The sequence below is a fragment of the Rhodamnia argentea genome, chromosome 7 (genome assembly GCF_020921035.1).
Source record: "Rhodamnia argentea isolate NSW1041297 chromosome 7, ASM2092103v1, whole genome shotgun sequence".
NCBI lineage: Eukaryota > Viridiplantae > Streptophyta > Magnoliopsida > Myrtales > Myrtaceae > Rhodamnia > Rhodamnia argentea.
Genome location: NC_063156.1, coordinates 1195791 through 1261713, shown reverse-complemented (window position 1 = coordinate 1261713; position 65923 = coordinate 1195791). Strand labels below are relative to the sequence as shown.

The 65923-nt window shown below is 41.2% G+C and overlaps 11 protein-coding genes and 1 long non-coding RNA gene across 24 annotated transcripts in view; 10 read left to right on the top strand and 2 right to left on the bottom strand.

Annotated features, from left to right (window-relative positions):
* LOC115745291 (splicing factor-like protein 1) overlaps positions 1-984 on the top strand; it is a 3074-nt gene extending 2090 nt beyond the window's left edge. For 2 of the 3 annotated variants that reach the window (XM_048282280.1, XM_048282279.1), the window contains exon 2: positions 1-984. This exon is cut by the window's left edge. In XM_048282280.1, the coding sequence (XP_048138237.1) occupies positions 1-833 (833 nt within the window). In that variant the 3' untranslated portion in view covers positions 834-984. The other variant, XM_030680780.2, reaches the window with a different exon arrangement.
* Positions 985-1542: 558 nt separating this feature from the next.
* On the bottom strand, positions 1543-6758 carry LOC115745307 (single-strand DNA endonuclease 1). 2 transcript variants are annotated; one of them, XM_030680791.2, is made up of 14 exons: positions 6601-6758; positions 6356-6513; positions 5821-5882; positions 5578-5705; positions 5086-5137; positions 4903-4975; positions 4726-4799; positions 4446-4505; positions 4163-4331; positions 3635-3734; positions 2824-2906; positions 2592-2692; positions 2307-2437; positions 1543-2108 (listed from the first exon to the last, which is right to left on the bottom strand). In XM_030680791.2, the coding sequence occupies exons 1-14, from the start codon at positions 6666-6668 to the stop codon at positions 1592-1594; spliced, it is 1776 nt and encodes a 591-aa protein (XP_030536651.1). In that variant the 5' UTR covers positions 6669-6758; the 3' UTR covers positions 1543-1591. The 2 variants fall into 2 exon arrangements, with proteins under 2 accessions (XP_030536651.1, XP_030536659.1); XM_030680799.2 differs by having other exon boundaries at positions 3635-3735; positions 4182-4331.
* Positions 6759-9622: 2864 nt separating this feature from the next.
* LOC115745349 (membrane steroid-binding protein 1) lies at positions 9623-12158 on the top strand. Its single transcript, XM_030680872.2, has 2 exons — positions 9623-10037; positions 11519-12158. The coding sequence occupies exons 1-2, from the start codon at positions 9730-9732 to the stop codon at positions 11865-11867; spliced, it is 657 nt and encodes a 218-aa protein (XP_030536732.1). The 5' UTR covers positions 9623-9729; the 3' UTR covers positions 11868-12158.
* Positions 12159-19903: 7745 nt separating this feature from the next.
* LOC115745271 (methyl-CpG-binding domain-containing protein 13) lies at positions 19904-26546 on the top strand. Of its 2 annotated transcripts, none has more exons than XM_030680750.2 (7): positions 19904-20503; positions 21840-22508; positions 22608-22706; positions 23009-23155; positions 24471-24612; positions 24717-26050; positions 26166-26546. In XM_030680750.2, the coding sequence occupies exons 1-6, from the start codon at positions 20420-20422 to the stop codon at positions 26006-26008; spliced, it is 2433 nt and encodes an 810-aa protein (XP_030536610.1). In that variant the 5' UTR covers positions 19904-20419; the 3' UTR covers positions 26009-26050; positions 26166-26546. The 2 variants fall into 2 exon arrangements, with proteins under 2 accessions (XP_030536610.1, XP_030536601.1); XM_030680741.2 differs by having other exon boundaries at positions 19906-20503; positions 24699-26050.
* A 2480-nt stretch (positions 26547-29026) lies between these two features.
* Positions 29027-31654, top strand: LOC115745383 (putative uncharacterized protein DDB_G0287975). 2 transcript variants are annotated; one of them, XM_048282906.1, is made up of 4 exons: positions 29027-29206; positions 29682-29847; positions 30097-30310; positions 31197-31654. In XM_048282906.1, exons 2-4 carry the CDS (start codon positions 29698-29700, stop codon positions 31247-31249), a joined length of 417 nt encoding a protein of 138 aa, XP_048138863.1. In that variant the 5' UTR covers positions 29027-29206; positions 29682-29697; the 3' UTR covers positions 31250-31654. The 2 variants fall into 2 exon arrangements, with proteins under 2 accessions (XP_048138863.1, XP_030536768.1); XM_030680908.2 differs by having other exon boundaries at positions 29030-29206; positions 31191-31654.
* A 3584-nt stretch (positions 31655-35238) lies between these two features.
* Positions 35239-38782, top strand: LOC115745356 (protein phosphatase inhibitor 2). Of its 3 annotated transcripts, none has more exons than XM_030680883.2 (5): positions 35239-35392; positions 35841-35912; positions 37272-37393; positions 37639-37809; positions 38313-38782. In XM_030680883.2, exons 2-5 carry the CDS (start codon positions 35908-35910, stop codon positions 38549-38551), a joined length of 537 nt encoding a protein of 178 aa, XP_030536743.1. In that variant the 5' UTR covers positions 35239-35392; positions 35841-35907; the 3' UTR covers positions 38552-38782. The 3 variants fall into 3 exon arrangements, with proteins under 3 accessions (XP_030536743.1, XP_030536751.1, XP_048138862.1); XM_030680891.2 differs by having other exon boundaries at positions 35277-35551; XM_048282905.1 differs by lacking the exon at positions 35239-35392 and adding an exon at positions 35683-35720.
* A 1684-nt stretch (positions 38783-40466) lies between these two features.
* LOC115745394 lies at positions 40467-43141 on the top strand. Of its 4 annotated transcripts, none has more exons than XR_004015923.2 (4): positions 40467-40810; positions 41486-41584; positions 41706-41809; positions 43125-43141. XR_004015923.2 is itself a non-coding variant. In XM_030680927.2 (4 exons), the coding sequence occupies exons 1-3, from the start codon at positions 40582-40584 to the stop codon at positions 41769-41771; spliced, it is 390 nt and encodes a 129-aa protein (XP_030536787.1). In that variant the 5' UTR covers positions 40467-40581; the 3' UTR covers positions 41772-41809; positions 43125-43141. The 4 variants fall into 4 exon arrangements, 3 of the variants coding, with proteins under 3 accessions (XP_030536787.1, XP_030536795.1, XP_030536780.1); XM_030680927.2 differs by having other exon boundaries at positions 41486-41580; XM_030680935.2 differs by lacking the exon at positions 43125-43141 and having other exon boundaries at positions 41706-41977.
* Positions 43142-43885: 744 nt separating this feature from the next.
* On the top strand, positions 43886-46635 carry LOC115745333. 2 transcript variants are annotated; one of them, XM_048282904.1, is made up of 2 exons: positions 43886-45739; positions 46491-46635. In XM_048282904.1, the coding sequence occupies exon 1, from the start codon at positions 44048-44050 to the stop codon at positions 45464-45466; it is 1419 nt and encodes a 472-aa protein (XP_048138861.1). In that variant the 5' UTR covers positions 43886-44047; the 3' UTR covers positions 45467-45739; positions 46491-46635. The 2 variants fall into 2 exon arrangements, with proteins under 2 accessions (XP_048138861.1, XP_030536689.1); XM_030680829.2 differs by lacking the exon at positions 46491-46635 and adding an exon at positions 46059-46366.
* A 1162-nt stretch (positions 46636-47797) lies between these two features.
* On the top strand, positions 47798-49341 carry LOC125316043. Its single transcript, XR_007199350.1, has 2 exons — positions 47798-48015; positions 49192-49341. It is a non-coding gene; the product is annotated as an uncharacterized LOC125316043 (long non-coding RNA).
* LOC115745345 (heat stress transcription factor B-2a-like) lies at positions 47942-49068 on the top strand. Its single transcript, XM_030680857.2, has 2 exons — positions 47942-48273; positions 48434-49068. Exons 1-2 carry the CDS (start codon positions 48022-48024, stop codon positions 49031-49033), a joined length of 852 nt encoding a protein of 283 aa, XP_030536717.1. The 5' UTR covers positions 47942-48021; the 3' UTR covers positions 49034-49068.
* A 3172-nt stretch (positions 49342-52513) lies between the features above and the next one.
* LOC115745372 (CEN-like protein 1) lies at positions 52514-54392 on the top strand. Its single transcript, XM_030680899.2, has 4 exons — positions 52514-53009; positions 53168-53229; positions 53762-53802; positions 53932-54392. The coding sequence occupies exons 1-4, from the start codon at positions 52809-52811 to the stop codon at positions 54150-54152; spliced, it is 525 nt and encodes a 174-aa protein (XP_030536759.1). The 5' UTR covers positions 52514-52808; the 3' UTR covers positions 54153-54392.
* A 953-nt stretch (positions 54393-55345) lies between these two features.
* On the bottom strand, positions 55346-60626 carry LOC115745319 (E3 ubiquitin-protein ligase XBAT33). Of its 2 annotated transcripts, XM_030680810.2 has the most exons (10): positions 60053-60624; positions 59883-59942; positions 59322-59393; positions 58876-59060; positions 58418-58578; positions 58279-58337; positions 58152-58198; positions 57927-58070; positions 57351-57442; positions 55346-56169 (listed from the first exon to the last, which is right to left on the bottom strand). In XM_030680810.2, the coding sequence occupies exons 1-10, from the start codon at positions 60227-60229 to the stop codon at positions 55631-55633; spliced, it is 1536 nt and encodes a 511-aa protein (XP_030536670.1). In that variant the 5' UTR covers positions 60230-60624; the 3' UTR covers positions 55346-55630. The 2 variants fall into 2 exon arrangements, with proteins under 2 accessions (XP_030536670.1, XP_030536675.1); XM_030680815.2 differs by lacking the exon at positions 59322-59393 and having other exon boundaries at positions 60053-60626.
* Positions 60627-65923: the final 5297 nt, after the last annotated feature.

Here is a 65923-nt window from a genome sequence, read left to right as displayed (position 1 = left end):
CTGACCAGCCACCTGCTTCTACTTATGTCTCCTGCAACACATCCAGCAGCAATGGAAATCTCTATGTCAGCCACTTGCCTCTGACAGTAGATGATGATCGGTTGAAAGGGTTGTTCTGTCCTTATGGCAAGCTTGTTGAAGCTAAATTGATTAGGGACCATAACACAGGGGTTAGCAAAGGATATGGGTTTATAAGATTTGAAAATCCCGCTGATGCAGCCATAGCTTCATCACAACTAAATGGGTTCAAGATGGGGAAGAAGATATTGACCGTAAAAGTGGCCGGAAAAACAAAACTTGATGAATCAATCTCTCCTAGTGTTGTGAGCCAGACAGCTTGGCTAGGTCCTCCGGGATCATTGCTTTTGGAGCCTCAGGGTTCCTGTGCAGCAAGCATCACAAACCACACAACTCGGCCTGGTCCACCAGAATCACTGCTTGTAGAAGCTTCAATCTGCTCTACTCCATGTGTTGCAAACCAGGTGGCTTGGCCTGGTCCACCTGGATCGCAACTGGTGGAACACCAGGCTTCCTTTCTGGAGAGTGAAGCGATGTCTGATCTCCCTTCTCCGAATCAGGACTTCAAATTCACCCCATCTAGTCTTCGAAGCCTCTCAAATAGTAGTAATACAAGTTCCCTCCGTTCATCTAGCTGTTTTTCAGACTGTTTTCCATCTTCATCACCGTGTTCATTGGCGCAGTTCCCTGGTCATCCCGACTACCCTTACTCTAGCTCCTCATTTGAAACTGTATATGAAAATCCAAAAGATTTCCAGACACCAGATAGCCTTGTGAAACCAATAAACTGGCCAACGGCTCCACGTCCATCATAGGCTTAGTGTGGTGTGTTGCTATATCAAAAACATATTGAGTAAATATGAGATAAGTGCTTGTATACTTCTTTGCGCTATTTCGAACAACAGCCAATGTACTCTGCAAAACCTTAAGAGATTACAGTTAACAATTTAGCTCACGCTTTGCTCTGATGTTGAATTCTCAGTGTTCTACTCATATATTGCATGAATATACTCAGTACTCATTGCAGTTGCATCAGTTCTCATTGTAAACTTTTGGCAGGACGAGTTTGACATACTGGATAGCGTCTTGCGCTGCTGCTTGGATATTCATAATGGGGTGTCTTCAAGCAGAGCATTAATCTTAATCCCCTTTAATGGAATTTATTTGCTAAATCCAAATAAGGGTCTTTGATCCAACAACGTTTCCTAAAATCCACTTTAGGATTTGCTTATTTATGCACTTCGTCTGGTTTTTGTCTTCTTTAAGTATGCTCACGGTCAAGGAACTTGTAAATCCGATTAGAAGACATTGTGATTGTTATTTGTGAAAGCCTGACATGCTTGACATTCCAATGGCTAGAAGCACGACATGGTATAAAAACAACCCTGCTCTGCGTTTCAGGACTTGGATCTTTGAGTGATTACTGCCAAGCAAGCATCCAATCGATGGATATGGTTCTAGTCGTTCAATCCGATAAGCTTGATTTGAGCCTTCCGGGAGGTGAATAATACAGTCCAACCAAAATTTTAAGACAAGCACCTGAAAATTTTCCATTTATGCAACTCTAGGAGTGTCATTTCCTAACATTGGCTATGAACTGGCGTAGTTCTCTCGCTTTCCTATCGTGTTCAGGTGACGCCTCAGCATCGGACTCGCTTAAATCGATTACATCAATATGCTGACAACCAAAATGCTTGAATTTAGTAACAGTTGGATGCCGTGGGGAAGGGCTTAAGAGATCGATGACCTCCTTTTCTGCAACACTCGTATTAGCCGAAGAAGAGGGCATGGAAGCATTACAACTGCTTTCAATGTCCAGCTCTTGATCGACTAATGACTCATCATCCAATAGATCAACGGCGATTGCGACTCTCCCATTTTCTGATGTTACGGCTCTTGAAGAAAGTGGATTAGTCTTAGGATTGCTGCCATTTTCGGAGTTGATTTCGAGCAACAGTTGCTGGAGCTTCAGATCAAGCTCTGCAAGCGACAACTCGCTCTTCAATTTTCTGGGTCTTGGCTTATGACACTTCTGTTTTTTCTGCTGAGCTATTTTCGCCTTGAACTCCAGGATCTTTTCAGGACAAGCACTATAGGACGAATGAAAAATTGAAAATAAGAGAGGAGAAATAGAGTAAATGTGAGAGAGAGTTGGTTAAAAAGCATGAGTCAGCAACACAGGTCAAAATGATAGAAAAACCATAAGTTATGTGATCCAGCATTCCAGTATGCCGTCTATTACCATAAGTATGAATAGAAGATGCACAAAGCAGCATGAAGTACCTCACCTTTCCAAAAGATCAGCAGGCACGATGCTAGTTTCAAGTCCGTCCAAGTGCTCCCATGAGACCTCAAAACATTCTACACCGAGAAGTTTTCTCTGCTTGATGATTCCAGACACAGGACATTTGACAGGAATCTGTAATTCGAAAGTACTTATTTCTTGAAATGAAAATGGAGCATATTCTCGATGATTCAACAAATAAGGTCCTGTTGAATTAATAAGTTTATCACCATACAAAATGAGGAAAATTAAGAAGCACAGGGCATTATTGCAAAGGTAAGGATCACACTTCATATAGCGGAAGCTCAACCCCAAGTTCTGAAGATGTCGACCGCAATTTGGCAAACCTCCTTAAATCTCTCTCTGCAATCTTTGGTAGGATATACTCATCTGAGGACAACCACAACAACATGAGCATGCAAATCTATGTAATATAAGGCCGTGTGTGCACACGCTAACAGGAGAGCACGAATGTACATAGAAAACATCAGTACATCTACATGTGAGAGTGGATACAAAACCTGTTTTCTCAGGAGGCCACTCAAACATCTCAGCACATACTTCTTGAAATTTAATACGTTGAAAAGGATGATTTGCAAGGACCCTACAAAGGTTGAACTAGTTAATTGCTATGATCATCGTTACACAAAATTTGGAAGGAAAAACAAAAATGCAAATCAAGTAGCTCAAACGTTTTGCATCTTTTCTCCCTTCTGCTCCATTAATTGACAAAGGGTCGCTTTGGCTCATAATGTTTTAACTTTCAGCTATTCACTTGCTACAAGAGTCCCAATTAATGGTCATGTGCAACCCATGAAATGCATGATTAGGGGCAACTTAGCTAACTTATAAACCTTGTGATCTGCTTAGGCAGTTTTGAAGTTTCAGACAAAATTTACAAACAGTCCATGAAAAGAAGGCAAAAAAGTCCAATAGAAGCTGAAAACATATTTCACTGGATCATGCAAACAAATCAGAACATAGATCAACAATAGTCCTGCCATCTCTTTGCATACTTATTTGCTCAAGTCAAAAGCAATCGCAATAGTTTGATAGGGATAAGGAAGAATAAAAAGCATGATCTACTTATGAGATTAAGTGTGCCGTACTGGGAAGGATATTCTCTTGCAACACCCACATCAGACCTCTCTAACTACTGAAATCTTAAGTGCAGCCTGATTGCATCACAATATCATACAGTCTTTCTGTGAGTCTTCGTGGTGGTAAAGCTACATGGATTCATCATGCAACGATAATATTCTACTGATTTTCCAACTCACTCTAAGTATGCGGAAGAACAACTCTGTGAAAGATGGAAACATGCCTTCTTACCTGTAGACAGCTTCAGAATCTGCAGAGTGACACTTTGGCCTAATATATGCATCAATAACTTGCAAAAATTGTTCATTTCCTTGAGATTTATGCTTACTACCTATCACAGCCATAAAAAATATTCAATTCTATGTTGAATTGCAAAAACTGGCAATATATAACAACTGCTTACTAAAAGCACATAGATATATGAAAAATCACTGCAGGATAAGCCTTCAAAGATCTCCTCATTCTTCAGATTACAGCGAAAAGAAATTGGTAAGAACCTAGAATGCGAAAGAACAAATTACCACAATTAACTTCATCTTTTGAGCTATAAAATTTTAAGAAATATCGGCATGTTTGTATAACCATTTGAAAGGTACAGGAAAAGCTGAAAGTCCTGTACAAATCACTCGCGCATCTTTCCTATATTAAGTCGAGGAAAACTACAAGTAAAGATTTCTGACTCTTTCATGATAATCATAGTTCTTTGTCTGCTAAAACTACGAATGCTTAATAGCATCGCATCAAGTTCCAATTACATACCATTGACATCAAACTCATTAGGCAATGAGTTTTCCTTATCATTTGGCTCATGCAGCTTCTGCTGTTTCTTTGAACCTTTTGTCTTCTTTAGAATGGGCAATCCCCCATATGCAATCTTTTGAAGGACCCCATTGTCTCCAGCTGATTTTACTATCTGACATGCCGACTCCTATATCAAGCAAGAGTAAGCACGTCATGAATAAATATCCATTATAATTGTGGTCTCAAAGTAACCATAGCGAGAACCCACAGTAGCTAAGAAGAACAGATATCTGAAACTCACTGGACCAAAACCACGAACTCCATGGGAATAGTCACTCCCCAGAAGCAGGGCAAGAGCAATCTGAAAATCACAACTCGCTGAGTTAACCAAAGAGGTAACAAATAATAACTGAGGGAAGATTGCAACATAGTTTATGGCTGCAGGCACACGCCAAAACGAAATCACCACATAGCCTTATCTGTCCATCATGTGCAAGGTGACAAATGTCTAGAGGTACTTCAAGAACAATGAAGAGAGTGACATATCTCATGAGCAGATGCACGACCAATAAGAAAATTACCAACGAGTTTCTTCCAAATCCAAGCTGTCTCTCTATGTCTTTCATTTCATAACAGATAACATAACCTCCATCGCCTAATTCACACGGCAACTTTCGTTGTTATTTGAACATAAAAATTTAATAACAAGTCTCTCTTTCTGGAAAAAACAATACAAGGGTACTTAAATATATACTTACCAAGGCAAATGTCTCTGTAAACAGTCTTTGCTCCAAAGAGGAAAACATCTGAATCGGAGGTGAAGCATCCATCCTAATAATTGCAGCAAAGTCATGGCAATAGCAAATATACTGGTAGGACTACTACTGAAGATCTCTAGTGCAAAATTGGTGATTCAAAGATGAAAGAGGATTTGTGCTCACACAATGTGATTCTGAGTTTAACAGTGCACACTGAGCTTCAGCTTCCTCCATCCTGAATAAAAGGTGATGACAAGTTAGCAAGAAGTTCCATCACTATGTCGGAAGTAGTTTCTAGACAACTCATCTATTTCTCCGTAAATCTATAATCCCTAATGCTTAGAAGTTAAAATATTCTTTCACAAAGAGCTAAGGCAATCAATAGTTGCTGAAAAGCACTTTTTTGCCAGAGTGTTTGTAAAGAAAAAACTGAAAACAAAAGTTTCCATTAATCACGTTAGCACTGGAGGGTAAGGCATCTATTATGCAAAACGATGTATGGAGTGCAAATACATGTGCAGGTGTATATGTTACACTTGTTACATCTCATGGGAAAATAAAAGGCTTTGTTAAGTGTGATCTCCACGTTTTTTTGTGAACGAACACTTGCTGCCTTACTACTAGAGTGGTTCCTAGCTTCCTATAAGTAATATTAAGTACCACGAAAAACCTTACCCATCTAAGCAAGGAATTCCAAGTGCCATCCCCAATACCTTTGCCTCTTTGATCATGCGTGAGAACTCGGAGCCCATGTTTCTTTTCAGTGAAGCTAAGTTCTGTAGATTTGTTTCATCTCGATTAACCTGTCCTCACTGAGGTTAGTATGAAAACACAATGCAAAGGATGTCCAAAGATCATACAGTTTGGATCAGGGGAGATAGAACAATAACGCAAAGTACATTAGACAGTTAACGATACCTCAATTCCCGAATTTAGACGACGCCTGTAAGTGGATAGTTTTATTGCAGGAATGGATCCATCTGAATAAAAGAAAGATCATGGCTCAAATACTCAGTACATTTCTTCTAGATGAACCAGTGAAAATGGCGCAATGTGACATGCTATGAGATGAAACAAGGACGACTTTTCTTAGTTAGAAAAAGGAGAGAAGAAAAGCATCTCATCTAAACAAAAATCCAGTTTTGTGTGGTCATGAAACACAGAGTGATGACAAAAAGAGGAACTTTCACAAAACTTTTATGCCGAAACTTTCGATTGCGCGCATAAGAGAACCTTCTCGGCAGATGGAGTCATTTGGTCCATGATCTATTGTGTGGCACGAAAATCGACAAATGAAGCTTCACTACAGTAACCTTCAAGGAATTAAAGTACCCACCTATAGCTTGGCAGGGATTGGCAAAGTAAAGAGGCAAGGAGAAGCAAAACTTTCGACCACAAACAAGCAGTGAACTTCACTTGTTAAGAACAAAAGGGTAAGGGTAAAAGTCCGAACCTGTGACGAAAATGAGGCTACAGTTGAGAGCAATGAGAGCTCTGAGTCGGTGAAAGAGGCCCTTGAGATAAACCTTTTCCTTCATACAATTGTGGTATTTGCTCACGTTTTGCAGTTGAACCATCCAACACGAGAGATCGATGCACATTCTCTTGTTCCTGCTCCAATTGAACAACCTTCGATGACATATATATGCACACAGAAGCAGCTCGACGCAGGGAGAGAGAGAGAGAGAAGAAGCTCACTGAAGGTGGTGAAGAGGGATGGTTTTCTTGCACGATTCCAAGATGTCCCACAAATTCTTCACTCCCATGCTTGCGCTCTCGCTGAGACAAGCGAGCGACTTTCAAAACCTTTCGACGAGAACGCATAGTCTGGAGTTTTTCAAAAGAAGCGAGAAAAGCGGAGAGCAGTTCATGGGCCGGTTGAACTATTTGGGCCGGACCGATCTACCGAACCGGCACAGTCGCCACAGGAGAAGCAACTAATCGGGCCGGGAAATTTTTTTTGTACGGGTAGAGCCTGAGCTTACTGAAAAATATGAATACTTTAGAAATAAATAAAAAAAAACTCTCCTGTTTTTTTTTTTTTTGTATGTGATTGATCACGAGTTTAGTAACGGTTTCAGTTTAGAATGTTTGTGGTTGCTCCACTCGTCCGTGCAAAAATTGTTAGAAAGTAATTCTTTAAGAATATTGCATTTGAATCTTAAAAATTGCGAAATGTCGGTTAAAATACTGCTCGGTAGTTAAAATCTTAGGGCAAATTAGACGTGCCGTTTGTTTTTGTGAAAAAGTAGATGATTTGAAAAATATTTTGCTAAAAAATGATCGCTTATATCTCTTTAAATGATTTATCGATGGAAAATATTGTATTTTCTGCGGCAAATTATATCTAAATATTTTTTTCGACAATGAAATTATTTTTGGTTTATTCATATTCATAAGCAATACGAGTGAGCAATTTTCAGAAAAAAAAAATTCAAATTAGTTTTTTTCCGAAACAAACAGAGCCTTGACGAGAAAAAGAAATTTCAACAAATGTCTCGGATTCTCATAGATGTGTCTTTTTTTTCTTCTCTCGATGCTCGCAACTAAACAAAACGTGACATAAAAAATAAAAAATAAAAATAAAAAAAACCAGGCGTTGGCCTGGAATCAACAAGTATTTCTTCTTCATTTTCGTTCTTATCTTCTTCTTTTCTTTGAAAAAACTACACAAACAATTTTTGAACTTTGCGTGCGATATCATTTTGAGACTTTTTAATTGATTCGATGTAACCCTTGATTTATTCTTAAATGTTCAAATAACTTAAAGACATTTTATAATGTTCAGTATTATCCATCATCGAGATTTGCTAATGTGAATTTTAGGCCAATGAATTCTAACGATTAAAATAGTAGATGCGGACGGTCTACATGGGAGAATTACCAAAAAAATTATAAATTTATTGTAATTGTGTCAATTTAATCCTTTTGTTTTTTTTGCTAATTGAGTTCTAAAATTTTTGCAATTATGTCAATTCAGTCCATTTAGTCGGCCGGTGCAAACTTGGCGCTACTGATGCTAACGTGACAAATTTTTAGTAATATTTTTTAAAAAAATTAATAACTTTTTTGTCTTTATTTGTTCTTGTTCTTTTTTAGGGTTTGGGCCGGTAGCCCTACCGGCCACCCCTCGCTGCGGTTGGGCGAAGGTCGCAAGCCCCTACCCAAGGGCCGGCAGAGGTCGCCGCTTGCCTCCTACCTCCCAAATCCTAAGAAAAAAGAAAAGAAAAGAAAAAGACAGAAAAAAATTATTAAAATTTCAAAATATTATTAAAATTTTGCAACGCCAACGTTGATCGGTTAAATGGACTGAATTGACACAATTACAAAAAGTTTAGAACTCAATTAGAAAGAAAATTAGGATTGAATTAGTATAATTACAATAAATTTAGAATTTTTTTGGTAATTTTCAAGTCTTACACTATCATATAATCAATTTTAATGTATATGTACATGATACTCGGTCTCTTTCACAAAATAAGAAAAGAAAAGAAAATCAATTATTAGATGAGAGAACCCTCCGATCTCCTTCTTCTTGGAGCACGGCCCATGGTTTCCCCTATCCATGCCGACGCACTCCGCATCAAACATGTACATGAAACCTTAATTTTAAGCAACAGATTTTGTTTTTCTTCTAACCTTAATTTATGTTTCGGGAAGAATAAAAGCAGGAGCATATCACGATCACACGATTGCGCGCTGATTTGACATTTTAGCTGTCTAACTTAACCTACGATGATTTAACTCGGCAGTAATAATTTTCTCGAAGGACTAGATTGAATATTTGGGAATGATTTAGGGACTGTATTGAATCAATTAAAAGCCTAGATGCGAAATTTGCATATTACATGAGATTTTATGAACTGTTTATATCACGTCCCTACCTTTTTTCCCCCTCCTTTGGAAGATAAAGTCAGACGAGGACATTTGATTGAATGGAAATTGCGAAAGAGCCCACCAAGTTTGAAGAGAAGGAAATGATTTTGCTTCGTGATTCCTCCCTGGACCTACGAAATTTGGTGGACCCACCACCTGCCTACCAATTTTACGGTGCGACTCAATTTTGTCCCCCGTGATCGAAGTTAAATTTGAGGCAAAATTTATGATCATTTATTGCCTAAATAGGTTGTTTGGTCACATATGCATCGCAAACGTTATGTACCGCGTTTCACGTGCTAGAAGAATTGGGTGATTCGCGCGAATTTATGGCGGGTTGTAAAAGTGGAATGGGTCAATTTGTTCCTCTTATAGTTTTGGATACTGAATTTAAAGGTATTACCTTACCATGTTGTCCGCATAAGAATCATTCTCGTAACATGTAAGAAATGTAAGCTTATGAAATGAAATGCCGAAGCACCAGAAAGTATTAAATATTGATTAACCAATAAACAAAATTTTCTCTTTAGGAAAGTTACCAATAATCAATTTATTGAAACTTCTTTTGATCGGATTATAACATATTTTTTCACTTTCTCATGTGATCCTACTGGACACCAACCTCATTTTTGTCACGAAAGAGATAAGGTTATTAATTATAATTATCAATTGAGGGATTGGTTTTCTAGATACGAAAATTAGAAAATTACTAATCACAATGTGTAAAATCATTTGATAAAATAAGATGATATTTTCAGGACATCTCGTTAATCACGCCAAACCTAACTATGGTTTAGTATAGCCCAAATCGAACTTTGCATAAATAAAAAAACATACGCCTGTTTTTGCGTGCCCACCACATTTCGGACCAAACCCCGTCGACTCCGAATCGACGACACTAGAACTCGGAATCTCTCTCTCTCTCTCTCTCTCTTCCGAAGCACTTCGGCCATGGCTCTGCAACTGTGGGAGACCCTCAAAGAATCCATCGTCGCCTACACGGGCCTGTCCCCGGCGACTTTCTTCACCGTCGTCGCCCTCGGGCTCGCCGTCTACTATGTCGTGTCCGGCCTCTTCGGGTCGTCGCCCGACCACCACCAGAGGCCCAGGGACCTCCATGAGCAGATGCAGCCCCTCCCTCCTCCTGTTCAGCTTGGCGAGATCTCCGAGGACGAGCTCAAGCAGTACGACGGCTCCGACCTCAAGAAGCCTCTCTTGATGGCCATCAAGGGGCAGATCTACGATGTCTCTCAGAGCAGGTATGCCCGCGACCTTTCTTTAGTATCGGGTGAAAATTGATATGTCCATCGCGCGGTTTCGATTGTTTTCTGTGGCAGTCGTGGGTTATGGATCGGATCGTCACTGTCTTGAGGTGAACTTGCTCGACCCAGGTCAAAGCTTCAATAGTCTGATTATTTGACTTCTAATTGAAGATCTTTTGACCGATTCCCATGCGATTTTATTTCTATGTCAGATTATTGTATTGAAGATGCCCTGCCTACTGACTATGAGTCGGAACAGCTTTGATGGAGTTAGGGTTTGTCATAGTGGTTTTCGGGACTCTTAGTGTAAGGATCGTAGTTTCTGAAGATTTGCATCTTTTTCCCCTTTCTCGTGGTTGGTGGTCCACACCTGCGTTAATGTTTGATCTTTTGCACATTTGATGCCATTGGGTTCTGCTAAACCTTCCAGTTTCATGCTCATGCTTTGAGATTTAGGGGTATGGGCTATCCGTGTAATTTGATGCAGTACAATATAAGTTGTCCTTTGAGACAGATTAACACGTGTGCTCTATTTAGGATAGTCCATATGGAAAATTGTAAGTTGCCTCATAGACATGTGATGTTGAGGTTGGAAAGTATATCTCATGTATGGTGATACCATATAGTTGTATCAATTGAATTTTTTTTCCACCTGAAGTGGAAAAGTCACAATAAGTGAACATACCTAATTGGTTGTTCATGTCATACCGACACATGCTGTCTCCGTTACATGTTCCTCTTAGTCTAGGATCAACTCACTATATTGAATGTCTCGGTGATTTCCACCCATGGGACTTCTTTGGAATTATGTTTAGGAGAATCATGGATATGTCTCTTGAGAGAAGAGCAGGTGCTTTTCTCTTGGAAAACAAAGTCTACCATTTTATATAGTCACGTAATTGAGCAATTGGCGCCAGTGAGCTGCTTGGTATAGCTGTTCATAGTTACACTGGAATTTGTTGTTCCAAACAACGGGATGGTGGATTATTGCTTTCGGTTGCTTAAACATGAGATAGAGTCGCTTAGTGTCTAGCGCTCTTTGCCTTTAGCCACGAAAGTCTTAGGAACCATCCTCTGATATATAATCTGCTACTATTATCTCAGTACTTCTGCTGGCCCATCCTCTCACTAAATTCTAATTTGAGGAAGTTAAGTTCATTTGTGATCGAGTGTAGAATTGGGTGATTTCAATTGAATGGACAGCTGGTCATAGGTACTACACAAAAAGGGCATGCTCTTATTTACGTCGACTGGTTCATATTCATCATGGTTAATTAGAAGTTCTGATGTCAAAATATGATGTGGTGTTAACTGTCTTAAAACTTGAGTTTGGTCCAATGGTGACCAGATAATATAAATAGTTCATTGATTGGCAAAATTATAATTATGAAAATCTCCCTGGGGACATGATCACCTTTCCTTTTCTCTTGTTATTTCCTAAACGTCCCCATGGTGCGTGTAACGTAATTTTTCTGCAGGATGTTTTATGGGCCAGGGGGTCCTTATGCTCTATTTGCTGGAAAGGATGCAAGCAGAGCTCTTGCAAAGATGTCATTCGAAGAGAAAGATCTGACTGGGGATATATCTGGTCTTGGCCCATTTGAAATCGATGCTTTGCAGGACTGGGAGTACAAGTTCATGAGCAAGTATGTTAAGGTCGGAACCATCAAGAAGACCATCCCAGTGACAGAAGGAGCATCCACTGCTGAGTCTGCAGAAGTTGCTGATAAAGATGTGCCTAAGACGAGCGAAGATGGCCCATCAGAGAGCACTGAGGCTAAAAATGAAGAAACCCCTTCATCTGTCAAACCTGAGGATGCTGAATGAGCGAGGTTTGGGGAGGACTGTTGTCTGCATACTTCTTGGTTGTCATACCCATATTCCAAAATAACTTACTGTTATGAGGCCTAGGACACTGTGTGGTGATTCTCATGGATATTTAGTTTTTCAAATAATGTATTTGGCACCCAATGAACTTAGGTATCTCGGATTTTGGAGCTGCAACTTGTATTATGCCTTGCTGTGGTGTGATAAGCCAACTGTAAATGAGGATCTTAGAATTTGTTTTCTCCTTAAGAATCGTACAGGCGCATGACAGGAGCGGATATGGCTGATCAATGCGGGTTTCGCCTGAACGGCAATGGACTCCATGAGGTCCTGCAGTATACTAGCGTCGTGTGTCTGATGTTATCTGGTGCATTTCATTTCGTCATTTCATAGTTCGTTTTCCTCTCATGTTCTCCCTTCCCTCACTGGTACGGGACAGACCATTTTGGATTGTTTTGCGGTGAGTCCGCAGGAAAGCCATGGAAGTATGCCTCAGCATTTTGCGTCTTATAGGTGCACACGGTTACATATGCTATTTTTTTACTTCCCCGATTCATTCCGTCTTCAACTGCATTGTCATGCATTTGGTTGTTGATATTCGGTTCTAAGATTGAGGGGAGCGAATTCCTCTTTTGGCATGGGTAGAACTTTAGATAGTATAAATCCAGATTTTCTGCAGGAAAATAATGGCATTGTGTACTGAGTATAGTGTGATAAAAACACCTACAGGGTCTGGTGTGTGTTAAGTCAACGTAAAACACATGTCACCTGCGATTCCGGAAAGTACTGTTGTACTGCCACTTGCGAGTATACGGAGGCCTAGATCGAATTGAAGAGCCGGTTTTCCGTGATCATTCGACGTGTTCATAGCGTTTTTGAGATGGCGCTTGATTAGGAGTCAGATTCTCAGCTGTCAGTCAACCAACTTGACAGATACTTAAAGAGGGATTAAAATGGTTCATCTGGTAGGATGGTATAGACATGTCAGATACGTCGCTATGAAGACAATTGTATAAGTAAATTCAACCGATGATGAAGCTTTGACATTACAGATCGGTTGAAAAGGACGTCATAAACTACAGCTACAATTTGTAACCAAGAAGAATTTTAAAGGGTTTTTGGCATTTCTGGTTGTAAGCAGCGAAAGTGACTTGAATTGGCATCTAATATCATGTTCCATGCATCGTTTGGAAGATCTTATCCGGACAACACAACGAAACAGTCCAACCACCCAATTAGTCCATAGAGCACGCCTCGCTCTACCCAAGGTAATTACTTATTTTTAGGGGTGAGCAAAGTGGATCGACCGAACAGGCTAGTTTCGTCAAGTTCTCGAGGGTGCCTGTCCTATTTTCGGTTCCGAGCTAGAGAGACAGACCGATTATTTTTGTTTTTATTTCTTAAATGTAAACCTAATATCGGTTATTTCTTTTTATTTCTTAAATGTAAATCTAGTATTAAAAGTAAAGTTCGCGTTGCTCATCCCTACTAATAATCAATCGGTTCCATTGGACCGATTGGACCGGACCAACCCAGGACCATCTGGTTGGATTCTCAGTTCCTGAGTGGGGCCAGATCGGAAACCAATCACCCCTACTTATTTCTCTCTTGGAGTCACTTGATATGCTAGTTTTCATGCGGTAATTTGGTTCTCGTAAATCATTTATCATGCCAGGAAGGTGATCCTGCCGATGTTGTCGATGTGGTGTGGCTGGCGTGGGTCAATAAGGCTACATCGCTTTCATAGGTTGGCAGTGATCAAGCAAATGGGACATCCTGTCAGTCTTCGTTGAGTGCATAGATGTATGCAGTAACTGTCCAGATCCCTTAAAATTTGATACTTCAATGAAGCTGCCTCACCACAGACTTCCAATTAGTCAGTCTTTTAGTGTTTTTGTGAAGTTACACTGGTATTATCACACTTCAGCATTGCGATCAGATGATGTGGTCCCATCAGACGGTAAACGAGCAAACAGCACGTCTCGAACGGCATTTCTCGATAGGAGCTCTCTGGTTCCCCTCAATGAAGGAGACAAGAGAATGACATGGCACTAGTGCGAACTACATCCTTTGTGGCATAATACTGGCAAGGAGTGATAAGGGTACTATTACAGATCAACTTAGGCAAGGACGACTTTGGCATCAGGACATGAATGGTGCATCTTAACCTTGATGGTCTAGCCCACACCTTGTTATTTGTCACTTAATGGGCTTGTTTTATTGCCCTTTGTGATCATGATAGATTTGAAAGAGAGATTTCGGTCCCTCAGGTACTTGAATTATGATTGTAGGAGAAAGTCTTGTCTGTCCTGTTACTGATCATCTATAAGTGTCCTCACCTGCTACTCTGAAACCCCAGTTTTTTTTGCTGCTCCATGTTTCTCTGCCAGTACAGATTCCTTAGCCATGAGAATTCATACTGCTTCACTTCTCTTCACCGTGATTGTTATGGCAACCATTCACGTCTCTAGCTCCAGACAACCTCTTGTGTTCATATCTGTCTCAGATTTTGGAACCTCGTCGTCTTCTCCAGGATCAGAGCATTTTCTTACCGCTAGTCCTCCCGTTTCAGCATCTGAGAGCTCCGAGGCGGATCAGATATTTGTTTCCCATCAAGTTGTTCCTAGTGGACCAAACCCACTTCACAACTGATTGAATTTTCTGTCCTCTCTCTCTCTCTCTCTCTCTCTCTCTCTCTCTCTTATTAGCGGTGGTGGATTTGGGATTGAACTGAGTTATACTTTTGGTTCTCTCACTGAACAAGGAACAGAAGAATCCTTCCTGAGATCTATGCATTATGTGAGCTAATTTCCTAGCCGCCTTGTTCTAGGAAGAACCAACTGGTAGCTGTAATTGAAGCTTGAAGCTTCAGGATATATCTCCGATAAGTGATGTATTATTTCAATTGCGAATTGTAAGAAAGGAACTGTGATTCATGTTGCTGAGGATGAACATGAAAAAGATATCTGTTGAAAAACAATGATCATGCTGCAATTACATCACTGTATTTCAGATTTCAGTTTATCCGAGACGTCATAATTAGATAGCAGATGTTTGTGAATTATGGCGGACACTCTTGAGTTTGACAGATCGTGCGGAGTTTTACTTTATACTGATCCCAAGATCAAATGTGTTACTCCTATGTTAGGGGAAGACAGGAATCTGAACTGGAAATAGCCTTCTGGTTAGTGTAGCAATCAGCCGAAAAATGGAAAAGAAAAGGAAGGTAGTTCCTTAACCTTCCATCATCCTTCTGATGTCTGATATCGGTTGATTTTGCATATCCAATCGATCTTTCTATGAGCATGTGATGCAAGATCTTCAAGAGGCGATAAATTGTGTGCCTGTTTCAAAAACGGGGAATCAATCATGGATGAGCAAGAAAATACAAGCCATGCATCGCAAGCTAGATCCAATTTGTGTATAATGCAACCTTGGACTACTAGAAGTCAGAAGTTCTTTTGCTCTAGCCATCAGAAAGATGTCAAAAAGACTGGTTTGACTTTAGTAGGTGGTATTGAAAGAATCCTAGACTTTTAAGTAAAGACAAAAGGAGGGGAAAATGGGGACTCTGATGATGGTTGCAAGATGAATGAGGAAACGGAACATAAAACAGAGAATCTAGTAGAAATGAAGAAGCTGGGATCTGCTTTATTGACATCAGAATGAAAAACTTGGTACTTCTCAGTACAGCATCTCCTCTTCACAAGTCAACTTCCTTATTTCTATTCAGCTGATGATGAATGCATATTCTAGGACCACCAAAGTTTAAGGATCAATTATTTCTCATTCATGATACGAACTCCCCAATATTATAGCAGAAGTCAGAATGGCCGATCGACATTTGCACACTTCTCTCGTCTGATTTGTACGCTTTAACAGAATCATGACTCATCAGGCTTGGTCAACATTTAAAATATGCATCAGAGCAACAAATCTCAAGCAGTGAGTTTCCGAGCACGAGGATTGACAATAAGCAGATACACCTGTTTTCATCTCATTTGCATTCTAATCTAACAGAGACGGCACGCACGGTGACAGCATCCTTTCTGACTTTGTGGATTTAATTATTCAGGATATTTGTCAACTATTCATTATTTATTTTTAAAATGTAGTTCACACATGCATCATTCTCTTCTGGTAGCACCCGCATGTATTTTGGAAGCATTGTCTAAAGTCATCACAAACAAACTTTGGATTATATATGCAGAAATCAAGGCATGAATTTCAAAATGTTAGAAAATGTGCTCGTTGAATGGAAAAAGCAAAGGGGGAAAAAGAGGGTCGCCTTACAATAATTTCTTGCCAAATGTTACATCCTGGTAGAAAAGACGAACCTGCTTTTCTTGACAATCTGATATGCACTACAGTGACAAGCAAAGATTTTGTAAATTAACTAAAGCATATCTGGAATTTATGGTTGCTGCTTACCATGAACTCTCTCTATCTTAATGGTTTGAAAAGCTCAGATTTTGTCTAAGGAAAGGCTGAAAGCATGCCATTGTCTTTAGTTGGACCTCACAGCGGAGTTTCCGAAACGAAGTTCATGTCTTATCTGTGTCGGAAGTACGCGAACTGACAAATGTCTCGGAAGAAGTTCACCCGGGACAGACGGCTCGAGAAGTCGGTGAAGATCCGGGAACTAGGCAGAAAAGTACCGCCTGCTGTATACGAAGGGCCTGCAATTTCATTTCATTTTTTGGAAAGCGACCGCTTGAAAGTCAACTTATATGCTTTTCTAGAGGCATGCGATGTGCTAGCATGAAAGAAAGTCATAACATCTGTGTAGTTTAACTCAGGGAAAAGAATTAGAATTAGTCTTTTGACAATATTAAATCTGATACTCTGTATAGTGCTCATTCTTCCACAGCATAGGTAGGTTGGTCTCTTCTTCTTCTTGGTGCTGAGCCATCTTTAATCACCATCTCTCAATGCTCGCCAAATTCATTGTTAATTACAACCCAGATTTGTCTGCACTATATAAATCAGCCGAGGCCGGTCCATCATACATAGACTAGGCTCTTGAAGCTGCTGAAGCATTCAAAGCTCACCAACCTATCATTCGACCAGCATACTCTTTCCAAGCCTTTTTCGGCCTTCAGAACATGAAAGCTCGCAAGTCTCATCTTCTGCTTGTCATGATCTTCATGATATCAGCTCTGTTCCAAGTCACCAGCGGCCGTCGGATTAATGAAGGCACCCAAGGAGCGAGCAAACAAAGATTGTGGGCCAAGTATTCTCCTATCTTCTTCCAGAGCATCCCTTCGATTCGCGAATCTGCCAGATCAGGGGGTGAGAAACACGGCTCGATGCACGTGGTGTCGCGCAGACTTGTCCCGTGCGGACCCAATCCACTTCATAATTGATTTGGTTGTACTGGATGTCATCTGATCCCTGTTCTTTCATTTTCTTCATAATAATCGAGTCTGTACAGCGTTTAAAATGATCTTTCGGCTCTTGTCCTGTGTGATAATATTTCCAAAGCGGAAGGGAGGGGGATTACTAGCTATTGTTTGAGTGAGCCGTAAAAGAGAGTACTAGCTAAAGCTCTGTTTCAATCTATATTCCATCCGCATGTGTACTGAATTTGAAAAGTGAAACTGCCCTTTATGGGAAAGGGAACACTTGATAAATGATAACAGAGCTGTCCTTAGAACACTGCAGCTGATCAGATGGATGGATGATTCAAAACAGGCGCATCCGGAAATTTTCTTCCGCAAAGCGATTCCGGTAAAATGATTCGCGCGAGCAGCGATGACAGGCCCGCCTAAGAGATCGAGTACGCATGTTCGAAAGAGCTTTTACCCGAGCAGCCTGGTGTAAAAGGGAAAAGATTTCAGCATGAATCTAATGCGAAAAAAAGAAAAGATTGCTCAGCAGATAATGAGACTCAAGATGTTATGTATTGTGCATGCAGTTCTAGCTAGTAGCTGTGTGTATAATCCGTAGACAACTGATCTTTGTGGGAATTAGAGTGTGGCAGAAGAGGCTAATTCTGTCAAATGGTCTAGAGAAAGTGTCCTAAAGGGGATCCATCTTAATTTCGAGCACTCTGAGGAATACATGTTTTCTCGTACATATTATTGATGGCCTGACCAATGTGCATAGGCCTAATATTCTATAAAATCTCCAACTTTGGCTCTTATCCCAATTCTACTTTTTATCTTGTAAAAAACCGTCAACTTTAGCTACAGTCTCAATTCTATCATACCCTGAACTTTTTTTTATCCCATAAAAGATCCTCAACTTTAGGTCCAATATCAATTCTACCCCCAATATCAATTCTACCCCAAGACCTAAAGTTGAGTGTTTTTCATGGAGAAAAACAAAAAAATTATGGTAGAATTGAGACATGACCTAAAATCTGATTTTTTTATGGGACAAAAAGAATTCATGATGGAATCGGAACTGGATCTAAGGTATAATTGGGACAAAGGCTAAAAATTTGAGGTTCCTATGGTATTAAGTCAAGTGAAATGATGGCAAACATGAATGCCCTGATCATTATTTATGCCGAAGACAATTGGGGTCACTGAAAAATAACTCGTTCCATTTCGAACGTAGGTGAATGTTTACGGCCAGCAATACTCTCACAAGCCCAGCACAGATGAGGCCCATTGGGCCGGATCCAGCTCATCATTAACTCCTTTTAGGACAATCCTTAACGTTCGACCAGCCCAAACTCGACTCCTTGTTATGGTCTTTTGGGTTAAGTACAGTTTAGTCCTCTAAGTTTCAGTGTAAATGCGATTTTAGTTCTCTAACTTTGGTTTTATACAATCTAGTCCTCTATCATTCTGTGCGTGTGCAATTTGGCACTCCAAGTTTTATTCTGTTCATTCAAGTCCTTCGACATTCTGTATTTGTGCAATCGAGTGATTCATTTACCCATTGTAACTAACATGATCAAATTAGAGTTTCCTTTTCCCTCTTTTTTTTCATAGTTAGCTTTTCACTAAGGCTCCGTTTGTCTCGCGAAAAATGTTATGTTTCGGAAAATGTTTCTCGGAAAGTCATTTTTAGGAAGATGACTGTATTTTCTAGTGTTTGGGTGAGACATAAAAACGAATTAGAAAACTATTTTCGACGTTTGGCAAGGAATTGATTTTTCCAGAAAAATATTAAATAGATTTTTCAATAAAAATTAAAAATAATGTTTATTAGAAAAAATAATAAATAAATAAATTTTTCCAATTTAAAAAATAAATAATGAATAAAAAAGTAACAAAATAAATGAAAAAAGAAGATGTGAAAGAGAGGAGGAAGGAAAGATGATGAAAATGTTTTTCTTTTCTTAAAAAGAGTAAAATATTTTTCAATTTTTGTAAGAGTTTTTTCCATAGGGGGAAAGTATTTTCCAGGACTAACATATTTTTCGTGAACCAAACGCTGAAAAATCCAAAAAACCTTTTCTGAAAAGTTATTTTTCCATGAAACAAACGGAGGCATTGTTGCCTATTTGGCTTCACCTCAGCATTGGGGGACATTTCATGCCATAATGACAATGCTACATCATTAATTAATCCGACGTTATGGTTGGAACGGTTGATCGAGTGATTTGATTGCACGAATGAAGAAAGCTAGAGGACTGGATCGTACAAAACAAAACTCGGAGGACAAAATCGCACGAATCAAAGTAGTTAGAGAACTTGATTAAATAGAGCGAAAGTTAAGAGGACCGAATTGCGATTAAAACTGAACTCGACCGTATCCTTTTCGAGTCATGGATTTCGATGGGCCCATGGGCCTAACCTTATGGGCCGGAACTCCAATCATCCCGTGCCGACCCCACGCTCTGCAAATCTTAAGAATTCACGAGGCCCGAACCCAGAGAGAGGCCCATATCGAAGACCAAGCCCAATACCAGAAGGCCCTAATCATTCGTCTGAACAGCTCGGACGCGCGGACGCAACCTCCCTGTCCCCACTCACAGCAGTGGACAGTTGCTGCCCGTAATCGAGCCAGGGGCACATCTGGAAAATCACTCACCAAAGCATCGTCACGTGGAATACCCAAACTACCCCTGTATCCGAAGTAAAATCTCCCGTCTCCCCCCCAACTGGGGAGCTCTACTTTGGGTCGAAGTTCTCCACTTTTCACTCGATTTGGTGAGAAAACGGAGCAGAGCAGAGCAGAAGCATATGCTCTGATGTCGTCCCGAAGTCGTCGAATTCGAGGGAGGTCCTGGGAAGATGTGTAGATGGAATTGGAGGAGGACAGAACTGTCCAGGAAGAAGGTAGCAGTAGAGTAAAGGGACCCCATTTCAACTTCAGAGCGAAAGGAGGAGTTTCGTTTCGCGATTCGCAGCAAATCCGAGTTCGGCAACACGTGGTCGTCGAATTGACGCTTTTGTCCTCCACTCCGACTCCCCTCCCCAACGCTCGCAATTTGCTCTCGCTTTTGTGCGGTCTCCCTGTATTTTAACTCCCTTTACTCAACGTGCAGAGAGAGAGAGAGAGAGAGAGAGAGAGGGAGGGAGGGAGACATTTCTAGAACTGCGTCCAAGACCAGACCGGTGATCGGCGCCGGAGAGGCCGAGGCTCTGGGGGAAATGGCGGACGATAGCTCCGATGATTGGCTTCCTACGGGCTGGACTGTGGATGTGAGAGTGAAGCGGAGTGGTCGAAAGGATAGGGTAGGTTGATTTCTTCAGCTTCTTGAAGGGAACGAAGGAAAGTTTCAGTTTTTGCCTGTTGTCATAGTTCGTGCTGCTGCAGATTGATCCTCAGATATCTTTGCCTTTGTGCTTTGGTGTTTGTAGTCGGAAGATTTTTAGTTCGTGGTGCTTTCGATTTGCAATTTTGAGGTTTTTGTTAGCTGCTTGTTTTTACTGGTTATGGCCCTGGCTTGCCATTATTAACGTGGGTTTGGAGGTACTTGTTCATTAGATGCATACGCTCAGGTTGGAGCAGCAATAGATACGCCTGTGTCTCTCATGATCGTGTCAATTGTCGGGTTGCATGTAGTGTTTAGGGCTTTGCGGTAAAAAGGGAAAAGGGTGATAGGTTGATAGCTTTCAATGTCTCCGTTTGCTAGTTGAAATTAGTTCCTGGTGTTTGGATGGAGGAAATTGTGGGGAATAGAAGGGGAAATAGTAAGATACTTTTGGCGGGATGGCGGTTTTATAGTAACAAAGTGGGAAGTTGAGGTGAGTAAAAGAAAAGGAGCTCATCTTCTCATAACTAGTTCCATTTTTCCTTCCAAAAGTGATGGGAATGTGAACGGAAACGGAATCTAGCGCTCTCGAACGTTAAACTGAGATATAAAGATATCGAAGCAAAAGTTGCTCATTTCATAGCACAGCACGCTACTGGTGGGTTCGTTTCCGTTTCTTTAGACGTCACTTTATGCTTCGATGGTGTTAGATTTCCGTTTTCTTTCATATTCTCTTCTCTTTTGAAAGGATATACAGAACTAGTTATGAGGAAGATCAAATCCTTTCCATTTGCTTACCCCAGCTTCCCGCTTTCTTGCTATGTAACCGCCATCCCCCCAAAAGTATCGTACTATTCGCCTTTTTCTTGAACTTCTTCTCTTCTTTCAAGGCCACCTCGTCTATACATAGTTGTAATCTAATCATCTGATCAAGATATAGGGGTGTTCGCTTCCATGCTCTTCTTATGTTAAGAGAACATCTATTTCCCTTTCCTCTGCCACTCGAGCTCTGAAGGTTTACCGGAACAAATGTGTATGTGCTGTAACTGTGCTAGTTCAGTCTATGACTGCTTATAACTTTCCTTTTTCTATTGGGTAAGGAAAGAGAGAGTGGGTGATATTTGCTTCCTCCTCTTAGCTAATTTAATGAAATTCAGCAGAAAACCGAGATGAAAGCATTTTGTAATAAATGCGTGCACAGTAATCTGGGAATCCTTTGGCTTCAGTATGTTCCTGTCTTCACGAGATCTAATGTCTCAAGTTATTTCGGAAGTTTTTGGTAGTTGCGGCTTTTATGAGGTTTCATATCCGTGCAGCTTTACACCTCTCCTGATGGACTCAGATTTTCTTCCAAGGTGGAGGTGTTGCGCTATCTGAAAACTGCACGATGCAATTCTCCTCAATCGAAAGAGGAGAAAAATGTCATCCTCGAGCAATCTGTGGGTGGTGCTTGTGATGGCATTGCACACATAAACTCTTTCCCATCAAAAGAGGATAAAAAGGTCCACCCTGATCAATTCGACAAAAATTGCTATGATCACATTGTAGGAAACAGCCCTCCTCTGTCCAAAGAGGAGCAGAAGATCTGCCTTGAGAATTCTTCAAAACATTTTTTGTGCAATGCTGTAGTGAGCGGCTCTCCTACTTTCAAAGGGGAGAAAATTGTTTGTGGCGGTGCTGTAGACAGCTGTACTCTTGTTCCTGAAGGACAGAAGGTCGATCTTGATGGACCCATGAAAATGGTTTGTAGTGCAAGTGCAGAAAAACACTCTACTTTAACCAGAGAGGAGGACAAGAGCAGCCATCAGCAGTCCCCAGGAGATGTTTGCAGTGACCCTCGATGGATCAGATCTTCTACTTTCAAAGAGCAGAAAATATTCAGCCTTGAGGAATCTGCAAAAGAAGCTCATGAAAACAAGATAGAAAGTACCTATCCTAGTTTGAGGCAGAAGAACAGAGCGCGGCATCAGCAGCCTACTGTAAATGTTCGTCAAAAAGTTGTTTCCATTGTCTTGTTTTGATGATTGTGCTGTATTATTTTCAGTCTCTTCTAATTTAAGGTTTTGACGTTTCAAGCAATCTAGGTTGCAGTTGAAAAGGCTGTGGCAGAAGGTTTACCCGAGGGATGGACCAAAGAAATTAAAGTTAAAAGGAAGAATGGTACTATAGTCAGGAGAGATCCGGTATTTGATCTCATCTTTTGTTGTGCTCAGATTTAAGTGGTATTAGTTTCCAATCTTTTGTATGTCTCTTGCATCACCTTTTGTGTTTTAAATTCATTATCCTTCTACCATCGCTTTGCGGCATAGCTTAATCTTCCTTTATGTCTAGCTCGGACTAGATGCAATCCAAGTGGGCAATGCTTCAACTATCCTTCACACTTTTCTTTTAGATATAAAACCATCCCAGATTTATTTTATTTTATTTTTGTGCGTTCCTAGCCTCTAGAAATGGTTGTTTCTGAAGTGGCACCCAATTTCTGCAGTACTACACTGACCCTGTGAGTGGATATGTATTCCGTTCAATGAAAGATGTCCGTCGCTATCTTCAAACTGGAGACATTGGGAGGCTTGCATATAAGCCCCCAGACAAAGATGAGATTGATGCTGATTTAGAAGACAGCAAAATCACTGTGAGTGAGTATGGAGTTTTTGTTTTGCCATCAGTCAACTTCTAATTTCCTTTACTTTACATGAATACCTCAGTTCTCAAATGGCACGTGGTTTGCATGTGATCTACTCTATTGAAAAATCATTATGTTGCCACCCTTAATAGCTATTTAGTGGCTGCTGGTGGAAACCCTTGGAGCGCTTGTAAATATGTCAAGTTCTATGTGATCTGATTGACTATTTCCTACTCTATGCAGCTATCACTACTAAAATAGCATTATATGCGTCTTTTTCCTTTTAATTTTTCGGCTGATGGAATAGATTGAGATTAGACTTAAACAGAGAAATGTGTCTTCATGGCATTGCTTCTTTGAGAATCCTGGCATTATGAGATACGGTGGTTATAAGGAGTAAGGAAGACGTTATTACTTTACCTGCAGATGTGGATATCTTTCAGGGATAGAGAGTTTTAAGAATATCGTACATGAAACCTATGTAACTGAAGATCCTGATAAATCTACCACTAGATGGGAAGCTTTGGGTTTAGTCTGGTTTGAGTCGAGGTCCAATTCAGGTTGGTCGGACGTATTTGGGTTTGGGAAGCTTTGGGTTTAGTCTGGTTTGAGTCAAGGTCCAATTCAGGTGCATTGGACGTATTTGGTTGGTTTCTAGATATGTTGTTTGTCACATAACCATTTATTTTAAAGCAGAAAATAAGGATGACGAGAAGAAATAAAGAGTTATAATTGAGGAACCAACTGAGACTGGCTGGATCAACCTGTTGTCCAGTCCAGGTTGGTTGGATTGGTTTCTTTCTTTCAAACTGTTGTCGGTACTGTGGTTGCCAATCTTGTTCGATTTGATAGTTTACCAATTGAATCTCTTAAAGGAATAATGAATGAATTCAAGTGTAACGTCAATTGATCATAAGGATGTGAATCTTACAATCGAGTTCAACATGTATTTGACAGATCCATGGAGCACTTGATTTGACCAAAAGATGGAAATGGAAAGAATGCTTTTAAAGCCTTACTTAGTACCGTCGTCCTCATATTTTCAAAGGAATTATTCTACTCAGGTGTCAAAGTTATCCTGGGAACAAATTTAGACAGGTGGTGTTGAGTTGATGACCATAACCTATGGTTTTTTCGTTCATCTCCATTGGTGTAATGCATGCTTGTCTTGACAGTGTGCATGCTTTAATTCTTAGCCTTGCATATTACATTACTTCACTTTACTGAGATTAATTCTTGTTGTTTGGTTGCTAGTTGAAATCTCATTCAGATTTTTGTAAGATTTGGACTTACCTGCCGTATTGTCTTTTCATTTCTGCCTCAGTCACCTGTTCCCAAGAAGCAGAAATTTTCAGTTGCTGAAACCGAAAGTACAGATGATCTGGGATTGCAACATTGTGAACGTGTGACAGATAATCATATGTCTACATCTGACCATCCTGAAGAAGGAGTGCCCATACCTGAATGTAAGCGTAGTCGCCACTGTTCTTGAAGCATCTTATTCCATATCTTTACATGTTATAAACAAGGCAACCTAATAATGATCTTGCAGCTTGTGGAATTTCTGTAGATGCTGTGGGCAGTGAGGGAACTAATTTCAGCATCTCAAGACTTTCAAATGCTGAAGGTCTAGAGCAGAATCAAGAGAAGAGCACTTGCAGTGAAAAGGATCTTCCAGTTCCTGAAGGCAGAGCCCTCTCTGAGGAGCATCCGCAGAATATGGTGAAGGCAGAAGGAAACAAAGAGAGAGAAGTTTCCAACCAAAAATCCCAGAAGAAGAAGAAAGAGATTGATGTGCCTCGGCGAGCTTCAAAACGACTGGCTGGAATTGCTGTTGATCCCACGGTGGAAATAACAACAGTTCGAGCAAATAGAGGCCCAGCTCATGTTAATCAGGAGGAAGCCAGTCAGGCTAAAGGTACCACAAGTGGTAGTGGCATTCCTCCGGCACCCCAAAGTATGGATCAGCTTGGGCCGCAACAAGACACAAAATGCACTGGCAAACCGGAGGAAGCTAAAGATCCTTCCAAGGCGGTGGCTGCTTGCAAAGAAGATCCTGAAGACTCAGAAGGAAACAAGGAAGATGATAACAAGAAACAAGGAGGCACACAACCATTGCAACAGGAGAGCTTATCTATTGCAAGTGCACATCCTGCAAATGTTGAATCTATTCATAAATCTGAAGAGAAGCCGGTACTGCCTTTCGATCTGCCTTCTCAGGATATACTTTCAGATCCATGCATCGAGTTTGCTATAAAAACCCTTACCGGTATAAGTTTCGATACTCCCACCGAGAATGCACTTGAATTTAGCAAAAGCAGGAACTCTTTTGGGGACTTGGCTCACCCAAATGTGCATGGTGAAAACATGGAAACTGAGAAAGAGGACAATGAAAAGCAGGGGTCCGGTGCTGTTCTGCCTCTTCAAAAATTAGCTCAGCCAGAAAAACATGCAGGGAAAGTTAGTGCTGAAGAAAATGCTGGTGATGTGCCAGGCTCCTCTCTGAACTTACCTTTTGGGGATTCATGGGCGGATCCATGCATTGAGTTCGCTATAAAAACTCTCACTGGTGCAATTCCTGTGGAGTATGGTTTGGATGTACATGACCTGATCCAGCAACAGATGCGTTCATCACAAATGCAAGAAGCTAGTGACTTGAATTTGTCCAATGCTGGTCTAGATAACTTTTGTAGAACTGATTTGTTGTGGCAGCATTCTGATACGGCAGTTAAACCCGTCTGTAGACCTCAAGCGGGGTTAGTGCCTGCGGCACCACATACTGGTAATGTTGATTTCCAAAGATCAAGTGGAAGTGTTCGACGCCAACACCGTCAGGACAGAGGCAACATACGCCAGAGATAGGGCGAAACTGCTATCCCATTTTAATCAAATGACTTTGTACAGGTAGGAAAAACATTTAGAGCAGAAAGTTTCAAGCTTTGATTCACTGTGCTTTTCTAATCCAGAATAGTGAGCTTTTATTTTCGTTCATCAACTCTCCCCATCTTTTCTGCTGCAGGTCCATCATAAGCTCTCTTGTGGATGCAAATGCTTCCTGAAAGGAAAGTCTTTTGTATTGATTTCTCTAGCTAGTCTGACATGTCGCCTTATTGTAATCTGTAATGTCGCGTCGCCATGGAACGGTGTACCGGGCGTTTCCCATTGTGTTTTTTTCTTTTCCCCGCAGTCGCTGCCCTTACAGATACACCTTTTGTTTGATAAACCAATCATTATTCATTTAACTTTTGACTCATAGATAAGGAGGGCAGTGTGGATCGTCCAAGAAGTACCTGTTGTTGCTCCTTGAGGCATTTTGTTTGATAGGCTCACGAGGATGCTTGCTCTGTATAATGACAAATAGATTCTGGATAATGGAAGAGGTACCCAGAGGTAACTTTTAGCTTTTTCAGTCCGGCATCATGTCCTCATGCTGCTGGGTACCCTCGGTCCTTGGGAGATAAAGCTGTGGCTAGACTTGCCAGTGTCCATTTGATTTAGCACCAAGGTTCACTTAATTTTACACCATGGATGTCCATAATCAACTGCATTGCACCCAGTCTATGCTGTCTTCTCTTTTTAAGTCCACCAAGGTTTCTCCATCTTTGTTCTTCTTTTTCTTTTTGCGGGTGCAAGGGAAAACTTACCTTGGGTTCCCCAGTGATTCCCGATCAAACACCGAAGCACGAGGCAGGTAGGGGCGGCTTTGCTCGAGGCTTACCATTTCGCTCTTCGGAGGAGGCTTCGACTCCTCAAAACGGCAACTCCTGGCGAGTCCACCCCATTATTTCTCGTAGAAAATGAACCGGACGAGTAGCGATCCGCTCGCTCGCTGAGAAAATGTGGAAGAGATCCAATGATCCATTGCCCTGTCATCTTAGAAGAGCAGAGCCGCCGCGATCGTTGGCAGTCAAGCGAAAGTGAGGAAATGGCAAACTGTTCCGATGCTGAAAATGGTTCGATGCTAGCAACCAAAAGCGGTGAAGGGCAGACAAATCTGGATTGGGCCATCCACCGAAAGAATTAGGGTTTCCTTTTCTGTGTTTCGTGAATGTTTTTAGTGTATTCTCCGATTGTTTCGGTTTTGAAACAAGCTCAGTAATGAATTTCGGGTCATTTATGGCTTGCGATTCAAAATCGAACTAAACCGTTAAAAATCTATTGTTTTATTTTACCACCCCAATTGTAAAGAAATCCGTTTCGAAAATATTTGAAGTCTTTCTGTTTGTTTGTTTTTTTTTTTTTTCCTTTTTCGGGTTGGTTTGGTTCGATTTGAACGATTCTTCTTACACCCATGAGCTTATATATCAAATCTAAAATATAGTATTGTGTACAAGTTTTGAATAACTCAAAACAAACTTTTCTCTTCAATTTTATCAATTTAAACAGACGTGTATCGGTTCTAATTAAAATCTGAATAAAAAGGTTATGGTAGGTCAGTTTAGTATTTGATTAGATAAATTAAAAGTTTGAGAGAGAATTTCAATTAAGGGCCCGAATTACTTTCATTTTCTCAAATAAGATGGTGCGTGTTGATATTGAGCACCACCAAAGTTTCAGAAGTTTTGGATTTCAAAACAAATCAGAGTGCGAAAGCCATGAAATTCAGACCGAGTAAAAAAGACGGAAGTAAAATTCAATTCAGACAGAGCGATCTTTTTTACTTTGCTATGAAGGGAGGAGGAAACGAAAACGGAAGCAACGTAACGAAGTGTTTGAAACGATGCGTATGACGCGCTCGGACTCTGCTCCTTGCTTGCCCCTCCCCGGCTCCATGACCGCCAAGAAAATATGAAGTGATTTTTGTTTCAAATAAAGACTTGAAGTGCCCTCTTTGCTTCAAATAAAGGCCTAAATGATTATGCATGTTTAAATAAGGACCTCTCCTCGCCGACAAACCAATCGGCTAAATATTCAGGCTAGTCAGGGGCATTTTTCGTTAAAATACGATTTTAATTAAATTTTTAAAAACTAAAAATTAAAATACAAAAAAAAAAAAAAAGGAAACACAGGTGAGATGGCTGCCCTCTCGCTTGTGGTTGCCGCCCCACCGACAGTGGGGTGGCGGTAGTTGTCGTTGGGGTCATCGGTGCCTCGACAAAAGCCGGCGACCTCGCCAACCGGTGGCCCTTGTCGCAATTGTGAGAGGGTTATCGGCCCTTGCCCGGGTTCGAGGGAGGGCCACCACCACCGCCCTCGGCCGAGGTTGGAGCCGTCGTCGCCCTAGTCCCGCAAAGGGTGACAACCCTCCCTCGAACTTAGGCGAGGGTCGCGACCCTCTTATAGCGAGGGCCGGGGCCCTCGCCACCGGTTGACGGGTTTGCCGGCTTGGCGGGGACCGGCAACCCCGACGACAGCCTTCATCGCCCAATCGCCGATGCGGTGACGTCCGCAAGCGAGAGGCAGGCCCTTTCACCCGTGCGTGTTTTTTTTTTTTTTAAATTTTTAGAAAACTAAAAGATGAATAAACAAAGAAAGAAGTTAAAAAAATTCGAAAAAGTAAATGACAAAAATGCCCCTAATTAATTGGTGAGAGGCTCTTTTTCAATATTGATATAGTCATTTCATGCCCTTTTTTGAAATAATATTCACTTTAGGCCCTTATTTGAAATAGAGATGTCACTTCGGACTTTTATTTGAAACAAGATCCACTTCATGTCCTTATTTAAGAAAATGAGAGCATTTCGGGCCCTTAATTGAAATTTTTCCAAAGTTTGAGGATTTTAGAAAAGATGAAATAAATTCCTTGTTGCAATTTGACTCGATGTATAGTTTATGTGGGAAATTTGAATGTGCTCCAAAGAACAAAGAAAATCGAAATTCCAGTTAATTTGGCGGGGACCCACACAAAAAAAAAAAAAAAAAAGGAGAGAGAGAGGGAAAATAGCCCTTCACTTCCGGTTCGCGCGCTCTTCTAATCGAACAAGAAGCTCGTCTCAATCTTCTACAGCTTCGCAATCGTCTCTCTCGGCGATTTCTCATCGCAACCCGACCGCGTCGACGGCGGCAACCTAACCTTCGCATCTCCGACTCCTGCGGCGCTCGTCGAGTCCGGTCTCTCAGGTCCTTTCTCAACCCTAAGTAACCGAGTGGCTGTCCTCACGAGAAAAATCGTTTCTTTCTTGCTTTCTTATGCTTTAGTGTGCTGTATGATCGGGGATGTTCTGCTGGTTGCTCCACGAGCTCGCAATTTTGGCGGTTGGGCTAATTAGGAGTATTCCGTTTCGGAATGGCAAAATTTTTCAGCAGTGTGATTGGATGAGATTGCTGTATGCGTTATTAGACTCGAAATCCCACGGTATCGAGTCGTGGAGCAACTAGTTGTCGTCGAATTTTGGTCTCAGTCTATCTTGGTGGCTTATTATTGTCTACAAATGTTGATCTCTTCCGTACCAGCAAATGTTTTTACATGATACATTTAGGTGTGCGGAATAAAATGAGTTTGGAAGCTGACGGTGGATAATGCTCTCGGTCTATTGGCTTCCAAATGTCTGCTTCATTATGGAACTGATCCAAGCATTTCCGATGTTTTTTGCAGGGAGGATACCACACAAATGCAGATCCAATTGAAGTGTAGCTGCGGGGATGGAAGCTGCCCTGAGTGGGCCATTATCGAATTGCAAGGTGTGGTTGAAGTTCAACCTTCGTTCCAAGATCAGCTGCAAAACCTTGAAATTGGAAAGCTTTGTCGTCCTTCGTCGCAGGTTCGTGTAAATGTCATCTCTATCGAAGTGCCTTAGGGTTTGCTTCTTTCTGTCCGAGGATCTAGTACCCATACCAAAAGAAAATGCTTCATCTTTTTTTGGTCTTGCTTTCACTTCTGGCTGTTGTAACAGAGTAACTGGAAAACTATTTGTGGCTTTTCAGTTTGTTTTCAAGATTTCAGTCCTCTTCTGATTGTTTCGTCTTCAAGTACCAAAATTTAAGCTTGTTATATTGGGGCTTCTGTTCAGGATGTCTACACTTTTACTGTTGGCTATCATGAGTTAACGGGCACAAAAGTGCCGCTGAAGAAGCCATTTCTGGTATTGAAGAAAGTAAAACTCGGGGATACGGAGCAAAGCTCTAATAATGATTCAGCTGATTCAGCGAAGGTTGAGCTTGAAGTTGTTGGCATTATCAGGCATCGGATATTGTTCAAGACCAGGCCAAAGGCCCTCATTTCCCGTAAGCGCTTCTATGCTGATACTTTTTGTGATGACATTGATAGTGAGGCTCTTTCTTTGGACTGAAGTGCCTGTTGCATTGGGAATGAGATTGCTTGTGACTTTGCTTCACAGGATATATGATAGTCTTAGATTACGCTTTTAACTTTGTAAAACCTAAGAGGGATTCTTTTTAAGCTCTTAGCATTATGTTCTTCTTAGTAAGGTTCTTCTTCTTTGACCCTGGAGCTGGCTGTGTTTATGTGATTGAAAACAATCAGCTCCTAAGGATGGAAAGCTGTTGACTAATTCTGTTTGGCTCGATTGAACTCTTCCTATCCTTAACTTCTGGACTAACACATATGTTTGCTGACAGAATTTTGTTTGGTGCAATTTCTATTTCCAGATTGCTTATGGCTGTTTTCTGAATCCAAAATCTTAGTTTAAGCTTTGACGTGACTGTGACTTATTGGGTACTCATACGGAAAACACTCATTCTCATGTGACTCCTCGAGATAATTTTGCAAAACTAATTATTTGTCTGTATGCTATATGGGCAGTTGACTAATTCCAGGGCAGCCTCACATTTGGTGTTTTGACCACCAGTGTCTACTCGTCAGCTATGGGGTCAAACAATATACCATATAGCCAGTTCTGATTTATGAACTGTTGAAGAACCTTCATTTGTCTGTGCCGTCATCTTACTTCTTTCTGTCTCGAACTTGCAGTTTATTTTTGCCTCTTCTTTTCCTCTTTCCTACTTTAAATTTTGGTAATTTAGCCTAACCCAGTTTGTTTCATCTTGTCCTGGTGGGTCGGTTGTATGTTGCACAGTTAGGATAGTTCATGATACTGACTGTTTCTGTCTGATGATGTTCTCTCCCTGCTCTCATTTCCCCCAGGAGCAGAACCAGTTGTCAAGGAAAGAGCGCGTGCATCAGGTTCTATCGGGTCAAACTAATCTCGATGATATGAGTAAGACTGTTGGAGGACCTAGACTGGGTACTTTACGGACAAGGACTTTCCAGACTAATTATGGCGACAAATCCCATTAGTTGCCTAATCTGTTCCATGCGGAAGTTGATCAAGTCTTCTGGACTGTGGAAAGTCTGAAACCTTTTGAGGCATGCCTTGAAATCTGCCGGAGTTCTACAGCAGGAGACTGGAACTTTGGTCGGCTTTCTACTTGTGCTTATGTTTGTGCTCTACTTAAGACATGATTTTTGTAATTTCTAGCTCTTCCGTGTCTGAAATAACGAACTTCGGCACCTCTGGCCTCGTTGAAAGCTCTTCCGGCCCTCTAAATTCCTTTTGCCGGCTGACGTATGTTCTTTCCTTTTATTTGTGCTTGTGTTGATTCTGTGTTGCATGGTTTTTTTTTTTTCTCCCTTGTCCTTCCAATCAATTAGATTTGTCACATACTCGGGAGCATAAGAACTAGACATGGCCAAATGGAACCGTGAGCCCAGAACTGGCCAATTGATCGGGCCCACGGTTCCAACTCGGAACTGGAACCGGCCCTTGAGGGCCGGTTCCAACCCCGTTTCGTTTTTTTTTTTTTTTAAAAAGGTTGTGGGTGGGCTCGATAGTTGGGCTCTTCCGCCCCCCCCCAAACAGAAAAAAAAAAAAACAAAGGGCTCTTTGGGCTGTAACGACCCAAAGAGCTGTTGCCATCCAAAAAGGAAAAAAAATTGATTTTTTTAAAGTTAAATAACTCTTCCCTTTTCTATAAATACTTATCATCCCTTTCATTTTTCTCACAAATCTTCTCAATAATTCTTTCAATTCTCTCAAATTCTCTTAATCTGCTCAATTCTCTTAATCCCATATCAATTCTCTCAAAAATGGTAAGTGGAATGGAATGGCCAAGATGACGATGGGAGATTCCGAGTATCCTATTCCTGGATATGACCCTCGTGAGTATGCATGTTGGGAAGACGATGACGATAATATCAACGTTGTTCCCATTCCGAACGTCGAGCACGTTCCAACACAAGAAAGTCTTCATTCTCCTATTGATGTCAAAGAAACGTCGACGACAAATGAGCCGGAACGGAAGGGCCGAGAGTATACATCCGACTTGTGGCTGCACTTCGATAAGGTATATGATGAAAACGAATGTAAGTATAATATAAATTGTAAATATTGTTCGCAAACATACAAATTTACGAAAGCAAATGGCTACGGAACATTCCGTCGGCATCCGACGAAAAAACATCCAACACAAGCGGGGATCGACACTAGGCAACAACAAATTTTCGAATACGCCAATTCTAGTACTCATTCTTTATTCCATTACACTGATGCACTTTATAAACAAATATTAGTTGAATATGTTGCCTTTGATCGTGCTCCGTTTATTACCGATAAAAATTTTAATTTGAAATATTTGATAAATACTGAGTTGGTTCCGCAAACACCAACTATTCCAAAAAGTACTCTTAAAAGTGAACTTCTGCATTTTTATAAAAAACAAAAAAAGTTCTTTAGCAAATTTTTTTGCGGAATTCAATGGACGTGTGCATTTAGGTAGCGATATTTGAAGAGATCTTTGGAAAATTCATTCTTATATGGGTGTCACGTGTCATTAGATAGGTGACGACCGGATCATTCAAAAAAGACTTATTGCATTTTGAGTTTTTGATAAAAACATTCGGCTCATGATATTTATAAAATAATTAGACAAGTTTTAGAAGAATATAATTTGATAAATAAAGTATTTGCAATTGGTTTTGATAATGTTGCCGCAAATATCGCTTTCATTCTAGAATTAGAAAATATTTGCAAACCCTTTTTTGGGAGACAATTTTTTCACATTAGATGTGCTTGCCATGTTTTAAATTTATGCGTATAAGATGGTTTACGAACTCTTGATACTTCTCTCACCCCAATAAATAGTGCACTTAAATTTTTATGGAATCATGCCCATTTTATGAAAGCATGGGGAAAATTTTGTAAACAACATAAGAGAAGGACAAAAAAGTTTCCAAAAGATATTCCAACTCATTGGAATTCTACCTACGAATTGCTTCATTAAACTTTTGATTATAAAGATTTATTATGTATGTTTATTTCGCAAACTATTCCTGAAATTACTTTACTTCCGCAACATTGGGACGTTTGCAAAATTTTTTAGATATTTTGAAAATTTTTAATGATGCTACTAATCCTTTATTTGGTATTTATTATCATACTACGTATTTATTTTTAATAGAGTGTGTTAATATTACTGGTGTTTTTAGTGAATATGAAAAAAGATATTGAATTAGCTCGGACTATTTTAGTAATGCGAGAAAATTGTTGTATTATTATTTCAAAATTCCTATTGTCTATTTAGTTGGTATTGTTTTTTATCCACGTATTAAATTAGATAGTTTACTAGATTATCTAAATGTGTATTATTATGATTGTTTACATTTAGAAGATGCAATAGATATTTCAAATATACAATGAGAGGTTAAAGAATTTATAGCAATATTATATGGAGAATTTTGTACTAAATATGGTTTAAGTGATTGTGGATCTTTACAATCTACTGTCTCACGAAGCAAAGTTGGTAGTTCACTTAGTAGATGATACAATATGCTCAAGAGTAGACAAAAACAAAAAAAGGCAACATGTAGTATTTCCGAATTAGAAAAATATTTAACCACTCAATTTGAGTTTCGTGATGCCGAACATAATACGGATTCCCAAATCCTGGAGTGGTGGAAGAGTCACTCAATCGATTACCCAGTTCTCGCCCTCATCGCTTGCCGGATATTAGCAATCCCTTCTTCAACAATTGCGGTTGAACAAACATTTAGCGCTGGAGAATTAGTTTTGCTCTCTTGCCGTTTAAGATTAAGTCCATAGTCTGCGAAAGCTCAAGTTTGTGTCGATGATTGGACAAATGCTAGATTTTGACACCAAGAGTTGGATCGAGAACATGAATTTTTTGGTGAGAATAATGTAGATACCACCGCCACGGGTGCCACAACGGGGTAGCGATGATTGACGATGAGGTAAGTTGGGGTTATCAAAAGTAAAAGAACTACATGAGCTTTGATTATTCTATCCCCAAGAAGATATGTAGACGCTTAATGATAATTCATTAAGTTCAAGCCCATTCCTTCTCTCTTTTTTTCCCCCAAATTTTATTATAATGTACAATAATTTTATTATGTTTATTTTATTATTTATTATTTTAAAAATTAAAATTAAAAAACGGAACCGGAACTGGCTCGGAATAGGAACCGCCGGTCCTTGAACCGGCCGCGTCTAATAAGAACTATGATATTGGTTTCCACGTACTGTTTACAAACTGGAGTTATGCATGTGATTTAGAATCATCTAATGATAAATGCAACATGTAAAGTCTTTCAATCCACCCTTTCCAAGGGGAGGCCGATCCTCGTAAGATAAAGCGTGGACTTTATCGATTTAGCGGAGCGAGAGGGCTCATAGTTAACGAACTTAGTCACCAGTGTGCTAGAGGTGATCGGTTCTCGAGTTGGACCAGTTTCATCCTAGAACTAGTGCGGACCCCGATTCAACCCCGTTTGATTTAGGGTTTTGACAATTTCCTCTTCTTTATACTTTAAAAGAAAAGGAAAATTTGAAAAAGAAAAGTATTAGGTCGGGTGGTTTGGTTCCGCACCTAGAATCGGGAGTCGAATCGGTTTGTGGAATCGGGAATTGTTCATAATCGACTAGTTCGATTCCCGTACGCCACCCCTTTACATCATTTCTTTTATTTGGTCTTGTACTTGGCCAATGTCAAACATTAGGGTTGACTATCTAAGACATGTGAATTATTTGATTGATTTAACGAAAGAAATTTAAGCGAAACGCTTTTTTGATGTGATGTGAAATTACTATAGAAAATTGTATACGTGTGATATGCTACATTATTTTACCGTATTGTAGTTATATTAGCACACGTTCCTCGGGAAAAACTAAAGGCCCGGTATGTTTCGCTAAAACAAGATGCAATTTGCTTTAAATCCCGCAAACGAAAAAAAGACCCCAAAGCGACGCGAGGCGGGTCTTCCTCTTTCCTCCAGCTAGGGTTTCGAATCAGCTTCATCCGGATCGCAAGTCGCAGGCTGACGAGGGGATTGTGGTAACCCTAATTTCTTTATATCGAACGCGATGCGATGTGCGGTTGGGTTGAAACCTGGAGTATCGTGGAGCCAATAGTGTTTTGCACGGTTTGAGATAGGAATTTCGTTTCCAACACCGCCTTCGGTGCCTTCTCTGCTTTTAGAATCTTAATTGATGAGTAATGAGCAAAGTATTGATCGTAGCGCTGTTTCATTACTCTGTCGATTATGAATTTACGTAGTAATTTGCTGCTGTATATGCTATTTCCCGAGTTTTTTTATGCTTCTGGCTTTCGATATTGTGGTTGTCTCGTAGTGTCGTTAATCTGGCAATGAAATGGAGAATCAGTTATGGCGGACTGTGATTGCCTGGTTTTTTTTTTTTTTGGTGTAATCCTGCTGTAGTATGTTAAAGTACCATCTCTCTGTTGGATTACTGAAACTATTACAATTCTTTGGTTGTTGCAGAGGGAAGACAAGTTGGTGAAGGGACTCCCAATTCTTTTGCGACTGAGAGGACCGGCAGTTTGACGAGATGAAGTAATTGCATCTCTTGCTGGATCTCTCATTATATAATTCTTTGTCCAACTTTGTTATCAATTTCCAAGGCTTTAGTTGCAGATGAAAAGGTCCAGAAACTGATATTGATGAAGGATTGATATCAGTGAGATTTTAATTGTGTCGTAACACACGATGCAGTAATGTCTTGGCTTTAGCGTGTTCTATATGATTATATAGCATGCAAATCTAGCGGAGATCTCTCTTTTTGATCTTCTGCTTTATGGCGTATCCGATGGACTAATTTCTGAATCAGCTGTGTCTTCCTAAGCACCTTTATTGCTGTCCTCATTAAGTTCCAATTAAAGAGACCGTGGAATTACTATGCAATTCTAAGGCTGCTTTTCTCATGGATTAGAGCTGTTTTTCCGATAGTCGGAACATTAAATTCGTTATGTGTTACCGAGCATTGAGACACTAATTGTCACCATGGTCATCACATAATCCTTAATTGTACTGCAACACTTCATTGGGCTAACATGTTTCAGTCTCAAACCGCTACACTGTGGTTTGGAATAGTTTCTCAGCTGGAATGATAAAAAATACTAGCTATTGAAGAATGGGGCTGTTTTCTCATAGATTTCAGTTGTTTTTCCAATAATCTGAATATTAATGTGCATTACGTGCTACCTAGTATTGATACTTAATTGTCATCGTGGTCATCACATAATCTTTTAATTGTACTGCAACACTTAAATGGACTAACATGTTTCAGTAAACTGCTACACTGTAGTTTGGAATACTTCGTCAGCTGGAATGTTGAAAAATACTATCCACTAACGTTGCTATTGAGGATGGGGCTGCTTTTCTCATAGATTAGAGTTGTTTTTCTGATAGTCTGAACATTAATGTGCATTACGTGCTGCTGAGTATTGAGACGTTAATTGTCACCATGGTCATCACTTAATCCTTTAATTGTACTGCAACACTTCCATGGACTAACATGTTTCAGCCTCAAACTTCTACTCTGTAGTTGGGAATAGTTTCTCAGCTGGAATGATGAAAAGTACTACTCACTAACATTGCCATCGAAGGATGGGCTCTGTATTTGCTTGTTAGATAGATTGGAATAAGTTTCCAGTAAAAAAAACAAAAGGTTTTGGATTAAGAACTTGGTTGAAGGAGGACCTGCTAGGAATCCCCAAGAGGAGTGCAGGCTAGGGGGATACCAGACATATAGTGTCATTAGGATGTCTTGTTCATTAACATGAACATGCATTATATTGATGATAATTCTTTTTTGGAAAGTGAAATTTTCATGTTTTCTGGACCTTTAATGGGGGGCACATTGTCATTGATAGTATGGCCATCAAGGATGTACTTATCTCAGCTCTTTTTCAGGGGTAACAAGAGTCGTGTGAAGTGGGATGAGGATAATTTGGGTGAGATAGAAGCAAATAAACCCGTTAGGCAGAAAATTACAGAGCCCAAGACGCCGTATCATCCCATGATTGATGATGATGGTAGGTTATGTATCTCTGCTCCGATTGAAAGTGCCGCGAACGGTTGACTTCACTTGTTATTTTGATAATAAGACCATGGGTGGACCTTTCTCCCTGACTGATGATAATATGCCCTCAGAGCCATGTAGAGTTAAATTTCCCTGACATATTTTTTGGAGGATTAACTCTCCACCGAGGTTTTAATATTTCTGTTACAACCGGTGCGGGTTTCAGACTCACTCCCACTTAAAAGTTGTTTTTTGTAGGTTCGCTATCTCCAATGCGAGGTCATTTTGATGAGTGTGTCGATGATCACGCAGAAGCTATACTTACTGCTCTAAATGATGCGGCTTCTTCAAGTACGAAAACTAATCGAAGATCTGGTGGCTGGACATCATCTGAGGATGAGGGAGATGCTATGGAACCAGATGATGAAGGTTTGGAAATTTATCTATGGCTTCTAGATTTCCCACCTTGCTTTTTATAGAGCCGTCATGTCTTATAAGTTCGGAAATTTCTAGTTACCTAAGAATTGCTGTGGGTGTTTGGTTTTCTAGCATTAGGAGAATACATTTGGGAGTAATTTGATGTGTTGTTAAATTATATGCCTTAATTGATTTTCTCTTTTATCTTTTGTTAGATTTCTTTCTCTGATTTTCTCTTTTATCTTTGTTGGATTTCTTTCTCTTGTATGCTTTGGTTGGGGCTTGTGGTGGTTTGGCGACAGCAGGAGATATTTTCCTTGACAACTTTAGTGATCTTTGGAGATAAATATGCATTATTTATATGTCGTATTCTCTCTCCTTTTGACTTGCTTTGCTTATGCTTTTTCATCGTGCTACTTTTTCTCCATTCCATTGGGTCTCAACTATTTTCCATCACATGTTGCACTCTTTTGTGGGAAGTTGAATAGCTTTGTTTTTGGCTTTTGTATGTTCAGATTCAGAAGCTGACAGGAGCGGGATGACCTTCAGGGAGCACAGACGGGCGCACTATGACGAGTTTTTGAAAGTGAGGGAACTCCGGAAGCAAGGCTCTTTCCTCGCGGAAGAAGACGAGGACGCTGAAGACACGCACAAGTTCAATGGTGCGCGTGATTCCTCGTCATCTTTAAGCGCTGGTGTGAAGGACATAGAGATTGAGGACGGCGCGGTCTCGTCGTCGGGGCCTCCAGCCTAAGGAGCTTAAAAGGGCTCTACAAGATTGAGCCAAGACTCAAAGCTGACTATTTTTGTTGTGATCTTGTTGTATGTTGGTTATATTTCGCGCAATTTGTGTTGTGTACAGGCAAATGGCCCTTCTCCCACCTTGCGTGGCACTCTCACTCTTGCTCTGCCGGTCTCATCGAGCCGTCTTCTCGGCACGACTGAAAACACTTGTCAACGTTTTTTCCAAACGTCGAACTACAAATATCGGTGTATTCTCTTTGTACACCGTGCGTCGATATCTATTCTCCTCGATTAGCAGCTCGAAACTGATGGCGATGGGGAGTGCGTATTCGGGGGCTTTCTCAATCGATCCCCACTGCCAAATTCCAATTTTCCAATTCGGCAGACGCAGAGCCCACCGCTCCAGTTCTTGTTTGCATCATGCGCTGGGCCACAGCCACAAAGAAAGAAAAGGAGCCATCCCTTTTGAGCGTTCGTGGCGACTTATTCGTGCGTCAAGAGCTTTATCCACACTTTGCATGGCGAAAGTACCACTTTTGACTCCGACCACGTTCCGCGTCGGATACATCTGTAATTTGGGTGGGGCCACGAGCCAAAATGGACAAAGATAAGATAAAATAAGATACAAAAGAGGGGAGAAAAGAACATAAAAGTTTTCGTTTTTATTATTATATAAGGATAACGATCGCAATCACGAGAGAGAGGAACTGCAGCACCAGATTCTGCTTTGTTTCTGCTCGTGGACCGCCGAGATGGATACCTGTCTTCGATTCTCTCTCCTCAGAAAAATATCTCCCCAGCTTCCTATTCATATATCTCTCCTCAAGGCCTCAGATATTTTTGTCCCCCCTCACGTTCAACCTCTTCCCTGGTCTATACCCACGCGCTAGAGTACGCAAAAATGTTTTCCTACTCGCTCTCTTCCATTTTCAGCCGTCTAAATTCCCTACTCTACGGGGAGCATGTAAGCCTTTGCACTTTTTAGGACCCTTTTTGGTGGCGCCGACGCCGAGGATTTGGCGCCGGATGAGCCGGGTTCGAGGTTCGAATCCCAGCTCCGTCACTTGAACGATACCTTCGTTCTTTACGGGTTTGTAATTGTACCAAAGCGGCTCTTTCAAGAAATAAGCAGACCAATCCTCTCTCGAAAACAACTTAGTTTGGAAGATTTCAGGCCGTCCTAATCGAAAAATTAGAAAATCCTCCGGTTTGATACCCTCCCGGGCCTCCCCCCATCACATGGGGAAAAGCTTGACCAAGAGAATTTCTTTTTCCCTACGATGGTTTGGATGTAAGACATAATTACCTTAGAAGAGATAAAAAGTCTAATTCATGAGCGAATTGCTGTTGGAGGAGCCTATCGAAAGACAACACGTGGCGACTCACTTCTTCTACATCCTCTGGCTCTCGAGACATTAAATTTGTGTGTTCCTTATCACTAACTTTATCGTGCGAGAAATCTATCTCGAACATGTCAAGATAGATTAGAGATATTTCAAAAATAAAAATCCATGCAATTACGATGAATGAGTCGAAAGCGTATATATATATTTTTCTTTGCAGGAGCAAATTACTGGAGGAGTAGCCTATCGAGAGATAACACGTGGCGAGTTTCTTCTCCTACATCCTTCGGTTCTCGCGCCATTGAATGTGTGGGTTCCATCTCTAACTTTTATCGTGCGAGAAATCTATCTCGCACATGGCAGAGCAGCGACGAAAGTCGAGAGATATTTCAAGAATCAAATCCACGCTCTTTCGACTTTCGCGATCCGATTACTTTTTATTAAAAAAAGGTGGAAGATTAATTTCACAACCTTGGGGAGATAATCCCAGACTCTTTCTTGGTCCTAAAGTAGGCACTCCAAAACCGCCTCCTACATTTATATAAGCGCAAACTCATTCGTCTGTTGGAGTGGGGTGAGCCCTAAAGCTGAAACATACGATCCAGAAACCTTAACCCGACCAAACCAACTCCCCCATTTTTTTTTTCTTTTTCCACCCTTTCTTCCGACATCCGGCGCGAAGCTCCACCGGTCGGCAATGGTGTCGCGAGCTCCGCCGGAGATGTGGACGGACGAGAAGCATTGCCGCTTCTTGAACTCGGTGGAGGCTTCCTTCGTGCGCGCCGTCTTCGGAAGCAAGAACGAGAACGACAGCAGCGGCGACCATGACGGCGTTCTTCGTCTTGATCGGCATCTTCCCGACTGTTCCGAGTCCACCCAAGATTTGCAGTCGCAGAGGAGGAAGAAGAGCACAACCTCGTCATCAGGTGAATTTGAAAAAAAAAAAAAATCAACCTTTTCTCGCCAATTTCATTACCTACGTCTGCGCATTTTTTTTTTTTTTCAAGTTTTTCCTCTGACATCTTCTTGCTCGAAATCGCTCCGAATCATTCATTATTCCGATGCGAGGGTCGAGAAATTCGTATTCTCAAAATGCTTTCAAGTGTTAAATAACTTAGTTAAAGTTAAAGCTTCTTCATCTAAAGCAAACAAATTGATTAATCTCAATAATCCAAATTTAATCTCATTACGCTCTGCTTAATTCGTCACTTCAATGTACGGTGATTTCCCGACGCAACTAAATTTTCTCTTGCACGAGTTCCGTTCGTGATCATCCACGGAATTAATTAATTTCTTATAATTTCGATGTGATTTTTCGAATGCATTGTCCGGGCGATGGGAAAAATAAAATGCAATCTATTTCGTCAATTTGGCAATTTATATATTCTTTTGAACTTGGTTTTTTTTTAATTAAACTCTGACTGGTTTGATTATTATTTTTTTCCCTCGATTTATACGGAGAATTCGATCGCTACATGGAAGAAATGTACGGAGATGTCGAATATGCGACTGGGCAGATATTTGTGCCTCCTTCGTTTCGTGTCCCGATATTTATTCGACTGGTTTTACTAATCATCTGCTGGGCTTTTTCCACGCATCAGACGGCGTGGGCCCGAGGCTGAGATCGGACGGCAGGCAGGACAAGAGATCAAGGAAGATCTCATCACAACCAAAGAGAGATTCCCCTCGCGATCAAGTTGGTACCATCAAATATCCACTGCTGATATTTTATTTTTATCATTTTAAATCATTTATATTTTATTGGTCGAGTTTTGATTTATAAGCTGGTAATATTTCGCTTTCTTTGTAATGAGTTTTCAGGTGGTCCCACAGCTTGCGGATATCAAGGTTGAGAAGGGACCCACCAAGTGCAACGCGCCGTTTTGAAAGACACGTGGCGTCTGCCAACTAATGGAAATTTCTGAGTTTTGTGTCTTCAGGGATGAACCTTAGATATCGAATGAAGGGTTTGTTTTTCCTAAATTTGGTTGAAGTGCGTGGGGATGGTTAGCAGTAATTTGGAGAGAAAAGTGAGTTTTACCTTAGGGGTGGTTTGACAACATATGATGTTTAAATAATGATAATTCTTTTCATCAACCATGCGAGAATCGACATTATCGGAACGTCCCGACGATATAATCGGAAGATTTTGCTTATGATATCACTTTTCTTATATTTTGTCAGAGTCCGATTCAATAACGAAGTACCTTTTTATCGAAAGTTAAAGGAAGAGGAGACAATAATGTGGCAATTCTAAACAAAATACATTACTAGATCACAAGGAAATCGATAGGTACGCTTCAACAGAATTTAATCAACGTCAAAATACGTAGCACTTTGCCAGAATTTGATTAACGACTCGGTGTGGTGATAAAAAGGCAAAACCCCGAAACATAATTGACATGAATATCTGAAAGCTACAATTAAGATACACGTTGGAATTGAATCGGCAACGAGATATCCGATAAAACTACTACTGCGATGTAGGAAATGAAAGATAATTGCAAGTTAATGGAATTGGTTTGTTGGTTTGGGGGTTTTGTATGGTATGCAAGCACGATCTGTTGTGCTCCATTGTCTAGTCCGCAAGCAATTTCGACTTCGAATGTCGCTATGCCCGAACTGCGCACCCACTTTACTTACAAAACGTTTAGTTTTCAAATGACTTCTCATCCAACCGTTAATTAATGCTTTTCAATGGTATCTTTTCTTTTGCTAACATTTGGTCGAATTTACTATGACAATCATAAACCGTAGGCCGGCTAATCATGGTCGCCGATAAGTATAACCATCAACAAAATCAGTTGTGACCGGTATGGCTATCGACAAGGACTCTTGTAGTCGGTATCTTGTCGACGACCACCTCACCCGGTCTCGGGTCATATGCTTGCTCGAATGGATGTCATGTCGATTACGGTGACTTTGATTAATTTTTGGTGAAGACAACTTATCTACCACACCAAGTAATTTTTAACTTAAATCAATCAATCAAGTTGAGTATGATTAGCGGTTGTCAAACCAACTTTAATTGGCATTATATCTTTCAGTGCTTGATAACAGTCATCAAACAAATTCTCGGCGTTAAATCCAACGGTTGGAACAAGTAATGTGATAGGTATTGGGTAAGTTCACTTCGGACTTAGAAGGTTAATCCATCAATCTAGAAGAAAAAGATGCGCTACCTAACTTGGCATGCTCATCGCAGTTGGACATCATTAATTTCAACTCCAGATTGCTAAGATTTTCTCTCTCTCTCTTTTCCCACTTGAATCTTCATCCTAAGACAGGGAGGATGGTTCTTTCATTAATGAAAACCCTTGTTCATTTCCTAGCCATCGACGTCGATATCGATATCGACCGATCCTCATAGCTCTTCCACGCGTTGCGAAACTTATGTTCATGTCAATTTAGTGGCATTTCGAGCTAGCTCTATCTATACCAAATGTCCACCTGAATCACATTAAAAGGTGGTATCTATCCATACTATGCTCTTACGATTCACGATGATTTAAGACTAGTGGAACGAATTACAACGATTTCCCGACGAGGAGAATGCATGACAGCCAATTCAATTCGAAAACTTTTCAGTTAACTAATTTTTGTACTAATCCTTCTGATGATATTTCAATGCAGCCCTTCCGACCAATCTCAACTTGAAATGGCTGCTGACACTAGCGATTTTTGCAATTTTATGAAACTTTTCTGAAATTTCCTTTCCTTTTCCATCCTTTTTTTCTTTATTTTCCTATTTCCCTCCGCTGGCCGACGCCCTCGCCGGCCCTCACTTGGCGAGAGCGTTGCACCCCACGTCGAGGCCCCGACAATCGGCAGAGGGATATAGGGCCAAAAAAAAAAAATGAAAAACATAACATACATTTTGTTTAAGTTACAAAACCTTTTCGTTGACCTTGTCCGATTTCGTTTGAAGTGATCGAGTTGATAAACATTGCATTGAATACTTTTTACGCTTAGGTTTCGTTAGTCCTTACTTCCATCGAAGGGTTCTGGGAGCCAATTTCACAAGGAAGTTTGAGCCTTGGAGAACACCAGCTTCCGACTGTTTCTCCGGCGAAGCCAACATCGGGATCTCCTTCTCCTTCCAGGGTTCAGCCCAAAATCCCTCCACGAAATCGTCGACGGCAGCATCGAAATTCGAGGAGACAATGCAATCACTTCTCCAGACATACAAGAACCTCGTCCTCTACGCTTCCCTCTCCCTCTCCCTCACCCTTCTCCTCTCTTTCTTCCGCATCCCCGTCCTCTTCCTCCGCGGCCTCTTCACTTACATCCAACCCGAGAACCTCGGCCAGAGCGCCTCCCAGTCCGGTCCCAGAGCCGCCATTCGAAGACCCAGCTCCGATCCGACTAGCTCTGGCCTCAATGGGTATCAGACTTTGTCCTCCGCCACCAGTGCCGAGCTCAAGAAGAGGGGCAGATCCAAGGACAAGCTCGAGTTCGACGAGAGCAATGCCCAGATCTTCAGGCTCAAGCTCGACGAGGGCCATCTCGAATCGAGAATATATTTCGGTGAGTATAGCAGCGTCTTCGCTTTATCTCTCGTGGGCGTTTCGTCTGCTGTGCTTAATTCGTACTTGGGCGGTGGTCCCGAGGATGATGGGGTTTTGGCGGACGGGTCTCTGATTCCGGTTCTGTTCGGATTCGTTGCGGTTTCTAAGTGGTTCTTGGCGCTTGCTAAGGTTTCTTTCGAGAGGTCGGCCTCGAGGAGGTCGGAGAAGCAACTGAGCTTGTGCTTTGGGGGTTTGGGGTTTATCACGGGGCTCTTGATTTGTTCGTCGCTTGCTCGGTCAAGTCTGGATTTTGATTTCGGTGCAGTAGATGGTTCCTGCGCCATTTTAATCGCGGGCTCAATGGGTTGGCTCGCCGGTTGTCTTTATGTGCCTGCGGGGAAAAGTGCCCGGGCGTTTTGGCTTGGTACCGATCAGATTCGATCCAACCTGTCCATAATTTCTTGCGGATGGTTTGCGAGGATGGTACTCTTTGCGACCTATCTGTTGAGTATTTTCACGGCATTGCTCTGGATCAATCCATTGTCTAAAATGCTTGTTAACGAAAGACTCGGTCATGGTAAGGTGGGGAGCTTATCTGGTGATGGCGGAGATGCTGACAGATTACTAGGAAATGTGGGAATGTCGAGATCGGATTTTACCAAGTTTAGGCTTTGGTGCTTGCTGATATCGAGTGTCTTGCAAATCGTGGCTTTCCGTTCAGTCTTTCAAATGTATCTGAACGAAGCAGTACTATCATGGTACCAGAGGTTGCACGCTAGCAGAGTTCCGGATTTAGATTTTAGTAGGGCGAAGGTTTTTCTCCACAATCACTACCTATGCCTGACTATCTTGCAGTTCCTCGCCCCCCCAAGCTTGGTACTTCTCTTTCTTGGCTTATCTCAGATTGAAGGTAACCCCTTTGGAAAGTTAAATTTGCAATGTGGCCAGCTACTTTGCTCGGCTTTTCTCAAGCAGGTGTCTCTGCTCATGGCTTGGTGGGTGATCTTTGTTTGGACCGTGTTTGCTTCTGTGACCTTGGTGCTGTACCGCCGTGGTTTTTTGTATGTTTCCTGAGGCTCATTCCACAGTAGGAAGGGCTATGTGCACCAGCCCAGGTTTTGGGCCTTCATCTTTTGGCCTTCGGGTGACAATTTTGACTAATTTTGAGTGGAGTGGAGTCTCGCACTTGCAAGACCCTTCTAAATGTTAATTTGATAGTTGCAATACATGGGACCACACGGGCTCATTTCATTGCTGGATAGACTATATTATGAATTGCGTCGGCCACTGACTGATAACTGCTGGAGCTCTTGCAAGTTCTCTATTAGTTTGGTACAGCTGGAGCTGGTAACTTCTCCATTGTCTGTTTCATGTTCAATTTCATGTTTCTATCTGTTCATTTTGATTCTTTATTGCATGAATCTATAATTCAAAGTACTTTATGCGATATTTTGGTTACCTCACTAGTCTGGCTTTTCAATGCCTGGTGAGTACCCCGAATGATCTAATATGGACTCAGCGAGTGCTTCATGTCATGCGTCGTGTTTGATACTAGTATTGGCACTCAGAGGCAAAGAGCAGTGAATAAAAGAACCCAATGAGTGAAGTCATTAGGTGCTATATCGTCTCTGTGCCTTTATCGTGTTATATGAACTGTAGTTCATAGGATCTGAAAGGCTTCTGTGATTGAACTGAATGTGGATTTGTCAAAGAAGAGCATCATAAACTGCACTGTCAATGCAATGCTAGAGAAGTTTGGTTTGATGGACTGGAAGTTGATCCTTGATGAACTTATCTGCTCCTGCAGGCTGGAACGTCCTCGACAGAACCATGCACTAATATTTTCAACATTGATTACCTTCTGTTCGTTGTTTTTCTTTTTTCACCTCTAGCAAACGAATTCCTTTATATGGCTAGGGAACAGCTGAAGGACCCAAATTTTTCATCGAAGATATTCCCTATGCCATCGGCACCGCTTTGTTTCTTGAAGTACAAGTTGTTTGTTTCAAGATATCGGTCGGCCCCTCTGTCCTTTTAATTGCTCTGTTGTGGATCGCGGAAAATATCAAGTTGTCTCTCATCAAATGTGCACTTTCAGGAACATTGTCGTTGTGATGAATTCCGTACCATTTCTCGTCCTACTGAATGTTTGCATATATATGGTCATGAAATTTTGCTTTCATAATTAGCTCCCGATTTTTGTGGTGATTTGTCTAATTTAACCGGATAAAGTTTGCTGGGATGGCAAAAGGAATGATGTAGCTACTATCTATCTATTGTTGCATGCACGGACTTTAGCGGTGATGCATCTTCTCGGCACTGTCAAAGCTTCGAGCTCTATTGGTAAGTTACTTTCGCAAAAACATGTCCTCGGACGTTGTGATCTGGGCCCTCATGTTAGCAACTTCTAAGATGCATCCCAGTTCGAGTCCCCGTTTTAACTTGCGGGTTCTGTGTTTTATACGGCGCTTGGTTTTGTGGGACCCGGCGGCGGGCATTGACATGGTAAAATGAGTGTTGATGATGTGGTTCTAACCTTTTCTCTTGTTTTATGTGCTGGTCGAATGGTCGGCGATTGCGTTGTCTGTACGATATGCTTCTCATCCTCCATTTGAAAGCCTCAAAATTTACCACGAAAGTACAATTGTGTCTTGAATTTTTTAAAAAAAAGTATAATCAAGTTTTAAAATATATCAAGAAAGTGCAATTATGTCCTTAAAACTTTCAAAAGGTATATTGAAGTCTTAAAATTTGTCAAGTTGGTGCAGACAAGTTTTAAAACTTATCATGTTGGTGCAATAAAGTTCCAAAAAGTGTTAGTATTTTTCGTTTGTCAAAATTAGACGGAGTTAATGGAAGGATTCGATTATACTAATTTGATAAATTTTAGGATTTAATTGTATGTTTTGAACATTTTCTAATTCGATTGCACTTTTATAATAAATTTTAGGATTTTCAAAGCACTTATTTTTTTTTTATTTTGTATTTCTCTTCTTTTGGCAAGATGAGGCGAAATTGACGCTCTCACTGAGCAGGGGTTCGAATCCTGGCTTCAAGCGCGAAATGGAAATTCTCCGGTTGGATTGGACAAGATAATCAAACCCTAAATCGTATGGAATTCCATCAACGTTGATGAATTATTGAATATGGAATAAAATCTTGGATTGGTTAAATATTTGATTATCACCCGATTTGGTTTATGTGCAGCGAAGGAGCTGGGGTGTGATGCGATGCGAATTCGAATCAGTTCCAACCCCCGAAGCCTTTATTGCTTCTTTTGTTTCCAAATCTCCAAAGGAGACAAAGACAAACTAGGCTCGCTTCGCGAATGAGACGCCACGTGTACGCAACCACCCGAAGAGGAAAAGAGGAGGGGGGGGGCCCACCAGCGAACGAAAATCGAAGAAACTTCTCGACGACCCCGATGGATGGATGGAACGGATGGATGGAAGATACAGCGAAATTGAAACGTAAGTAGGCTAAAGTCTTCTCGCTCCTTCTTAAACAGTGCAGTCCAGATATTTCTCTCTCCTCCCTCCCTCCCTCCTCATTTCATTGTTTTTACCCCACCTTCCCCACTGAACCTTCTAGAATCCCCCAATCTCTCTCTCTCTCTCTCTCTCGTTGCCATGGCCCCGCCGCCGGTGGAGCACAGCTGCGACGCCGCGGCCTCCGGCGAGTCCCAGCGCTCCGTCCCCACGCCCTTCCTCACCAAGACTTACCAGCTCGTCGACGATCGCGCCATCGACGATGTGATCTCTTGGAACGACGACGGCTCCACCTTCATCGTCTGGAACCCCACCGTCTTCGCCCGCGATCTCCTCCCCAAGTGCTTCAAGCACAACAACTTCTCCAGCTTCGTCCGCCAGCTCAACACCTACGTACGAGCTCTTTCCTTCCCCTGCCCCTTTTCCCTTCTCTGCATGTTCGATTCCCTTAAATGATCTGCTTTCGTTATCAAATATGGCGTTTCTTTTGTTCTTGATAGAGCCTTACCGTTTCTTTTCTTTCTTTCTTTTTTTCCTCCTCTCTTCCCCTCAGGGATTTAGGAAGGTCGTGCCTGATCGGTGGGAATTCTCCAACGACTGCTTCAAGAGAGGCGAGAAGCGGCTCCTCCGCGAAATCCAGCGCCGCAAGATCTCCGCCTCGCCGCCAGCCCCGACGGTTGCGCCGGCGTCCGCGGTCCCGGTGGCGAGGCCTAGAGCCTCGCCGTCGAACTCCGGCGACGAGCAATGGATCTCGTCGCCGTCTGTCTGCGGGCAGAACTGCGCGGCGGAGATCATGGACGAGAACGAGCGGCTGAGGCGCGAGAACGTGCTGCTCAACCGGGAGCTGAGCCAGATGAAGAGCCTGTGCGGCAACATCTTCGGCCTGATGTCAAGCTACGCCAACGGCGGCATCCATGCGGAGGCGGCGGCAGGGAAGAAGCCGCTCGCGCTGTTCGAGGGGGAGATGGAGGCGGCGGAGGCGGAGGAGAGCCCGAAGCTGTTCGGAGTGCCGATCGGGGCGAAGCGGGGAAGGGAAGAGGCTGGGACGGAGATCAAATTGGAGCCGTTGGATCGTCCGAACAGAAACAACCAGAGTCGAGAAGAGCCGTGGATGAAACAGTTTCACAGATCTAATCAGAGGGTGTTCAACTAATCATCACTAACAACACGAAAGGGCTTAGGCGTAGAATTTTTAGATTAAATGATAAGTAGATGAGGAAAAAGGACAGGGAAGCGCAGAACAGAACTGGAAGGAAACCGAAGGTGGACCAGTGCGAGGCACGTGCGGACGTCACGTGATTTATTAGAGAGCTTCTCTTTTTGTCATCTTTCCCTATATTATGAGTTTGTGTATGTATGCAAAAGCAATGCCTCTGTAGAATCTCAAAGGTGATTCTCGAGGAGAGAGGTCTCTTAGGGTAAGCTCGTCCTTAATAGTTTTTATAAAATTAGTGTTGGTGTGACACGACTCTAATCAACTCGAGGGTGATTCTTTCTAATGCTCGTATCGAACGCGAGATGTTGATAATACTCGACGTCGCCAGATGATAACGAGATTAATATGTTCTTTATATAGGATTTTACTTTGGGTTGGATATTTTAATATACTATCAAGTTAGGTCTTGCGCATTTCGCGCATGTGCCTTAGCTTTTATCGGGTAGACGCCAATCTGGTCTTGACCAACTGCTCCTTTGATGTGCCTGGTGTAATTTCTTGGAGGTTGACGTGGGTTTGCTAGGAAATTGCAAAATCAGCTGGTGGTCTAAAGCGGCGCCAAGATTTTGCGGCCGGGTTGGAAAATTCAAGAAATGAAGCTTTTTTAAGCTGTAAAGGCTCCACTTATGAGGAGGCGATGATGACAAGATGGGGAGGCGGAGCATTTACTTTTCAAAGCTTTGATTTTGGATAAAAAGATGGCGACTAATTTCTTGCTCTGGCGTCCGGGAGATGACAAAACAAAAGGGGTCGCCTCTTTGTCAACGTGTTCTTTGCCAAACTTGCCCAACCTAATTGCATGTATTTGCAAGGTGGGCTACGATCTGCTTTGTGCTTTTTGACTATTTTTTCTTAAGTAGCTTTGCAATTCTCACAATTTAATTTTTATTTTCAAGCAACTCATAAAATATAGACATGGACACTTATATATTTATATATATTTTAAATTTTTGTGAGCCACTTTCTATACTTGCCTTTTTTCGGATGTATATATAATCAGTAAGTTTGTAAATGATGGTCCGTTACACTATATAAACTAGAGGCAATCGGTGACGAATGGTCGGTTCATCTAGAGAATGTTTTCGAGACATGTCCATGGTGGTGTCGATTCTCTTCTGTCTCGGTCTTCTCTAATTAATTGATTCATTCGTGCTCTTCCCATCGTTCCTTCCCATTTGCATGCGGCACATGTGCACATACATGAAGAAATACTTGTTAGAGAAAGATGCATTATGCTCCTCATGTTGTCAAACAAATATTTTGATCTTCGTGTTGTTTTTGGTAGCTATGACCATATTCTCGTCAAGTTTCAGTCAAGGGAAAGTTATCAGACTTGCTGATGTTTTCTTCATTCGACATGTTCGTCCACATGTTAATTTTAATGAAGTTATCGGTAGAACTAGGGTTTAGACCCGAGTGTATACATGATGAAAGTCCAAGAAAACATTAAGTGCCCACTTTTCCCCTTCTCTTCTAGGGTTTAAATCAGATGATACATAATGTTACGTGATGCGGGAGATTTAGCCATGAAAGAAAAAGGTGACGAAGGTTCCCACAGCTTTAGTTAAAGATGCTAGAGGCACGGATAGCTGGAGGCCTCAAGCTGTGCTGAAATGGCGACACATGGCGAACTTGACTAGAAACGATTCAGCTTTCCAATGGCCTTCTGGGACGGTACGTGTCATGCGTCGACGATGAAAAGAAAGTGCACGATTTCCTCAATTCGTGCCGATCAAAATGAATTTTGTCAGTGCTTTCTCATATAGTAGAGGAATATTGGGAAAGGAAATAGCTTTTTCGGGAGCTTAACTTTGACATTTTCATGCAAAGTTCAGTCTACATTGCTTTTATCTTCGTTCGACAAGACGAGACGTGTCAAGCAGGGACCAGTTGATTCCAATTTCATTTGGCTAAGACCATCGGACAAGTGGCTGCCTCCTCCTTTTGTTCCCTCGGTCTTTCCTCATCTTTTTTTTTGCTCTTTCTTTGATCGGAAATGATTTTATACTTTAGAAATCAAAAGATAGGGACAAAAAAAAAATTGGTTCTGAAACTGAAAGTGAACTTGAATTCTGGCATTCGTGGCCACGAGGGACAAAAGATGCTGCAACATGTTGTTCGTATGTTGGGAAAATATCTTGAAGAACACACTTAAGAATGTTAGAACTATTGTATGTTGACATCGTTCTATCTCGTTTGTCTTAATGAAGAAATAGTTTGCATAACTGTACTTTTTTTTTTTCAAATTACTTCACTCGATCTTATTATGTACACGTTCGATAATACATCGACAGTGTTTTCCAAAGCGAGGTTGATCTCTTGCGGCTTATTCCCGCGAATCATCTCAACTATTGTGGCGTTTGCTTCAAGCTCCTCGTGCTGGGCTTGTCCGTGTTGTGGAACTTTTGAAAAATGCAATCATCTTCGGTACATCCACGATCTCTTGTGGCTCATTCCCGCGAATCATCTCAACCATTGCAGCGTTTGCTTCGAGTTCCTCGTGCTGTGCTCGTCCGTGTTGCGAAAATTTTGAATAATGTAGTCATCTTCAGTATGCCACATGTACTGCAGCACAAATATATATACCGAACTCTCAATAATCTCAACGACCCTTTTTTATAGCCATAATAAGGTAGTGCACGGGCCCATTTGGAGTAGCAATGTCACCATCATCAATGCAACTTCAAGCCATTTCCGTTGATGGAAAGAACGGTTCATCAGATGACATCTTGGAAAAGCCCAAGACAAAACCCCAGTTAGCTAATCAGATGCTGTGGGATACCATCTAATCAGATGCTTCCATTTGAGGCATCTCCTGGGGGAATGAACGGAAAGAAGGGAAAATTGTTCAAAGAGTCCTAATCCTATCGTACTTTTGCCAATTCAGCTCTAAGCCTTTTAAGTTTGTCAATTAAGTCCTAATCCCTTTTCACTTTTGACCAATGAAGTCCTATTGGTCGGAAATCACCAACGTGGCATACTTAGACAAGATCAATCCCAAACCTATTTAACAACAAAAACATTTGGGGCGGTAAAGAAACACATAAAAACCAGGCATACATACATGCACGATGGCCTTGTCGACAAGATACTATTTTTGGGATGTTTATGGAGGTAAGACAGCAGGTGCATGGACGGAAGCACCTTAAAAGCTGAATGCCCATTTGCCCTAAGATAATGGTATTTTAACCTAAGTGACAAAGAAGGAAGTATTCTCCATATTCTCATCAATCCAATGATATAAAGACGTGTGAGATTCGTTGCATGAGACGAGTTACAATGCAACTTTAGGGTTTTGAAGAGATTTTTTTGTTCCCTCTCTCTTTTTTTTCCGGTCATCTTAGCATAGGACAAAGTTCATCATGGATCTCATCTCTCCAGTGGCTTCAATTCTCTCCAAACTCATGTAAAGTAGGCAACTCAGTTCGAGGAAAAGAGACGCACTTTTGGTTTGAATCCCTTTCCAGAGAGTACACAAACCTTTTCAACGGGATGTTGAAGCAACTCCGAATCTTTTTGAGCCAGCTCGAGAGCTTCCATGGCCGTCCTCTCTCTCTCTCTCTCTCTCTCTCTCTCTCTCATGCCTATAAAAGGCTGTCTTGCTTTGTTGAAAAACCATGCACTCCTCCAGATTTCTTTCGAAGAATCGTGACCGTCCATCGAGGTCGATTTAGTCGAGTTTATCGGTTTTTGAGCTTTCTTGATCGGCATAATGTCGAGACTGACGGAGCCGCTGAGCGTGGGAAGAGTGGTGGGGGATGTGGTGGACATTTTCACGCCCACGGTAAAGCTGAACGTGATTTACAACTCTAACAGGAGAGTCTCCAATGGCCACGAGCTCATGCCCGCCGTTATCATGGCCAAGCCTCGGGTGGAAGTTGGTGGGGATGACATGAGGGAGGCTTATACCTTGGTGAGGAATTCACATATGACACGTCTTTGTTTCGATTTCTCTCTTTTGCTGGTTTGTCTGAATGTATCTGTTCGTATGATGATGTATCTTCATTGCTATGAGATTACTAAGTTTCTGACTTGTTTGTTTCCGGTCACTTGTTTGGGGCCGACGCGAAGATAATGACAGACCCGGATGCTCCAAGCCCTAGTGATCCTCATTTAAGGGAACATCTCCACTGGTTTGTCTCTTCACTGCTGTTATCTTCAGTTTTTCAGCAGTAACATTTACTGTCACGCCGCATTTACCTAAGTTTAGAGCTTCCTCACTCTGCATTGATAAAAGGATGATCGCGTGTTTTTAGCTTACAATATAAAGAGATGTGCTCCTTCGTTCTGATTGCGGAAGTTGAATCGGTAGATTTGTTTTGCCACAGCTCAAAAGAGTAGGTTAGACAATGTGAAAATGAATCTCCCCATAGGTTAAACTTCGTTTTCAATGAGAATGAGAGTTTCTTGATCGACAAGTTTAGTGTATCTCACCGGTTCATATTGGGTTGGACAGTCATGTCCCTCGTGATTCGCCGACCATTGCTCATGGCGATATGGGGCAATCGGGTCACTGGTCCAGTATCGAGTCTTGACAAAATAACATTCTAGCGCGCGACTCTCTTTCCTCATCCATTAATAAGTTCAAAGCTTTATATATTGGTGTTCTGCGGAAGATAACAGCGTTTTGTCTAACATTTCAAAGCTGTGATCCCAACATTTCAGGATGGTCACGGACATTCCCGGTACTACTGATGCTTCTTTTGGTGAGCACCTCTATTTTTTTTTTTTTTTTTGCCTCCAATCAACAATTTCTTTTCCCTTCTTCATTCGGGTACTTCTTAAGATATGGCTAGAGTGATGCCTAAATGGCTTTGTTAATGCAATGAACACAGGGAGAGAGGTAGTGAGCTACGAGACTCCGAGGCCGGTGGTAGGGATCCACCGGTATGTCTTCTTGCTGTTCAAGCAGAGAGGGAGGCAAACCGTGATCGGCGCTCCGACTTCAAGAGACCATTTCAACACCCGGGCCTTCTCTCTCGACCATGGCTTGGGCTCACCTGTTGCTGCCGTCTACTTCAACGCCCAGCGGGAGACAGCCGCCAGAAGAAGATGATAAATCGACCACCCTCATCACCACCATCATCCCAAATTACTATAAACACGCTCCTTATGAATTCACTTCAGCTTAGCTGATGAGAACATCATTCCTTTCCTTCTTCTTGAGTTTTTTCTCCTTCTTTCTCGGCTTCCAAAAGGCTTGGATTTGCCAGCATATGATGTGGGGGGAGAGATTTGAGAATGTCGTGTCTGTCTTGTGTGTTCGTTTCGATTGGTCCGTACCAGTTCAGTAACTTGGTACAGGGGTGTAGCTGACTGTCGTTTGTTTGGTCCCATGTCATGTCTTGTCCTATAGGAACAGAAGAAAGGATAGAAACACAAGATGGGGGATGCATGTAGCATCGGATCTAAGCCCTACGGATGGGAATTTACGACTTTATATAGCATAGTACTTCTATATGTTTAATATAAAGTGGCATGCAATGTTCAGTGATTGGAGCACCTAATTCTTCCATCTCTCCATTTCTCTCTTGTATTGCCTGAAGTGATTGTTCTGACTCAACTCACTCATTTGACACCTCTGATTGTTCAGTAGACTATGTGAAAAGGACTAAGAGGAAGGAGTTGGTGCGAACGATTCAACGAGTAGTTGTCCAATAAGCAAGAATAAGATCCAGCAAGAAAGTTCCTGGAATAGTGACTATCTCTCAAATTGGATCTAACATATAGTTTGATTTTCAATTTCACGACCTACCTTAAAGATTTTGGTCGGATGGGGGAAAAGAGAATGATAGCTCCACTCTCTCCTGAGCTTTAACAAGATTTCAAGAAATGACATTGGACAGGAAACAAAGCGAGAAAATGGAAGGCCACAAACATTGCCTTGGCAACCATCCCTTTTGGGAATTTCCTAGTTAGTAGAAGGATCTGGACATATTCAAGGCAGAAATCAACTCAGAGGCCTTATGGCCGGACTCGCATGCGAAATATAGAGCCGAAAACGGCGAAATCAAAGACAAGCACGTTACGGAGGATATACACTCAATAGAACTTGAATGAAACCCTGTGAATCTTTGGCACTACAGCATTTTCCGAGCATACCGGTTGAACCGACGATGATTCGCTTATGACTTATGGCATGGACAAACATGTATATCCAATCCACGTGCTCCACAGGCAAAAAGAGTTCATTGTTGCTGTCTGAGAAGAGTCATTACAGGTAGAGAGAAGAGCAAACAAAGTGTTCACTTCTTAAATGGAATTCACTTATAATCTACAAATCTCGGGATACACGTCCTCTTTTACAAACCCTCCAGAATAAATTCAAATATCAGCACAGAAAGCGTTTGCAATCAGTCATCCTCCAACAACGTGAATTTACTTACGCACAAGCATCGATCCCAACAAGAAAGAAGCAAACGTAAAATCTGAAAAACTTCTCCCTCTGAGATCCCAATTAAACCTAAATTCCGTGACTGTGAATCAAAACTAGATATGGAGGAGTTTCAAGGAGCCCTCGGTTCAAATGCAGGATTAGGCATTTATCTCCGAATTGCACTGATGTTCCCTGCTGCAACTTCTTCTGCCCCAAAACATGCTTGAGCATGTCGTTCTCTCCACTCTAGGTCTGTCCACTTTATCTTGTTCCGTTGCTATCACCTGTGAATGATGGGGAGTCTCCCCCTGTGCATCTTCCTCTCCAGGCTCAAAAGATGGGCAAGGCCTGTCGTTGCACGTGCATAGTGGAATGGAAACAGAAGGAAATGGGCTACAGGTGACGGGGCAAAAAAGATCCGAAGAAACAGAAGCTACACGGTTTTTCCTAAAATCTGGTGTACATGCCGGAGGATACTCTGGATCACATTGATGAAGAATGCAGGGGTTACAGAGGGCAAGGGAAGTGTGAAATTTGATCTCCTTGGCAGGGGAACCGGGAATTTTGACGAAAGAAATAACTCCATGTCTACAAAGTGGACATGGGATACACCCAGGTGGTCCCACCAACTCCGAAGAAATGTTGCTCGTGGAGCAAAGATACAGAGCGCATCTAACACAAAGCTCATGGCCACAACCTGAAAAATAGAAGTCAACGGCCATCAGCAAAGCGCAAGAGTGATTCTAGACTGACGTAAAACCGGCTACAAGTTAATATGCCTTACGCAAGCTGCGGAAATAGATCAAGAGAGGAAAAAGTATGGCTATTTCAACAGTCATACTGGATAAATAACGGCAAGAAGCAATCCTCGAATGAGCAAAACTCCTCTGGAGGCTTAATTCTTTCTCTCGAGATCCCACTCTTATTGTTAGTTAGCATAAATCGAAAATGGTCGTCTCGTTTCCTCCACCTGCAGGAGCTCTGTATCCACATGACCCTCCTAAAATTAAGGATTTGAATAGTTTCTCATGTGTTTCTAATGACGGGAAAAGGCTCTCCTAACATCTGGAGCAAATCTTAATCTTCAAAGTTGATAATTTATTCCCAAAATATATCTTGATTTCCATTATCTTATAAATTTGGTCCTTTGTGATGGTATCATAGTTTATTGCTTCACTTTCCGGTACTAACTCTGTCCCATCAGGATCTTGCATTAATTCTGACATTAGCTCCTCGAGAAGAACTATCCACCATGAAGAATAATCCTAGCAGGAGTACTTTGCAAACCGCAAGCAGTTACACTCAGGAGGTTTAGTCATTGAAACTAGTCAAATTAAACCAGTAGATTGTGAGCAAGCACTGAAAAGATGCATCCTTGATACAGAGTTCTATCCAGTAGTTTGTGAGCAAAAACAGAAAAGATGCATCCTTGCTACAGAGCTTGATCAAGAACTCATGAATTACTGTCATTCTAGTCATATACTACCATATGGTCTAGCTAATAAATATGTTAATACATAATCTCAACTTCTCCAGGAATCAAGTCCACGACATAAGACCCTCAGTAAATCAAGCTTTCCAAACGATTTTAACACAAATGAGTACTTGTTGGCAATACTGCAAATAAGTTGGTTCCAATAGCTCGTAAAAATCATTAAAGGAGGTAAAGTAAACAAACAGGGATACCTTCTTATTTCCAACAATATAAAGAACGGTCGCAAAGAAATTGTTGATCGATACTATAGATGCAATGAGTGACAAAGAAAAATGAAGCAGACATCTAATAATACGCATGACTAGTGTGAAGTCTATGATTATCCTCTTAAGTTGGACATTAAAAAAAAAATGAAAATTTCATAAGAGACAGAAGGATCGAACCTTCAGCTGCCACGCTACACACTCTCTCCAAGCAGACAGCGCAAATGTCTGTATCATCAGAGGAGGTTGTGGAGGATTGCAACCCAGAGTCCCTGCAAATTTTTTAGCTAGATCAGCAGAAAAATATGCCCTGACCTACTGCTTCCTTATGGAAGCATTTCTCTGTGTTTAATTGTTCGACCTATCTCTAAGGATATCTTAGCAACTACCAAACTTCTATATAGCTAGATTCAAATCGTTCCATTTCATCAAGAAATTTGAAACGCGCATGGCATGTCAGTTCTATAATTCTGCTACAAATAAATTGGTATGGAACATATGGAGCTAAACATGGCTCAACACCAGCATCACAGATTTTAAAACTATTGGAAGCTGGGAAGAACAGACTACTTCACGTTCTTAAGAACTGAAAAGGTAATAAACTGCAAGGTCTTTACGTTACTAAAATTAAGTGTTCGCACGAAATCTCAGAAAGGTTGCACCCAGAAAGATTCAAGGACACAAATAGAAAAAAAAGGCAATATACAACTTTAATATCATACAACAGCTAGACTAACTGTTAGGGGACAGGCTTACCTTGCTATGTTGAGAACGCTCATCAGAGGCAAAGACAGATACTTGGAAGGAGGAAACATAGGGATTAACGAGTCAGAACTTGGAGCCAACAGTGGCTCAAGCCAATGCCGCCCCCACATTCTAGCAACATCAATAGGAAGCCACCTAATAAAGTATACCAAAAGTTATGATTAGATAGATGATTTCATCTCAAAACAGCGAGGAGACTCAAGATGCAATATCTACCCATTGCAATTCAAAGTCATCCGACTAGCACCTCTTGCAAGAAGTATCTGAAAAGACAAATGGTTACATCAGCTTCCAGTGAAAAAGAAGATGTAAATGAAAGCTCCATAGCTGATAGAACTCTTGCCTGACAGCACTTGAGATTCCCCCCACATGCAGCATAATGAAGAGGAGTACTGCCCGCTCCTAAGGAGATATACCAATTTGTCAAAGAACAAGTGATTGATCTCCATAACCAACCAGAGCATAAAGAAGACAACATGTACCTATCAAATCCATGGATGTCCCATAGTGAAATGTGACAGCTGATACATGTGCATGAAGCTCAAGCAGAAGTTGTACACAATCAAAGTACCCATTTAATGCTGCCATATGAAGAGCTGTGATGCCACCATCAGCCGCCTTATTTACAAACTTGGACAGCACACTGCACTGGAATGAACAAGATAAATAGCACGAACAGACACACAACTCCTTATGGCAAGCGTCCGTGAATAATAGAGAAGGCGACTGCTGACTTTTCTAAACCCTCACCATAGGTTCTCCAACAAGAACTTAAGAAGTCATTTTCATTGTAGCATGTACTAAAGGACCAAAAGTTCTAGACCTTCCCAAAGCCTGAGGTTCAGCAGTTAATGTTCATGATCCCACTAGGGTAAATTTGAAAATGAAAGTGCACTAATTCGAGCAGGGAAAAGGCCAATAAGAGAAACTAACAACGTACCTCTGGTCACATTTGCCTTTTCCATTTGCTCCATCGCCTCTATTCCCATCCAGCTCCCTGGCCATTGCTTCATAAGGAGCACTTGGAACAAAGTCAGCCACAACTAATCTTATACACCTGACATGCCCATTAACGGCTGCAAAATGAAGAGCAGTCCTCCCACTAAGATAATCTGCTCTTGTAACCTGAAAATTGCAGCAGAGACATGTTGATGATGCTGAACTACGGTACTTAACTCGGCAATCACAGCACCGAACAGATAAAACAGCAATTTCACATCCAAGTCAAATAGGCCTCTCCATTATAGGAAATTGAAAAGTGAGATCTGAAAACCCCAGCTTGCAACACCTATGGACTGGGGCGTGATATTTGAAGAAAGAAAATTTCTCGTAGCAAGGTTCATATCAGCAGAACTTGAAAAGAGATTGATTTCCAAGGAAACCCACGTTGCATCTGAAAAGCAGAAGTGTCTGAACAACTTCCCAATGCCCATATCGACATGCTTGCATAAGCGCCGTCTGTGCGCAAAAACAAGGAGGAAGAAAATCAGAAATCAAGTCATATCAAATCAATTGCTAATGCATCAACAACTTCTGTACAATTTCCTCTTTATGTTATGTCGAGATGCATGAAATACGCAACCTTTTATTAAAAAGAAGGAGAAGCTGAAAACAAGTGAATTTGTGTTCTCATAATCTGAAAAGAAATGAAATTTGCAGTCATATGCGTGTGCGAGAGCACCTAAGTTCAAGCAAAGTGGCCCAATACAATTAATCAAAACCATCCAGCTTCAGTTTTCAAGATTGGAGTCTGTTAAAGGTCCCTCAATCCAAACACGTGCCATCATTTAAATGCAGTTCCAATTATCAAGGGAAGAAAAAGGCTGAGCTATATGCAATGAAAAAAATGAAACGGAGTTCATATTATCCTCAACTAGTCGATGGTCGATGGCTATGGTGAAAAAAAAAAAAAAATCACAAAAATAGAGAGCCTTAGTACAACAGTACCTGCCCACAGTAGTTTCTGGAATTCACATCAGCTCCATTCTCGAGCAACAGAGCCACGATCTTACCAAAGATACCAAGCATACGGTTACTATAATCAATGATGGAAGAATCCATTGACACAAAAGAAGAAGGAATCAGAAGGGAAATAACCAAAAAGAGGAAGAGCGAACCTCGTTGTGGCCCTTAGCGGCGGCGAAATGGAGAGGGGAATTGAGGCCGCCGAAGGTGGAGTACCGGGAGAGGCAAGGATTGCAATCGAGGAGCATCTTCGCCTCGACCAAGTCGCCGTCCCTGGCCGCCGAAACCAGCCGCTCGCCGGAGGCCGAGCAACCGAACGAATTCCCCATTCCCTCCCTCCTCTCTCTCTAGCTCAAGCTCTCTACCTCCGAATCGAGCGCGCTTACACCAATATTGGGTCAACGATCCGTGGAACGAATTCAAACAGCGAAAAGAAGAAAAAGGAAATTGGGAATGAGGAGTGCGATCGGGGACGGGGGGCAGCTCCCGCTCGAGTGGGGTAGCTCTCCGATGAAGAATACCGCGGATTCGAATCGATGAGGAAGGTCGGGGATTGAATTTGAGCTTCACTGCTGGAGCTACTACTTGGCTGTTCTTGCTTCCAGAGGGAGAAAGATGGTGATGGTGGTGGTGGTGGTGGTGGTATGCAAAAGGTGCCAGCTTTAACCCCCCCTCTCCTTCCTTTCTCTCTCTGCGTCCTTTTGTCTTGTCTTCTACGCGTGACACTGAACGGATTTGGTGATGCCATTAAACGACGCTCCGCTTTTCACTTTATCTTTTCTTTTCACCTACATATTTTTCATTTGCAAGAGGAATTGAAAATTGGAAAAATAAAGGAACGAAATTGTTATCATTTTCTTAAATAAAAAATTGAAATTGAGTGTTCTTTTTTTTTTTTTAAATAAGGGCTTGACGAAGAATATTTTTGTCACTTCTTTAATTGATTTTTTTCTTTCTTTTTTCATTTCTTTTTTTTTTTCATTTTTCATTTTTTTTTTGCCCTTTCTTTTCGTCGATGGCTGGTCATCAGCGAGGCTGGGCAAGGGTCACCTCATGCAGATCTAGTGAGGGCAACCCTCGCCAAGCCTAGGCGATGCCCTTGCCGACCTTGAGGGCCGCCTCGCCTAAGCCCTTGTCGGTGGCTAGTTATCGCCTAAGACCGGCCACCGGTGAGAAGGAAGGGAAAAAATATAATAAAAAGTAAAATGACGAATGGTCTGGTTATTCTTTGAAACAATGGGAACAGTTTAGATTAGGGGTGAGCAATTCGGACCGATTGAATCGAGAACCGCCCGAATCAGACTAGATCGATGGATATGTTCTCGATTTCAAAGGGTGGCGGTCCGGTTCCCGGTCACTAAATCTAGAATCGGTGTTCGTGCGGCCCGATTCCCGATTCTAGGGAGTACAAGACCAGATCGGATTGCTTGGACCGGATCAAAAGATTTTAATTACAGAGCGAGGATGTTTAGAAGAGGTATATACTTATAGTATGCGTAGCCCGAAACAGAGACATAAGGAAGCAGAGAGAGAAGGTGGGAAGGAGGACGGGACAAGGGAGGGCCACGGATCCTTGGTCATTTTCCTGGCGGTGGGTGCCGCTGCCGTTTGACCGATGAAATTTGCTGTGAATTTTGGAGCTATTTGTCGGTTTCTCCGGACTGTTTGGATCCATCCATTCCCAGAGAAGCTGCGGATTCAATTAGGTGGTCGCAAACATCTTAGCTAATGATGGGTCGAACTGTTTTTGCATGATGGTTCCACTCCTCCTTCCGACCGAAGATAGAGAAAGTAACAAGCCCGCGATTCGCTTGCTTTTCGTTGCGTTGTTTTGGGATATCACGAGATCTTGGATTGGTTTATCGGCTCCATCGAATCGTTCGGGAATCGGACTGGATCGGTCGATTTGGTCTGTTCTCCGGTTTCAAAAATCGAGAACCACGAGTGAGGGATCGCCGGTCCTGTTTCCGGTTCTTAAGAAAAACGGGGATGGATCGAAAATCAATCACCTCCACTTCAAACCCTTATTTTAACAAACTTGGCTTTATATTCTTCTTTAAAAAGATAGGGGCACTTCATGCCCTTGATTCGAAAAATGCTTTAATTCTTTTAGGAAAGTCGACATGAACCAGTGGTCGGCGTCTTTATGTGCAAGTCAAGTCCACCATTTGTGGTGGAAAAAGGGCGAGGCGACTGAGGGTGGAAAAAATTTGACTTGGGGTGGTTGCTTTTGTTTAAGTGAAATTATTTCTCAAGAATTAGTTTTTGGGACTTTCATTCATCCTTTTGGTTCCCTCAAAATGGCTGTTCAATGAAAAACACTTACCAGTAAAAAAAAAAAATCAAGCATAAAATGAGGAAAGTAGACTCCTATAAATCTAAAGAGGTAAAAATACTTTTCGAAACGGCTCATCTTGAATTTTTATAAAAATATATATATTTTTTATTTTTTACTTTTATTCTTTTTCCTTTTTCCTCCTTCGATCACTGTGACTCGGCGGCGACAATGACCAACCACACAAGGTCGACCGGCAAGCTCAAGCTCCCCAGATTCTTTTTTATTACAATTATCGCCTCTTCGCGCAATGATACCGGTTTATTTCGCTCGAAATCAAATGCCGCATCGTTCCCATTCCCGATTCCGCAGCTGAAAATGTGTATAGCATACCGTGCTGCCTCCGTTGATCACGATCGCAAACTTCCTCCTCGCGAATATTGAGAAACCACAAGGGAAGAGAAATGCATGGTAGAGGACAAGAGCGAGCACGAGCAAGACCGAAGAGAGGGAGGCAGAGGTTCGATTTGGGAGGATGCTTAAGGTCTACATGGCAACGATTCTAGTTATCTGATTATGCTCCCCGGAACAAAAAAAGGATGAGAATCATGTCCGATAACGTAAATGATTCTAATTCTGATTCCGATTCCGATTCTCTTTCAAGGAACAATTTTGAAGTAAAAACAAGAATCAGAAAAAGTTGGTTCTTGAAAAAAAAAATCACTTTTAAGAATCACAAAATAGAATGAAGTTGTATCTTTCATATTTCCCTTTTAGTTCTCTCATCACTTTTCACTCGACCTAAAACATAACGATGTCTTATTTTCAAAGAAAAATATATAAGAGAATAAAAAATTATAAAAAAATCAGAAAAATTTCAGAAAATCCCTAAAAATAGAACAAGCTTAGATTAAGCTAGTTTGGCTTCATTTTCATAAATTTGAGCGTAGATTCCCTATATTTTATTTTTTAAGAAAATCATAAACACCATTGAAATTAAATCCGAACCACATTTCTCTAAGTTGTTAGGGCTTCATTAGGGTTTTATGATGCATTTATCAATGTCATGAATTCTTGATTGCACGCTTGATTTCATTGATTGTGATTTGCCTAGGTTTAAGTACTTTAAATTTAGTCCGGTTTTAGAAAATTTGAAAAAAGGCAAAAACAATCTGCACAAACACTTAGCATTGGCTTATCTTATAGGTTTAAAATGAATTAAAAATTTTCATGAAACATGTTTAGAAAACACTCAACTTTGGTGCCGAAAGGGCAGCGGTGGAAACATCGATGTAACCAAATCCCTGGACCCTAGTTTTCTTTGGTTGCATAGAATCGAACGGTTTCTCCCAACTGTTTTATAAGGTTTCCAATCTACCTCACTAAAAAATTGATGGCGACTCATTGCATGTGCATAAACATATGCCATCAATCACACTAAGATTAAATTTAATATTTCTTCGTTTCGATTTGGTATAGACTTGCAAAGGTTCGAGTTAATCCGAAATCACACACTAACCCAACATGGTCTATCATTTTTTAAGTTTAAAATGACTCGTTATGACACAATAATTAAACAGAATAGCACGAAAAAAATATTATATGCAATATGTTATATAAGAGAATCAATATGAATTAATTTTCGATTAATTTGAAATGTATGATGAAATTTCACAAAGTAACTACGTAATTATTCGACTTAAATGACAAAAATTGAGAAGAGAAATTATTTTCAGGAAAAAAAAATTATGTGCAGTTACTAAATACGATCCGATTCTCTAAAAACTTATCCAGGAAATGAAATCAGAAAAAATAATTATAATTAGAGTAACTTTTTCCAAATCAGAATTGTTGCCATGATGGCCCTTAGAGTTTTGAGTGCAGAGTTTGGTAGATCAAGAGTTAGGGGGAAGCTGGAACTTGGTCGGATCCATGCTACGATCGTCTTTGTGGATCTTGGTGCTATGGCAGTCGGCGGGGCGGGCTTTTGTTGCTTATTGTAAAAATCATTTTTCAAACGAGGCGAAAAAAGAAGAAGAAAAAAAAGGAAAAAATAATAAATATGATAAGTTGAATTTTTTTTTTCTTGAGATAAAGTCACGAGATTGAAATCATTTTCTAAATGATATTCAAACATTCGAAAACATGTTCCGTCAAATATCACCAAACAACGAAAAATTAACCATTTTTCTAGAAAAATGATTTTTCGAAAAGTATTTTCTTTTAACATGAAGTTTTCCATTTCATAAAAAATAACTTTCAAGCAAAAAAAATTTCTTGATTTTTCGGAGTTTGATTCACAAAAAAAAAAAAAAACCACCATTAATGGAAAAAAAAAAATTAAAAGTGAGGAAGAAATCATTTTCCCTCCTCTTTGTTTCACAAGACCAAGCATCTTATTTTCTATGCTCTTTCAACATACTGATGTTGGTGTTATTGCCTGGGGGATAATGACGGGAAGTCGAATCTAGACGCGCAACTCAAGCTGTTGCAACTGTTATGGAAGTTTTCGATGTATGTTTATCACTGAATTTAGTGATCGTTGTTGCAACTATTTATGGAAAATGATAGCGTGCTTCTAGTTGCAAAATATGCTTTGTTATTTATTTTTCTGATAATTGCTATTTTCTATAGTTATTTAGGAGTTTGAAAGCATTCGACGTATCTCGAATATTATCCTAGCCAATGAATAGAATCTGTCTTTGGACTAAAAGAAAAAAAGAAAAAAACTGTGCCTCAATTAATAGGATATTTATGATTGACTTTACAATTTCTCTTTTTGGCCAACACAGCAAAAGCAATTAAGCTTTTTTTTTCCTCCAGCAATTAGGTAGTGTTTATTTAAAAAAAAAAAAGAACACTATAATAAAATTTGCTGGGCGAGGCATCAAAATTGAAAGGCAGCTTTCAAAATGCTAATTTTATTGGGTGACCAACTTTCTTGGACGATTTTGTAGAAATATTATTATTTTTTTGGGAATTCCCAACCTGCATCTATGCAAATGGACGTACTCTATTATCTTATTTTGTACAACACTCCAAATGCAAAGAGTACGATGTTTTCCCGGTAGATCCAACGCCCGAAACAAGAGGAAATCAAAATCAAAGTTGGTGTCGGATCAACCGTATTTATCATCCGTCAGCTCCAGCTTCTTTAAACATGCAATGTCGACATGGTCAAAGCGTCTTATACATTGACGTCTTCCCAAATATCTCCCATATTCTCTCCCGTAGTTTAATGGCTCGAATGGACAACTCTTTAAACAAACACATGTGACGACATCTTCACGGCTGCTGTGCCCGGTTCGTGTCGATTGCCCTCGCTCCGAAACCTATTATAACTGGTGCAGAGCCGAGGGCGAAGTTACGCAACATCGGTCTTACGCGCGTCGACACACGTTCACATCCTACCCACGGCGAAGTCGTTTTCGTTCACAAGTTGCTGGAACCAGTTCATTTCTTCCAAGGAAGACACTCCGCCTTCGTGTCAGTCCAAGCCCTGTTTCTGCATAAGCCCTGTATAAGCAAACACGCATAAGAGAATATACTATCCAGATGGTCTTAGTAAAGGAGAAACAAGAAAAACCAATCACACTCCCAGATACTCCTCGCAGAACCCCAGATGGAGCCCATCTGGAAAGACGTCAACTCCGTATGATTCATGCACGGTGATTATTTATGCCTACAGAGTCGAGCAATGGAAAGAATCTGCACAATAATCACGCATGATCTTGTGTGTTATGCAGAA

Bases quoted from the DNA above. Each gene is read 5' to 3' on its own strand.
- LOC115745345 (XM_030680857.2), top strand. From the start codon at position 48,022: ATGGCCCCGCCGCCGGTGGAGCACAGCTGCGACGCCGCGGCCTCCGGC. The intron at 48,274-48,433 runs GTACGAGCTCTT...TCTTCCCCTCAG, and splicing joins TCCGCCAGCTCAACACCTAC to GGATTTAGGAAGGTCGTGCC.
- LOC115745333 (XM_048282904.1), top strand. From the start codon at position 44,048: ATGCAATCACTTCTCCAGACATACAAGAACCTCGTCCTCTACGCTTCC.
- LOC115745307 (XM_030680791.2), bottom strand. From the start codon at position 6,668: ATGGGAGTGAAGAATTTGTGGGACATCTTGGAATCGTGCAAGAAAACC. The intron at 4,976-5,085 runs GTGAGCACAAAT...TGCAATTATTAG, and splicing joins TAAACTCAGAATCACATTGT to GATGGATGCTTCACCTCCGA. The intron at 4,506-4,725 runs GTAATTTTCTTA...TGTGATTTTCAG, and splicing joins GATTTGGAAGAAACTCGTTG to ATTGCTCTTGCCCTGCTTCT.
- LOC115745271 (XM_030680741.2), top strand. From the start codon at position 20,420: ATGGCGGACGATAGCTCCGATGATTGGCTTCCTACGGGCTGGACTGTG. The intron at 22,509-22,607 runs GTTCGTCAAAAA...CAAGCAATCTAG, and splicing joins ATCAGCAGCCTACTGTAAAT to GTTGCAGTTGAAAAGGCTGT. The intron at 23,156-24,470 runs GTGAGTGAGTAT...TTTCTGCCTCAG, and splicing joins TAGAAGACAGCAAAATCACT to TCACCTGTTCCCAAGAAGCA.
- LOC115745349 (XM_030680872.2), top strand. From the start codon at position 9,730: ATGGCTCTGCAACTGTGGGAGACCCTCAAAGAATCCATCGTCGCCTAC. The intron at 10,038-11,518 runs GTATGCCCGCGA...ATTTTTCTGCAG, and splicing joins TACGATGTCTCTCAGAGCAG to GATGTTTTATGGGCCAGGGG.
- LOC115745319 (XM_030680810.2), bottom strand. From the start codon at position 60,229: ATGGGGAATTCGTTCGGTTGCTCGGCCTCCGGCGAGCGGCTGGTTTCG. The intron at 58,071-58,151 runs GTAGATATTGCA...ATACTTTATTAG, and splicing joins ATGACTTTGAATTGCAATGG to GTGGCTTCCTATTGATGTTG. The intron at 56,170-57,350 runs GTTCGATCCTTC...TCTATTTTTCAG, and splicing joins GTGTAGCGTGGCAGCTGAAG to GTTGTGGCCATGAGCTTTGT.
- LOC115745394 (XM_030680927.2), top strand. From the start codon at position 40,582: ATGGTGTCGCGAGCTCCGCCGGAGATGTGGACGGACGAGAAGCATTGC. The intron at 40,811-41,485 runs GTGAATTTGAAA...TCCACGCATCAG, and splicing joins GAGCACAACCTCGTCATCAG to ACGGCGTGGGCCCGAGGCTG. The intron at 41,581-41,705 runs GTTGGTACCATC...ATGAGTTTTCAG, and splicing joins GAGATTCCCCTCGCGATCAA to GTGGTCCCACAGCTTGCGGA.
- LOC115745383 (XM_030680908.2), top strand. From the start codon at position 29,698: ATGCAGATCCAATTGAAGTGTAGCTGCGGGGATGGAAGCTGCCCTGAG. The intron at 29,848-30,096 runs GTTCGTGTAAAT...GCTTCTGTTCAG, and splicing joins TTTGTCGTCCTTCGTCGCAG to GATGTCTACACTTTTACTGT. The intron at 30,311-31,190 runs GTAAGCGCTTCT...CATTTCCCCCAG, and splicing joins GCCAAAGGCCCTCATTTCCC to GAGCAGAACCAGTTGTCAAG.
- LOC115745356 (XM_030680883.2), top strand. The intron at 37,394-37,638 runs GTAGGTTATGTA...TGTTTTTTGTAG, and splicing joins TCCCATGATTGATGATGATG to GTTCGCTATCTCCAATGCGA. The intron at 37,810-38,312 runs GTTTGGAAATTT...TTGTATGTTCAG, and splicing joins TATGGAACCAGATGATGAAG to ATTCAGAAGCTGACAGGAGC.
- LOC115745372 (XM_030680899.2), top strand. From the start codon at position 52,809: ATGTCGAGACTGACGGAGCCGCTGAGCGTGGGAAGAGTGGTGGGGGAT. The intron at 53,010-53,167 runs GTGAGGAATTCA...GCCGACGCGAAG, and splicing joins TGAGGGAGGCTTATACCTTG to ATAATGACAGACCCGGATGC. The intron at 53,803-53,931 runs GTGAGCACCTCT...CAATGAACACAG, and splicing joins TACTACTGATGCTTCTTTTG to GGAGAGAGGTAGTGAGCTAC.